The 72,089-nt window shown below is 43.4% G+C and overlaps 1 protein-coding gene across 1 annotated transcript; it reads right to left on the minus strand.

The window, feature by feature from the left end:
- Positions 1–37,940: 37,940 nt before the first annotated feature.
- ACBD3 (acyl-CoA binding domain containing 3) lies at positions 37,941–56,332 on the minus strand. Its single transcript, XM_063124134.1, has 8 exons — positions 56,006–56,332; positions 46,516–46,657; positions 44,839–44,979; positions 43,493–43,651; positions 42,482–42,656; positions 40,930–41,119; positions 40,055–40,339; positions 37,941–38,701 (listed from the first exon to the last, which is right to left on the minus strand). Exons 1-8 carry the CDS (start codon positions 56,322–56,324, stop codon positions 38,490–38,492), a joined length of 1,623 nt encoding a protein of 540 aa, XP_062980204.1. The 5' UTR covers positions 56,325–56,332; the 3' UTR covers positions 37,941–38,489.
- Positions 56,333–72,089: the final 15,757 nt, after the last annotated feature.

Consider the following 72,089-nt stretch of genomic DNA (forward strand, 5'->3'; position numbering starts at 1 on the left):
TTAGTGGAGAGGGAGGTTGTACAAGTGATAAAAATAATAGCATTGCTTTTGGTGAAAATATATGCATTAAAGCAGAGTGCAAATATTTCATCACAAATCTACCAAAATGTTCTGTCATTAAAAAAAAGCCTTTAAAATATAGCCATCAGGAACCATCTTCCTTATCATATTTTCATGGTTAGAAATTGCTCTTAAAACTCAGCTATTATCATCTATTTATTTACAAATATATTATTAATATATATCCTGCCCTTCCAGAGTTTGAGAAGGCTAATAGCATAAAAGCACTGCAGTGAGAATTAAAGATAAATATTTTAAAAAGGAATAACATTTTCCATCCCAGTTGTACCTTCTCCATCCCCACTTGCATCTGTTCTCGTAATCCTGAGGAAAGAGTGAGAAAATTACTCCTCTAATTCAGAAAGCAGTAGAGCCTTAAATGCTGCAGAAATTCTGTGCAAGCTCATTTGTCCTAAACAATTTGTCCTAAACAATTTGTCCCAAAGGGTGGTTGTTGTGAGGGTAAAATGAAGAGGAGGAGGACTATGTAAGCCGATCTGAGTTCCTTGCAAGAAGAAAAAAGGTGGGATATAAATGTAATAATAAATAAATAAAGGGAAACGGGAGAGGAAGCAGAAAATTCATCCAGATGGTAGTTAGTTCTTTTTATTGGAACTAATACGCTAAATCAGAAATATGCAAAGAGAACAAGTTTAATGCACAAACACTCAAAGACAAATATCTTCCCACACCCTTCACTTATTAATACAATTCCTGCAACAAGAGATTATGCAATTACAACCCACTGGTTCCACAATTACCACCATCTATGTTATAAGCTGATGGCAACAGGTGGGTGGGAGAGAGAGAGAGAGAGCACATTGCAAGGTGTCGTCATGAGTATGGGCGGGTTCTGGACCTTTGAGTGTGATGTGAATAAGTATCTCTCCTCCTTCAGAACAACTGTGGCAACTTGTAGATCTCCAGTTATTTTGGCCTACAACCCTCATCTTCCCACAACATTGGCTATGCTGGCTAGCTAGGGATGATGGAAGTTGTAGGCAAAATATCTGGAGGGCCACAAGTTGCGCACCCCTGCTGTACATGCACACAGAGGGAGGGACCCCATCCAATTCTTGCTAAGGGATACTAGACATGTGCAACAACTGCTGCCCCCCTGATGGAGATGAGCATTCTCATGCTCAACAAAAAACACATCCAAGCAGTTCAACGGGGATTGGATGAGCATTGGCTGTATGTGCAGAAGTCTAATTCTATGCCCAAATCTCCCTGACTGGATTGGAGCAATGAGGCAGTGAAAATACTTTGTATGCATACAGCCCCTGGTGAAATTCCTTCTTCATCACAACAGTTAAAGCTGCAGGAGCCCTGCCCTCTTTTGTATCTGGTCATGCTAGGCAGGGCTCCTGCAGCTTTAACTGTTGTGATGAAGAAGGAATTTCACCAGGGGCTGCATGTATACAAATACACCTGCTGAACTTCCCATTTCATTTCTATACCGTCCAGTGACCGAAGCTGTCTTGGTGATTCACAACAATTCACACAAAGTAAAAAAAATATACAAATACAAATTACATTAAACATTATGCAGTATTATAACATTATAATAAAAAACATAGTCTAAAAATTATTGAACATCCAGATTTTTTAAAAAAACAATTTAAATAACTAAGAACAATTTCAGTAACAGACCTGTTCAAGCCAGCTGACATAAGTGCCCCATCATATGCCATTAAATGCCTGGGAGTAGAGGGTAGTCTTAACCTTTTGCCAAAAAGAAGACAGTGTTGGCGTTAGGTGGTCCTCAATGGGAAGCTTGTTCCACAGTTGGGGGACCATCACTGAGAAGGCCCTATCCTTTGTTCCCACCTTCCCAGCCTCTCTTGGGGGTGATACTTGGAGGAAGGCCCCAGATGTTGATCATAGTGAATGGCAGTAGGCAGCCTTTAGATTCACCTGAGTGCCTATTTTATGGGGAGGAAAGGTGGGGTGTACATCATCTCTCTCTCACCCACATACACGTATTTATTCTAGCAGTGAGCTCAGCTGTAAAATCTATAGAACTGCTACCTGAGGATCAATACTGGATCCATGGACATGCTCCTTAGGAAAGATTGTGATCACATCCAGAATAGGATTTCCTATCACTAGCCAGTCCACACATTATCATCAACACTGATTTGTTTGGTTTGAGTAAGTTTATTCATTCTCAGGCTGGCAAGCTATTATTGATTCCAGACACTTGTTCAAGAGACCACCACACCTGAATCTGATGAAAAGGCGAAATGGAGCTGGGTATGAATAGCACATTGAGGACTTCCCGTAGCTCTCCCAGTGGGTTTGTGTAAATGATTAAAAGCACGGGAGACAAATATTAAGCTAGTTCAGCGGGGCAGTGAATCTGTTCAGTCAGAACTCTAAAAGAGCTATCCAAAGTGCTGAGCCATGTCCCCAAAATGGGATCAGCACCTTGGTTTGCTCCTTTCAAATTCTGTTTCTCATTGAAACCCAGAGCGGATGCTCTGCCCCACTGAAAGAAGAGACACCAGCTTCCTCTGTCTTCCTCCTAGAGTATCCTGAGCAACAACAGCTTAGAAATCTGCACTTGACTGGGCCTCTGTTGGCTTGATTCTCTTAAAGGCTGTGTCAAATTAAAAGTGAATCAACACTTACTGCCTGCACTTCTCCCTAAGATGCGATCTTGAATGGTATATTTGATAAATACACAGAAGTGCCGAGGAAGCAGCAGCATAATGGCCTCTCACTTGGGCTTTTTCATTATACCTTTAAATCCAGTACAGATAGCAGAAAGATGTATAAACATTCATTTAACTCCCTTTTACTATTTTCCCTTCTACCTGTGGTTCCAGTGAATTGGTCCCATAACATTATGTGTGTGCGGAGACTACACTGTTGATTCTGGTGAATTATATGGCAACTTTCAACATAACTACCTTAAAGCTTTGCACCAGCAGTACAGCATTCTTTCAGACTAACCATCCAATGTTTGACGGCTGCTAACAGGGAAAGTGGGGAGTGCTGGATTCCATTTCCTCTGCAGGACAAGTGGAGGTAGTTGTTGATCATTTCCGTCTAAGATCTTCTAAACCAGGGGTGGGGAACCTCAGTCCTGGGAGCTAAATCTGGCCTTCCTGGGCCCGATCTACACCAAGCAGGATATAACACTTTAAAAATGTTATGAAAATGGTATATGTAATGTGTCCTGGGCCCGAACAGTTGTCATAACCATTATAAACCGTTATAAGCAGTAGTGTAGATCCTGCCCTGGTGTCTCACTTTGGCCCTCTGAGGTTCCCCAGAAGGCCAGACACCCCTTTCCTCTGCCCCACCCTCTTTCCCCCTCCACCACTAATCATTCAGTGGCTCCCCCCCCCAAGTCTAACAGGTTGAAATGCCTTTCCTAAAGCTTAGGTCCTATTATTATTATTATTTATTTATTTATTTATTTATTTAGCACACCATCAATGTACATGGTGCTGTACAGAGTAAAACAGTAAATAGCAGGACCCTGCCGCATAGGCTTACATTCTAATAAAATCATAGTAAAGCAATAAGGAGGGGAAGAGAATGCAAACAGGCACTGGGTAGGGTAAACAGGCACAGGGTAGGGTAAAACTAACAGTATAGAGTCCAAACAACATCAGGTTTTAAAAGCTTTAGGAAAAAGAAAAGTTTTTAGCTGAGCTTTAAAAGCTGCGATTGAACTTGTGGATCTCAGATGTTCTGGAAGAGCGTTCCAGGCGTAAGGGGCAGCAGAAGAAAATGGACGAAGCCGAGCAAGGGAAGTAGAGACCCTTGGGCAGGTGAGAAACATGGCATCAGAGGAACGAAGAGCACGAGCGGGGCAATAGTGTGAGATGAGAGAGGAGAGATAGGAAGGAGCTAGACAGTGAAAAGCTTTGAAGGTCAACAGAAGAAGTTTATATTGGATTCTGAAGTGAATTGGAAGCCAATGAAGAGATTTCAGAAGTGGAGTAACATGATCAGAGCGGCGAGCCAAGAAGATGATCTTAGCGGCAGAGTGGTGGACCGAGACCAATGGACTGATGTGAGAAGAAGGAAGGCCAGTGAGAAGAAGGTTGCAGTAGTCCAACCGAAAAATAACCAGTGCATGAACAAGCGTCTTGGCAGAAGAGACAGATAGAAATGATCGAATCCTGGCAATATTATACAGGAAAAAACGACAGGATTTAGCTACTGCCTCAATATGAGGAATAAAGGAGAGCGAGGAATCAAATATAAAGCCAAGACTACGAGCTTCCTTGACCGGAGTAAGCGTAACATCATTGACAGTAAGAGAGAATGAGAGATGAGGGGAAAGCTTTAAAAACTACAACATGCTAGTATGTTCTGCAATTTTGCCCCCACCCCTTTGACCATTAGTTCCTCCCCCTGCCTTCAGGCCACACCCACCAATGGAATGCAGCTCCTGAGAGCTTCTCTGAAATTTAATTTGGCCTTAGAGCTGGAAGATGTCCCCCACATCTGCCCACAAGGTACATAATTTTATTTATTTCATTTTTATACCACCCCATATCCCAAGGCTCTCTAAGTGGTTCACAAAAATTGAAACCACAAGGTACAGCACAAAATATAAAATGTGAAAGCTTAAAACCACGATATAAGAGTACGACCTGAAGAAAACCTAGCAACAATGGGGAGATTTCAATACAGATTTCAAATACAGATTTAAAACAGCAGAACAAAAAGACTAGGATGCTAAAATACTGGGAAAATAAACAGGCCTTTGCCTAGCACCAAAAGGAGTATAACATAAATGCCAGGAGAACCTCTCTAGGGAACTACCAAAGGGTGGTTCCAAAGAGGCCGAAAATCCCACAGGCACTTCTTCTCTTCAATGGCAATAAAAATCCAACAATAATGAATTAAATAAAGAACAACGTGTTTCCCTTTTATGACATCCAGAATCAGCCACCTCAACTCAGCTGCCTCACTCAGTCTGCCTCAAGATAGGGCCGGCCCTATCTCAGAACGGAGGGGCAAAAGGCAGGGTGATTAAGCGATAGAAGTATCTGTTCTGGCAGTAAGAACTGCTGCTTCACACAGAAATTATGCCAGCTGTCCAGCAGATGTCAGTAGTTAAACAGATTTTACCCTCTGGAAAGGAAGAGATGCAGGGAAAGAAGAGAGTTTTAAAATGATAGGGTGACCATATGAAAAGGAGGACTGAGCTCCTGTATCTTTAACAGTTGTATAGAAAAGGGAATTTCAGCAGGTGACATTTGTATGCATTGTGAACCGCCCAGAAAGCTCTGGCTATTGGGCGGTATAGAAATGCAATAAATAAATAAATAAATAAATAAATAAATAAATGCAGCACCTGGTGAAATTCCCTCTTCATCACAACAGTTAATGCTGCAGGTGCCCTACCCTCTTTTATATCTGGTCATGCTAGGCAGGGCTCTCACAGCTTTTACTGTTGTGATGAAGAGGGAATTTCACCAGGAGCTGCATGCATACAAATGACACCTGCTGAAATGCCCCTTTCTATGCAACTGTTAAAGATACAGGAGCCCTGTCCTCCTTTCCATATGGTCACCCTAAAAATCACAAATTATGAGCATCAAAGTTGCTTATAATTCTTGCCCCTGCAAATGGATCTACCATGTTATGCTGCAAAGCTGGAAAAAACAAAGCCAATCATCAACCAGATGTTTGAGAACTGTTCCAGCTTTTGCATCAGGGAGGCTGTTGATATGCCTTATTTGCCCCACAGTCACTGTGCAATGGTGCTTTGTTGGTTATATGACACAGCTGCAAACTCACAGCCACCGTGGGGCTTTCTCCTAAGCTGCACATTTTAAATGTCGGGGACTTACCCTTACTTTTTGCTTTGAAGTGAGGTCACTATGGCTCTTCCACCATGTGACCTCACTTTGATGTTGAGCTGGGGCCATTCCGGGGCAGATGGTGACCACTGATACATTGCTGGAAGAGCAGGACGGCTGGGCAGGGGCTGGACCCAACGAGCCAAATGGCTGCTGGAAAGCTCACACTCCCTCCTGCTGTGGGGATTTTCTGCCTCCACCCCACAGCAGTGATATCGTGGGGTTTCAAGAGCAAGGAGCGGCCAAGCAGTGCTGAGAAGACACCCTCCTCACTATAGTAGAGTGAGCAGATACAAAAGAGGGCAGGGCTCCTGCAGCTTAACTGTTGTGATGAGGGAATTTCACCAGGTGCTGCATGCCTACAAATGACACCTGCTGAAATTCCCTTTTCTATACAACTGTTAAAGATACAGGAGCCCTGTCCTCCTTTCCATATGGTTACCCTATTCTGGGCCTACTTGGGACTACTAACATGTAGCCTAGCTACAGTTATCCATGCTCTGATAACCTCTCGTTTGGATTACTGCAATGCGTTATACATGGGGCTGCCTTTGAAAACGGTCCGGAAGCTTCAGCTGGTACAAAACAGGGCAGCCCGTTTACTAACAGGGACTGGCTGGCGAGATCACATTACGCCAGTCCTTTTACAACTTCATTGGCTGCCAGTCCAGGTCCGGGCCCGATTCAAAGTGCTGGTATTGACATTTAAAGCCCTAAACGGTTTGGGGCCAGGTTATTTGAAGGAACGCCTCCTCCCATATGTACCTACCCGGACCTTAAGATCATCTACAGGGGCCCTTCTCCATGAGCCCCTGCCAAAGGAAGTGAGGCAGGTGGCTACTAGGAGGAGGGCTTTCTCCGCTGTGGCACCCCGGTTGTGGAATGAGCTCCCCAGAGAGGTCCGCCTGGCGCCTACACTGTACTCCTTTCGTCGCCAGCTGAAGACCTTTTTATTCACTCAGTATTTTAACACTTAATTTTAACTTAAATTTAAATTTTACTGTTCTAACTCTGTATTTTACTCTTATATCAATTTTGCTGCATGGTTTTATCCTCGTTGTGCTTTTTATACTGTATTTTGTATTTGTGCTTTTAACCTGTTGGTTGTTTTATCATGGTTTTAATTTTTGTGAACCGCCCAGAGAGCTTCGGCTATTGGGCGGTATAAAATGTAATAAATAAATAAACAAACAAACATTGTTTGGGGCCTACTCACATTGTTTTTCTAATAGGCTTTAGCAACAGTTAAACTGTAGTGTATTTTGCATAGTGTACACGTGTATTTTCTTTTTAGTCATTGCATGTTTCACATTTCACCTATATCTGACTTTCATTTTCATTTACCTTTCTTTATAAACCATTCATATCATAAGACTTCTTATGTGGCATGTTTTCATTGATTTAATAAGTTAAATCGTGTTCACTGTTTTCCTGCTTATGTTTTAAAACATACTTTCAACAGGCCTAGTAACATCAAGAGTTACAGAGCTGGGGGAAATCCTCAATCTCTTTTTGATCACAGGCACTGAGTAAGGGACCACTGGAGATAATTTAGACTGACCCCAACCACATAATACAATTCCCCCTTCTGAAAAGGTCTGGACCCCAGACTACTAATGTCAAACAAACTGGCAGACCACAATAACAGTTTTGATGTGCCCATTTGCTTTATGAGGAAAGCGCTCCTGCAGGCTACCAAACGGAAGACTAACAGGCCATAGTGTTGCTTGGTTGGGTCTGCCAGAAGCCCGGCCTCACCACTCCTTGCAGGTCCACATTCTACAGCAACTGCTCTCAGCTGAACTTGGTGGAATCTCACCTTCCACCCCTGGGTTTAATTTACTGACCTCCCCTAGCTGGGCCTTACAGGGAACTATAGGAACAGAAGGAGAAGGGATACATAACAATAATAGAATGCTGAGAATGGCAAATCTAAAAGCAAATACATCGTTTTTCAAAAACCAAGGAAATTCAATCATCACAAAACCTGCTGGTTTAAATAGGGTGACCATATTTTGGAAACCAAAAAGGAGGACAACATGGTCGCCCCCAAGGGGGCGTGTCCAGTACCAAGGGGGCGTGCCCACCTGAACATAGCCTTGGTCACATGTCTGATTTTACAGCACACATTTAAGACAAATCTGTTCTACATAACATCTTAATGTTAAAATCACTGAAATAAAGAACAAATGAAAGATTCAATGTATCTGAAATTAACTTCACTCACTCCTACTTTTGTAGGTTTTGCTGTACTTTGAAGCTTTTGCTATACTCTGTGTGTTACATTCTCCCCTTCCCTCAAATATCTTTTCTGACTGTATCTCCACATTGCAAGCTGCTGTTGTTGTTAACAGGGTTTGCTACTGGCCCCAGATCTGTTTCAAATTTGGTATGGCTAAAGCTCTACCTAAAAGCTATCATGGTACCAACTTTCAGCTCTTTATCTTTAAAAATGACAGTTTAAAAATAATAATTTTAAAACCTCATTTTTAAAAAAATTCCTTAAAAATCAATGGATGAACGGATCTGTTTCAAATTTAGTGTGGCTAAAGCTCTACCTAAATCCTATCATGGTACAAAGTTTCATCTCTTTAACTTTAAAATTGACAATTTTAAAAATAATAATTTTAAAACCTCAATTTTTAAAAAATTCCTAAAAAATCAATGGATGAACGGATCTGTTTCAAATTTGGTGTGGCTAAAGCTCTGACTAAATCCTTTCATGGTGCAAAGTTTCATCTCTTTATCTTTAAAAATTACAATTTAAAAAATAATAATTTTAAAACCTCAATTTTTAAAAAATTCCTAAAAAAATCAATGGATGAACGGATCTGTTTCAAATTTGGCATGACTAAAGCCCTTCCTAAGAGCTACCATTGTGCCAAGTTTCATGTCTTTATCTTTAAAAATGACGGAGTTATAAGCAGTTTTGTTAATTACCATTAGAGCTGCTCTTTGAAAAAAATCTGGATTTCCCCTCCCCCTCCCGGATTTGCCATCAAAAACCCGGACAAATCCGGTCATATGGTCACCCTGACCAGAAGATAAGGATTTCTCATCTTGGAAAAACTCCACAAAGCCAGGAAATTGGAAGCTAAGGCTAACATGCCCTGTGATCAGTCATGATATTGTGCAATGTCACAAATTATAGTTGCTTGCAACTTAACCTCCATGCACCCACACTTTTCCTGGGTCTTTTAGTCCCAAATCCAGATTGGGAGGAGGCAGTGCCTGGGATCAGTGTCAGTAGAAGGTAAGACTGAATAATACTGGAATTCAAGTTTTTTATTCTGGATTTTGAATTGCACCTTTATTTATTTATTACATTTCTCATCATGAATGAGACAAAAAAAATTCATTCAACACCAACCAAGGTTTCCACCAGCAAGTATGCCGCAAGATTTATGGGTTTGCTTTTTTAATATGAGGAATTTTGTTGCAATAGAATGGGTTTGGAGTCTTAAAGCAGGCACGGCTACTTGTTATAAATGTTTATCTCCCTCCTCAACATCAAAAGAAATTGGTGAAGAACACCTGGCTTAGATTAGAAGAATATATTGGCAGTCTAACAGCCCTATACCCAGAAGCCTCTGTAATAGTGGCAGGGGACTTTAATGCTATAACAGGGCAAAATGAGGAAGATTTATACTCGCATTTCCACATACTCCAGCCTGTAATAGATGCAGCCCTGAAATTTCCAGTTAGACATTCTAAAGATAAGGGTTACAATTATGCTGGGCTATGTCTCATGCAAATGTTAAACAGGCTCAATTTGGTAATTGTCAATGGGGGTGTGAATGGTGATAGAAATGGTGAATTCACCTTCCTGTCCAGCCTAGGGGCATCCACAACTGATTATTTTATAGTCTCCCAGGAATTGCTAAATGCGGTGTATTGTAGAAAAATGTATTGATAGTGATCATCTACCCCTGGTTCTATTCTTAAATTGTGGTATTCAAAGGACTCATGCAGGACAAAAACCAATGTTAAATGGAGACATTGAAATAAGAGCCTCTTGTATTAGATGGTCATCAAAGTTGAAGAATGATGTAAAAGAGCTACTGTATTCAGATAGATGTCTTCACAAACACAACATCATGCTGTCAGCGAATTCCATAGAAACTGTTTTTGAAACGTTTTAAGAGTTGAGCCTAGCTTTACAAAGTTTTTTGAAGCAAAAGAGCTTGGCTAGAAAATGCACCCCTCCCTGTAAGTCCAAACATTGGTTTGACAAGGAATGCATTGTCATGAAACAAGCTTTGGTTGAAAAATATAGAACATACAGGGGTGGGGGTGGGGACTTATTAACAATATCTTCAGAATGGTTTGAGTTGAAGGGAGATATAAAAAATTAATCAAGGTGAAAAAGAGCTAAGCTCAGAGAGAATCCTGGAGGGATTTAATAAAAGCATCCAGGGAAAAGGATGCAGTTATTTTTTGGAGGATGGTTGCTAGTGGTTGGCCAAACTCTTCAGTCAGTATGGAGTATCATATTCCTGTAAGCTTCTGGGAGTCCCACTTTAGCAGCTTATATGCAATAGGGCAAAATGGCCACCAGATAAAATGGGATAAAATATGTAATTTCCCTGAATGGCTTCCTGTAACTGCCTTGGAAATCAAGAACCTTATTTCCAAACTTAAAAGCGGCAAGGCACCAGGAAATGATAATTGTGATGGAAGTCTGAGTTAATCAGTCCTTCCTCAGGGTCTCTTCCCCGCTTGCCCCCACCCAAAGAACCAGTACTTCCTTGGAATAAAACACACCAACACCCGAAGTAACCAAAATAAAAAGGTTTATTTTTAAAAAGACAGCTATTAGATAGGCACTTGGTCAGTAACAGATATAAACAAGTACATAGAACAGAACATAAGAGGGAGTGGGGGTAGGGAATGGATAAAACAAATACAAGTCCGGCAAAACCACTCATAAATCCATTCATACAAGAACCGACAGTCAGTCCATTAAATTTCCCCTTTCCCTGGTCAAACCGACCAACTTGCCTTTAGAGAAACCAGCTCACAGCCAAAGTACGGCTTCCTAACGCTCTCCCAGTCCCCTAACCGGGCAACCGTAGACATCCATAGCCTCGGGGCTAAAGACGAACCCCCAGCTTAATCCTATCAGCTTTTATCTGTTTGTCTCCTAATAGGGGAGTCAGTTCTTTCTTCTCACACAAAGCCCAATTAGCCTAGGAAGGAGATAACCTCCAGGTGTAAAGCCTCAGCCTGACCTCAGCAAGTTTAACTCCCACTTTCCCACATACCAAAAGCTGGGTCCTGGCGCCGGTTTCCCCCATAAACATATCAAATTAATCTTTCCTCTATCTATCACCATTATGGTATACTGCCTAACAGGAAAACAAGGTTTAATACCTAGAAAAAAAACACAAATTACTTCGGGAACAACTATATTTTAGGACCTAATACATTTTATAACTTTCCCAGTCCTTCACACGCCCTCCTTTGAAAGATGAGACTTGAGGGTGAATCCCTCAAGATCTCTATCTCAAAAAAAAAAGAAAAAAGAAAGGAAATTCACTTAACCAGACTCTCTTTCCCTTAGGTAACAGCTCTTTTCTCAAATACACCACAGGGTGCAACTGCTGATCTAACCCCTCCTGCAACAGCACAGCCCCAATCCCGGTGTCTGAGGCATCAGTCTGCAACACTAGCACCGGATGGAAATCAGGGGCCAGCAAAATAGGCGCAGACATCGGCTTCTCTTTTAACAGATCAAAAACCTGCTGCCGAACAGGAGTCCACCGTACTTGTACGGGTCTCCATTTCGGACACCAATCAGTAAGAGGGGTAGCTACAGCACTAAACTGGGGCACACACTTACGGTAGTACCCCACAAACCTCAAAAGGGACTGAACTTGTTTCTTAGTCCGGGGAATGGGCCAATCCTGAATCGGTTGAATCTTAGCCTCTAAGGGTTTGATGTTCGTTACCCTAAAAGGCAAAACTGTAAATTCAAACAACCTCTGGTGAGTCACAACGACCGATTTTTTCCTTGCCCCTTCATCCGTTCGGGGCATGGGATAGGGATCCAACTGCATTAGCTGATTGATCTTTCTGTAGTCTATCTCTTGCAGCTCCTTTTCTAGGTCGAGAGCATGCAGTCTTGCCGCCCGATAGGGCAGGAACCGGATGGGGGGATGATCCCCCATATAAATCAGATGCTTGGCCAAAGAAGTCCGCCCTGGGCGGTTTGAAAACAGAACCCGAGATTCCCCCAACACCTGCCTCAGCCCCGTTTGCTGTGCAGCTGAAAGAGAGGGGAATAAGACCACACATTTCACTTCTTCCAGCCTCGGATCTTCTTCTAACAAATCCCCAGGTCTCTCTACCTCCCCCTTTAAGCCAAATACAAAATCTTGTTGGTCAACATACAACTTTAACATATTTACATGAAACTCTTGAGGTTGTCGAGTTGTTCTCGGGCAAGTCAACAAATAATTCACATCTTCCCACTGCGGTTTGATCATTAAAGGACCTTCCCCTTCCACCGACAGTTGGTCCGGTTTCATGGGCTTGAGAACTAAAACCTGGTCACCGGGCTGGGAGGTACGGGTTCGGGCAGCCCGATCACACCACGCTTTCTGGTTCTGTTGGGCACCCTCCAAGTTCTTCCGTGCCACCTCCCGAATAGTTTGCAGTAGGCTCTGAAGCTGTTGCATAAAACCCACCACCAACCAAGGGCTGCCTTCCACCTTCCCCTCCCATTCCTCCCATAGGAGGGTAAGAGGGCTCCGTACCCGCCTCCCGAACATTAACTCATTCAGGACAAACCCAACACTCCCCGGGATCACATTGTTGTATGCAAAAATTAGCATCAGGAGTCTTTGGTCCCAATCCGTAAGATGTTCTATAGTAGACGCCCTCACCATCTTCCCCAAAATCGGATTGAACCTCTCCACCGACCCATCAGTTTGGTGATGGTAAGGGACAGAAAAAACATACTCCACACCGCCCAAGTCCTTCGTCCCTTGCAATAGCTGGAAAACAAATCCAGGCCCTCTTTCCAACGAAAGAGCCGGGCACATTCTCTGTCCAGCCTTCTCTTGACACTTCATGTCTGTCGTTGGCTGTCGGAGGGGCTCGGGTTTGTTGGAGAAGGAGGCAGCTATATCCATATCTGCCACACTAATCAATCCTGCCCCTTCCTCCTCCTGCGCCTGCTGGATCTCTGGGCCCTCAGGGGTTTCCTGTCCTTTCTGCTCCAAAGGCTGGGGTTGCATCTGGCTCCAGGTTGCTACCCCCACCTCAGCCGCCAAATAAGCCAAATCGTTCCCTAATATAACAGGCCACGGGGAATTCCTGTGCACTAAAAAAGTCATTTCCCCTTTCCACCCTTCGTACTCCACAGGAATTTTAGCTAGAGGTAGAGCAACTGGGGGGGAACTATAGGGAATGACGGTGTACTTCTGCCCCGAGAGCATCTGATCCGGTCGAACATATTTTTGGTCAATAGCAGACAGGGATGCGCCAGTATCACGCCAACCCCTCCGCGTAGTCCCATTAATTTTAATGGACCTACAGAAGTGTAACTGACTCCACTCTATTTGTCCGGGCTGGACCAGAGCCCTCGCTGCTTCATTCCCTTGCCCGGGCTGGATCAAGGCCATCGTCGCCGCATCTGAACCGGATCGCCCCATCCTCGGGTGGGGAGGTCCAGCCGCCTCCTTCCCTTGCTCGGCTTCCCAATCGGATCCGTCATTTCCTCCTTCATCTGGGGAAGCATAAACTCTGCCCATCTTAGACGCAGCCGGGTGTTCTCTAAGCTTCCTGGCTGCTAGCTTGGGGCAGTCCTTCTTCAGGTGACCTTCTTCTTTACAGTAGAAGCACCCCGACGTGATAGAAGTAGATGTCGCTCGCGAGGGGTCCACCCTTTCTCGCCGCTCGCCCCGGGGCGGCCAACCCGGATTAGCAGCTCTACTCTTCCCTCCACTCGCCGCTGGCGCCGCTGGCACGGCTCCGCTTCCCCCTCGCTTGGGCAGACTGGCTCGACCCGCCTCCTTTCGCCGATACACCCCCATCTGATCCGCTAGCAGGGCAGCATCCCGTAAAGTAGTGGGACGATGATCACTCACCAGCGCAGCCAGATCTTCTGGAAGGGCGGCATAAAATTGTTCCATGTTCAGTACCTCCGCCATAGGAGCGAGAGGAACAAACTTCGCAGCCGCCGCCCATTGTTCCATCGCTCTTGTAATCCGATCCGCCAGTGAAACACAAGTCTCTTTCGACTCCAATCTAATAGCTCGATATTTCTGGCGGCAGCTCTCCGCCGAGAGGGCAAAACGTTGGCGGACAGTTTCCTTAAACTTCTCATAGTCCTGAGCGTCCTGCTTCGGGATGGTGCCCATCACGTCCGCCAATTCCCCACTCACTTGGGCCCGCAACACCGCCATCCGTTGCATCAGCGGCACCCTCTGATCATCACACGCCGTCTCGAACAAGGAAAAGAAAGCAAACATATCTTGCCCGGATTGGAAAGTGGGGAACAGCTTTCGATTAACCGCCACGGCACCCCGGCTCCTCTCACTTTCCTCCAACTGGAGCTGCAATGCCCTCATTTGCAACTGCATAGCCACCATTTGTTGGTGCTGGAACTCCTCCTGCCGTCGTTGTCTCCTCCGTTCCCGGCGGCGATATTCCGCGGCCCTCCGCGACTCCTCCAGGTCGCTTCCGCTATCCGTATCCAAGAGGCTCTGCTCCATATTCAGGTCGGCAGCCTCCGCTCGCCTCAACCCTTGCCCCGCCGCACCAGCCTCTTCCCAGGCCTCGGACGGCAGCACCGACGACGGCAGACTCCCTGCCGTGTCCACCAGCGTCACCAGCAAACCTTCTGGTGCGCTTAAACTCGCAGCCGGAACAAGCCTCCCTATATTCCCAGGCTCACTCATGGCAGCCTGCTTTTTAGCCAACTTTAACTGCGTCTGGTTTTCCAAAATTTCCTATTCCCCCCCACACACACCACTTTTATTCCAAAAAATACTGGCTCTTTTATCCCACAGCTTGCCACCATGTGATGGAAGTCTGAGTTAATCAGTCCTTCCTCAGGGTCTCTTCCCCGCTTGCCCCCACCCAAAGAACCAGTACTTCCTTGGAATAAAACACACCAACACCCGAAGTAACCAAAATAAAAAGGTTTATTTTTAAAAAGACAGCTATTAGATAGGCACTTGGTCAGTAACAGATATAAACAAGTACATAGAACAGAACATAAGAGGGAGTGGGGGTAGGGAATGGATAAAACAAATACAAGTCCGGCAAAACCACTCATAAATCCATTCATACAAGAACCGACAGTCAGTCCATTAAATTTCCCCTTTCCCTGGTCAAACCGACCAACTTGCCTTTAGAGAAACCAGCTCACAGCCAAAGTACGGCTTCCTAACGCTCTCCCAGTCCCCTAACCGGGCAACCGTAGACATCCATAGCCTCGGGGCTAAAGACGAACCCCCAGCTTAATCCTATCAGCTTTTATCTGTTTGTCTCCTAATAGGGGAGTCAGTTCTTTCTTCTCACACAAAGCCCAATTAGCCTAGGAAGGAGATAACCTCCAGGTGTAAAGCCTCAGCCTGACCTCAGCAAGTTTAACTCCCACTTTCCCACATACCAAAAGCTGGGTCCTGGCGCCGGTTTCCCCCATAAACATATCAAATTAATCTTTCCTCTATCTATCACCATTATGGTATACTGCCTAACAGGAAAACAAGGTTTAATACCTAGAAAAAAAACACAAATTACTTCGGGAACAACTATATTTTAGGACCTAATACATTTTATAACTTTCCCAGTCCTTCACAATAATATTCCACCTGAAGTATTCAAATCCAATATAGACTGGTGGGCTCCTGTGCTGGCAGCATTATTTACAAGTATCGACCACTCAGCATGTATTCCAGAAGACTGGGGACTTGCAATCATTATTCCAATCTACAAAAAAGGAAAAAGATCAGATCCTGTGAACTATAGACCCATTAGCTTACTAAATATTATCAGTAAGCTGTATGCTAGCCATCTATTGGAAAAACTGCAGAATTGGCTGGAGCAGGAAAATATAATTAATGATGAGCAGGCCGGAGTCAGGGGACAGTGTTCTACAGTGGACCATGGGCTAGTCTTACAACATCTTATTGAAAAGTACACAGCTTCATCTGTGGGGGCTCTTTATGCTGCCTTCATTGATTTTAGATCAGATTTTGACCTCGTATCAAGAGATAGACTGTGGGGAAAGTTTGAGGACACTAACATTGATTGTCGTTTACTGACTCTCATCCACAGTCTATATGAAAATACTCGACTGCAGGCAGTTCCAGACTATTTTGCGCCCTAGGCAAGGCAAGCTACTTGCACACACACACCCAAAAAAATTGCCAACTTAAATTTTTAAGAACACATGTTTTGTAGAAAAAATAAAAAGCACAAAACTTGAACTTACGTTTTTTCTTTAAAAAGCTAATTTGTATAAAACTGTGACCTTTAAAGTTCAGTACTGCACCCCTCTGAGGTCTGCGCTCTAGGCGGCTGCCTAGTTGGCCTAATGGTAGCACCGGCCCTGACTGCGGGTGAGATGTAGCAGTGCAGGCAATCTGTCTGGGCCTGTTCCCACTTTTAATGGAGTGAAACAGGATTGTGTTTTAGCCCCTACTCTGTTTAATTTCTACATTAACTCCTTGGTTAAAAGCTTAGCGGAGGTACGCTCTCACCACCCCAGTTTGTCCAGCAGGCCTTTGCCAATTCTGCTTTATGCAGATGACGCAGTACTTTTATCACTGACAAGTGTTGGACTGAGACGCTTGTTGAGGGCCCTGGACATGAATTATTGCAAATTAATTATGATAAAACTAAGGTTGTTGTGTTTTCCAGGAAAAGGACAAAGCATAAATGGCAAATAAAGGATCACAAAATTGAGCAAGAATAATATTCCACTCATTAGGAACGTGGCGGATACAATCAAAAAATGCCATTGCAAATGTGCAGAGAAGTACAAAGGCACTCCTCTCCTTCTTTTACAACAATGGAGGGCAGCACGTCCCTTCTGTTATCCAGGTATTTGTTGCCAAGGTTTTAGCCCAGAAGTTGTATGGCTCAAAAGTATGTGTATTTGAAAACCTTGTTTCATTGGAGGCTGTGCAAACTAAATTTTTGAGAGCAATATTTGGTATTACAAGCTGTGTTCAAAATGCAATTATATGGTTAGAGGCAGGGCAAATTTCAATAGAGGCCCGCATATGGTTGCGCAAATTCCATTTTTGGTTAAAAATGATGTTTGCGCCTGTTGGATTGGCTCCACTTAACCTAACTGACTCCTTTCAACCAAAGTGGAAAAAGCTACTAAATATTAAATTATTAACTTTAGGCTTCTCTACAACTGCCATCCTAACCCAAGGGTATTGTTGTTTATTCGTTCAGTCGCTTCCGACTCTTCGTGACTTCATGGACCAGCCCACGCCAGAGCTTTCTGTCGGCCGTTGCCACCCCTAGCTCCCCCAAGGTCAAGTCTGTCACCTCCAGAATATCATCCATCCATCTTGCCCTTGGGCCCCTCTTCCTTTTGCCTTCCACTTTCCCTAGCATCAGCATCTTCTCCAGGGTGTCCTGTCTTCTCATTATGTGGCCAAAGTACTTCAGTTTACCAAAGTAAAAATAGGTATTTCACTGCGAATTTGAGATATTGAATTCCAAAATCATTTAAGCCAAGCAGCACTATACTCTACTTTTAGGGATAATAGAGCGTCATTTGCACCTTCTAACTATTTGATAAATCTGACCATCCCCAAACTTAGAAAGGCATTTATGCTAGCCAAATTCAATGTTTTACCATCTGCACTGTTAGAAAGTAGATTCAAAAAGATCCCTTATAGCAAGCGCTATAAGCACTATTTGCCCATGTGAGATGGGGGAAGTAGAGACAGTGGGTCACGTCCTACTTCATTGTAACTTCTATCAAGACCTTAAATGTTCTCTTATAATCCCACTCATACAAAAATTTCCAGGCAGGCTGGATGAATTTTATCTAGAGTATCTTTTGTCAGACCTGAACCCTCAGGTCACAGCTAAAGTGGCTAGATTTTGTGCAGCAGCTATAAACTGTCATAGAGAGGTGATAAATTAACATTGTTAAATGCTTTACAGATGGGTTTGTTATGTTTCTCCTGTGGTACCTGTATATTTTGACTTTTAATCTCTTGATTTTATCTTATTTTAACTGTATCTTTTAACTGTATTTTATTGTTCATTTGTTCTGACATGCTGGCTGTTAGCCGTAATAAATTTGATTGATTGGTTTGGAGTCTGAAAGGAAAATATTCATTCTCTACCACACTGAGATTTCCACCAGCACATATACTGCAGTTGGAACCGGTGGTTGCTTTGCGTCTTGAGATGCTTGGTGAAGATAAAACAGTTTTGGTGATTCGGTGTTGTAGTTTGAAAGAACTGGTAATTGGAAGGCTTAAACACTACTTTTTTGTTTCAAATAACATCTTCCCAACACCCAGAAAAATCTGTACATTCAGACTTGTGCACTCTGTTGCCTAACTTCATACCTGTGTAAATATCTGTGGGAACCTTTTAGAAGGGAAAAGGCACTGTTTTTACAAAAATACTTCAATTTAATAAATTTAGCCACTGATTTCTGCTCAAAATCATTATGCTCCTCACCCCTATACTACTAAGTTCCACTTTTTCTTGGTGCCTCTTAATAATCTTTGAAACAGTTCCCCCACCCATGCACCCACAGAACCTACTTTCACATTTCTCACCATTACTGGCAGCAGCATCAGTTATAATGTTGCTAAGAAATACAGCCACATGTGTTGTTGTTGTTGTATTTGTATCCCACCTTTTTTCCTCTTAAGGAACCCAAGGCGGTGTACATAATCCTCCTCTCCATGTTCCACACACTGTTATCAGCAGCAGTACTGCTCTCAGCCTGGCAGGGCCGGTGCCAGACTATTTTGTGCCCTAGGCAAGGCAAGCTACTTGCACACACCCACACACACACCCCAAAATTGCCAACTTCAATTTTTAAGAACAGATGTTTTGTAGAAAAAATAAAAAGCACAAAACTTGAACTTATGTTTTTTCTTAAAACAGCTAATTTGTATAAAACTGTGACCCTTAAAGGTCAGTACTGTGCCCCTCTGAGGTCTGCGCTCTAGGCGGCTGCCTGGTTGGCCTAATGGTAGCACCGGCCCTGCAGCCTGGCTACATTAAAGGTGACACCTATGTCTCACTATCAACTCACCCAGTAAAGGCATGGGTCAGCTCACAGAATAAAGGTGTGGGTCACCTTGCAGAGGATTACTCAAGTAATACAGTAAGACCCAGATGCTTCATAAGGCAATTCAGGACTAGGACAATGTGTAGCACCTTTGCTGGTTCCTAGCACTGCATCCTCCCAATCTGGATTTGTGACTGAAAGACCCAGGGAAAGTTTGGGTGCATGGAGGGTAAGCAAGCACGATTTGTGACGTTGCACAGCACCATGACTGATCATGAGGCACGTCAGATAAGGCATCAGCCTTAGCTTCCAATTTCCTGGCTTTGTGGAGTTTGGACCAAGATGAGAAAGCCTTATCTTCTGGTCTTTTAAACTGGCAGGTTTTTTGATGATTGAATTTTATTCTATTGAGCTCTGCCATGGGCTGCTTCCAGATGGAGGGCTCCTAGCGCTACCAGTTGAAAGCATCATGCAGCAATTCCCCCTTTTCCCTGGCTTAATATATTTTCTGACCTAAGAAAAAAGAAGTGGCGGGAAAACACGGGAGTGCCACAAACAGAGGACGATGATGTCTGGATCCCCTGCAAAATTCTGCAAAATAAAAAGCACGATAAAAGACTGTTTGGAAGCACCTTTGGTCCTCTCTGTTCCATTGTGACCTTTCTGCTTTTGGTGGACATGCCAACACTACAAATTTGTGAAACACAAATGTAAGTCCTAAACCAGGGATGGGCAACTTGTGATCAGCTAGATGTGGTTAGACTACAATTCCCATCATCCTGCATGGTTGGGGCTAATGGGAACATCTGGAGGGCACCAGGTTGGGGAGGGATTAGTTTAAAAGTGATATCAAAGACGGCAATATTTATTCTTTAACTCATTCGTTTTCATTCATTTATTATAATCCACATTCCACTTTTTCTTCAGTGAGCTTCAAGAAGCTTATACATACTTTCAAGGTGGTCTCTGATCCCATCAGCCCCGGCCAATTTAGGCTGCAATCCTATACTCACTTACCTGGAGGTAATTCTCATTGAACCCAATGGGGCTTACTTCTGAGTAGAGGTGTATAGGCTCATACTGTGCTTAGCAGCAGCAATAAGCCTACATCGGCATGTCCCTTGAGAACATCTTCTGTCCTTTTATGTCTACTATGTGCCTGTGTTTATCATCCAGAGTAGTGTCGGGGATTTACCCTAGTGCCCTCTATAAGCTGCCGCCAAAGCTTTATGCTGATGATTCTGTAGCATTAAGTTCTTGGAGCGTTATGCAAATCAAGTACAGAATCCAGATTATCCGGGCAGCATGTATGACTTGAAAGCTGTTGGAATAATCATAAGCCAGTAGTTGTCAGTACTCGGGGTGAAATGCTTTTACTTATGCTTCAATTGAGATATCCCAGACCCTGACAGATATTAATGATGAGAGGTGCATGTGTAGCTTTGGCTATTGGGCAGTATAGAAATGCAATAAATAAATAGCTTAGTCCAAGTATCCTCTCCCTTCTTCCTCTTGCCTTGGACCAGTTTTATCACACTCACTCCCACAAACAATGACTTCCCCAAATGTCCAACTTTTCAATCAGATCTTGCCTTACCCTATCCACTTTATCCTGATTTCTTCTTCTAGGACTTAGAGCTTTTCTACATGAAGCTATTCATGGGCAGTTAATCTGAAGTATCTATGTTCAGTTTCGTTGCAGAATTGAGATCCAAGCTTGACACGAGGAGCGTGTCCTTTCCAGCTTTTTGTTAGTATTTGTATTGTATGTATTAAAATGTGTAATTTTACAAAGAATAAATTCACTAAAGGAGAATGAAATAGGCAAAAGATTGTAACAATCTAAAAGCAGGTGTTTAAAATTAAGGCACAAGAAACGCCGAATCATTCAGTGTCAACCTGTTAACCATTTAAATAGGGGAGTGTCTCAAACAGAGTTGTGGGCGGAAGTGAATAGGAGGTGGAATGTACATGCTGCTGTGGGAGTTTGCTTGCAAGACCGAAGACCTCAAGCAAGTTCAGCCTGAAGGTATTCCAAAAGACTTTTACAAAGGAAAGAAGGAAAAAAGACTCTTTACAGAGGAAATGAATGTAACTCAGAACTGTATGTGTGCAAGGAATACAAGTTGTTCATATGCTGCTGATCTGAAAAGTAAAGACTCTTCCTTTAACTTAGTGTAAGAAGTTTGTTCCGGCACGTACGTTTAAAGGGTGGATCCACTGTTTCACTCTGTTCCAATCAAAAAATGCCCTAACACTTTTCCACTACATCACCTCAAGGTGGTACTGTGGTATAGCAGAAAAGAACAAATACAGAAGATGAAATAGCGCTTTCTTTCACATTTTCTTTCACTTTCGCATTTTCCTCTGAAAAAAATCTTGCTGGAAGTGCTATTTAGACACAGAACTGAAACAAGGGGTGGGCGGGCCATGTCATTGCCTAAAGAACTTGTAAACAACAACTGTGAGCAGAGAATGACAAGCAAATGATAAATGCCTTGTGTAGAAAAGCCCTGAAGCTAGAAACATCTCTCATTCCACCCTCCTCCCCACCCCGCAAACACAACTGAAAGCAATTTGAATGACGGATCATTGCTTATAGGTTGTATGGATCTATCTTGCTTTCAACTTTTGTTAAGTAGGTGTATTTTGCATCATTTACAAAACCGGCAAAAACTGTCTGAGCAGAGGAGACAGTGAGATAAAAATAACAATAGACTGTGGGAGCCAAAACCTCTATCAAATCAAAATTTAAAAACCATACCATACTTCTTTATTGCGATCCATAGATCATGAGAAAACAAGAATCAAACATGAAATCATACAGTTAGAGCTATTATCAACTTTCATCTAATACACAGAGAGCTCTAATCCTGGCCGCCACTGTAAGAAATTTAGCAACAGCCAAATTTACTCTTGAGGACTTGTCTTCCAACAGAAACTTAACATAAAACAATATTCTCCAGCTTTAGTTACTACCTAATCAGCCCTGACTCTCCTCCTCCCCAAAATAATGTATCTCCTTCTCTTTCATGTCCTCTGCTGTGACAAAATGGCTGGAAATTACATGTTTCTGGTGTGTGTTTTAAATGTCTACTGCTCAAATCTCCTTATGTGGGATACACAGAGAGAAGCAAGGAATAAAGCAAGAAAGGTTTTTAAAGGGCACCAAGTAGAGCATGGATAAAGAGAAAATAGGTGGGTATCCTCATTTTTTAAAAAAGACACACCATTCTGGGATTATTCCAGTTCAGCATACTTATCCAGAGAGTATCACATTCCCAGTTTCTACCATTCAATAGCAGCACAATACTTACTCGTCTATTGGATAATAAACAATAATGCAAGGTGCTGTATTGGCCCTTTGGTCTTGAAGAAAAAACAGTTGCTAAAGGCTATCCGTAGCTTAGGTCACAATCCTACACATGTTTAGACAGGGGAAAAAACCTCCCAGAATGCCTGCTGGGAAGTGTAGAACTTTTTATCTGTCTAAACATTCACAGATTTGTGCCATAAAATAATGTTATATTTTCACCAATGCAATATATATATATATATATATATATATATATATATATATATTATTACATTTATATACCACCCCATAACCGAAGCTCTCTGGGCAGTTTACAAAAGTGGACCCAACTCACAGATACAGAAGGAAATATGTGTGTGGCATACTTTGAGGAGTTACCTAGGGTGACCATATGAAAAGGAGGAAAGGGCTCCTGTATCTTTAACAGTTGTATTGAAAAGGGGAATTTCAGCAGGTGTCATTTGTATGCATGGTGAAATTCCCTCTTCATCACAACAGTTAAAGCTGCAGGTGCCCTGCCCTCTTTTAAATCTGGTCACTCTAGTATAGCTTCTGCAGCTTTAACTGTTGTGATGAAGAGGGAATTTCACCAGGTTCTCCATATATACAAATATGGAGTATTTGTATATATACTGTAATTCCAAATATATGCCTCAACCACAGATGCTGAAGAAGCAGAAGTAGATCAGTTCTATGAGAATCTGCAGCACCTACTGGATAATACACCAAAAAGAGATGTTATTTTCGTTACAAGAGACTGGAACGCTAAGGTGGTAGTCAAATGACATCTGGAATTACAGGTAAGCATGGTCTAGGAGAACAAAATGAAGCAGGACATAGGCTGATAGAATTTTGCCAGGACAACTCACTGTGCATAACAAACACTCTCTTCCAACAACCTAAAAGATGGCTTTATACATGGACTTCACCAGATGGCCGACACCGAACTCAGATTGACTACATCCTTTGCAGCCAAAGGTGGCGGACATCTATACAGACGGTAAAAACAAGACCCGGAGCTGACTGTAGTTCAGATCACGAACTTCTTATTGCACAATTTAGAATCAAACTAAAGAGAATAGGGAAGACCCACAGATCAGTTAGATATGAGCTATCTAATGAATTCCTAATGAATATGCAGTGGAAGTGAAGAATAGATTTAAGGGACTAGATTTAGTAGATAGGGTCCCGGAAGAACTATGGACAGAAGTTCGCAACATTGTCCAAGAGGTGGCAACAAAAAACGTCCCAAAGAAAAAGAAAACCAAGAAGGCAAGATGGCTGTCTGCTGAGACACTGGAAGTAGCCCAAGAAAGAAGGAAAGCAAAAGGCAACAGTGATAGGGGGAGATATGCCCAATTAAATGCAAAATTCCAGAGGTTAGCCAGAAGAGATAAAGAATTATTTTTAAACAAGCAATGCGCGGAAGTGGAAGAAGACAATAGAATAGGAAGGACAAGAGACCTCTTCCAAAAAATTAGATAGATAGATGCTTTTGAACTGTGGTGTTGGAGGAAAATTCTGAGAGTGCCTTGGACTGCAAGAAGATCAAACCAGTCCATACTCCAGGAAATAAAGCCAGACTGCTCACTTGAGGGAATAGTATTAAAGGCAAAACTGAAGTACTTTGGCCACATAATGAGAAGACAGGATACCCTGGAGAAGAGGCTGATGCTAGGGAAAGTGGAAGGCAAAAGGAAGAGGGGCCGACCAAGGGCAAGATGGATGGATGATATTCTGGAGGTGACAGACTTGACCTTGGGGGAGCTAGGGGTGGTGATGGCCGACAGAAAGCTCTGGCGTGGGCCGGTCCATGAAGTCACGAAGAGTCAGAAGCGACTGAACGAATAAACAACAACATACAACTGTTAAAGATACAGGAGCCCTGTCCTCCTTTTCATATGGTCACCCGATCCATGGAAGCTTGTCAACATGAATCCTTTCAGACAGCTTTAATGAACCTTCTTACTCCTGTTTCCTTCAAACTATAACTGTACCCATATAATTGGCTTTTTGAATCCAATGGAAAACCAGTATTGCAGTCTTTCGCCATCTGGTACCTTCAGTGCCAGGGTGACCATATAGAAAAGAGGACAGGGCTCCTGTATCTTTAATAGTTGTACAGAAAAGGGAATTTCAACAGGTCTCATTTGTATGCAGGAGGGAATCTACACGTCGTTGTGAGGGCGCTTGCATGCGCCCTCAAAACGACTGTGTAGATCGTGCCCTGAAGAGACGGAGGAAGAGGCGGAGGAGGAGGAGGCTGGGGAATCCGGCCGTGTCCTGCCGCCGCCGCCGCCGCCCACCTCCCCGCTGGCCTCCTGCTGCCGGCGGAAGAGCCAGCCGGGTCGGAGAGCTTCTGCCTTCTTCCGCTGAGCTCTCCGACCCGGCCGGCGGGGAGGTGGGCGGCGGCGGCGGCGGCGGCAGCAAGGATGCGGCCGGATTCCCCAGCCGCCTCTTCCTCCGTCTCTTCAGGGCACGATCTACACAGTCGTTTTGGGGGCGCACTGGGGGCGCATGCAAGCGCCCTTACAACGATGTGTAGATTCCCTCCAGGTAAAATTCCCTCTTTATTTATTTTATTTTATTTTATTTTTCATCACAACAGTTCAAGCTGCAGGAGCCCTGACTTCTCCCTGCAACAATATGTTGTATTCTTTGTTATTATGTAAAGTATTTGGGGGTGTCTTGCTTTTGAATGGGCAATTAAGGCCCTATTAGATTATTTTTTAAAAAAAAACCCTGCTCCTAGCAAGATGAAAAGTCTTAGAAATGTTTTGTTAAGATGGATCAACACCGTTGTCTGCAATTTAGGACTCTCCTGGGGGGCGGGGTGCAGGAAGGGGCAGGCTACGGGGACCTAGCCTGATAAAATTCTGCACTTCAAAATGTATCATGACACCATTAGGCACAGAGACATCCCCAGAGTACAACAGTACAAAAATCTGCCAGCTGGCCTAGTGCTTGTGGTCGTCTTTGGTAGGACAGGGTCACAGCGTTGGAGCATGAGGATCACATGGTTCCTGGCCTTAGTACTGCCAGCCTAATGCCATTATATTTTGCTGTCACTGGGCAAATAATCAGTCTTCAAATTATCAGTCATCTCCACCTCCCACCAACCCCACAAACGTTTTCATGATGCTTCTCAGGCAACTTTTTTTTCTCATCCAAGAGGTGTTCAAATTTTTAAATGAACATTTACCTACCTGTTTTACATTAAACTGTTGCTTGATACCCACACCGCTCATTCACTCATTTTAGCTCATAATTATTTCAGCTTGTGACACCTTTTAATGTGTGAATACTTTCAGAAGGAAGGCTATCACAAAACTGTCTGACACCAATTCATCAAGAGCTAAAATTGAGAATTCAAATGGCATGAAAATGAAAAGTATTTATATTAGTCCATTTGGGTCATTCTGCTATTCTGTTAGTACACAGTATAACAGGAAACCAAATTGCCCAGATCTTTTATGTGCAAATGCTTGGGTGGAGAAAGGTCACACCAATAATCTTTTAGCTGTTCACACTCTCATAAAAGTGAAGTCCAGTATTTCTGATTAGAAAGCAATCAGAAATAGCAAAACCTGTCAAAATGTAAACAATGGATTGTTATTTCATTGGCTGCCATCTGATTTGGGAGTAAGGCCTATTAAATTCATTGGGACTTACTTTTAATAAGTACACATATATAGGATTGTACTGTTAATTAGTTTAAAAACATGGTTTAAAAAGTGAGAAGTGGTGATGAATGTAATTGAGCAGTAACTGACCACATATTATTTGGAACAAGGTGATAAGCTGTCATGCTCTGAGCTTTTAAATGCAAAGCTAAAGAGCTTGACAGCATCTCATCAAGTGATAAGATAGTGATATATCATTCAACATTCATTACTGATGTATTAGTAACAGACACTACTTCTAACCTTATTAGTGATCTAGATGCTCTTTATGCCATGTTTGTCCTTCCTGTGTGAAGGCTGGCGCCCTCTGCTGTACATTTCTAGTATCACATGGATCCTACTGACCAAATTATGATACATATATTAAGAACATAAGAAGTGCCCTGCTGGATCAGACCAAGGGTCCATCTAGTTCAGCACTCTACTCACACAGTGGCCAACCAGCCATCGGCCAGGGATGAACAAGCAGGACGTGGTGCAACAGCACCCTCCCACCCATGTTCCCCAGCAACTGGTGCACACAGGCCTACTGCCTCGAATATTGGAGATAGCACACAACCATCAGGGCTAGTAGCCATTGATAGCCTTCGCCTCCAGGAATTTATCCAACCCCCTTTTAAAGCCATCCAAATTGGTGGCAATCACTACATCTATTTTTTTCCTTCTAAACAAACCAATCTTGTATATTTAAAAATCATAATACAAGACATACAGAGAAACCTTCTGAGGTTTCCAAGAGAAACCAAGTCATATAAAGCACATGCTAACAGTTAAAGTGAACCATGAGTGACATTTAACTGATGTGTGAGAGGTAGCATTAGGAAATAGGGACAGGAAACATAAGGACATAAGAAGAGCTATGTGTGATTGGACCAAAGGCCAATCTAATCCAGCATCCTGTTTCTCACAGTTGCTAACCTTGGCAAGATCTACACTACTACTTTAAAATGGTTTATAATAGTACTACTGACAACCGTTGGGGCCCCTGACACACTCCATATACAGTTTTCAAACCGTTTTCAAAGTGTTTTATCCTGCTCAGTGTAGGTCTGGTCCAGATGCCCATGGGAAGACCACAATGGCACCCTCCCACTCGGGTTCCCCAACAACATAGGAAGCTGCTAATCACGGAGGGGGCAATCTATAGGATTGCACCCTAAACCTTTAATCACAGTGGCAGTTGTCAATCAAGGCCTAAACTGCCAATAAGGTGGCAAGTAAGTGTCTGGAATGTGCTGTATTACTTCAGAACTGCAGGTGAGGTTGTTGTCACATTGGTTGTTTCCCATTTGGGATGTCCGTCATTGCCACAGTCCAGTTTCCCAAATCTGAAATCATAACAACAGTGAGACACACACTTCACCTGTTAAGTGGCAGAAAACATATATATAAATATGCAGTGTGAGCAATGGCCGATTTGGTGACCTGGCAGGTGATCCTGGTTGACATTTGTGGATGGAAGTTCATGTTTGCCAGGTACACCTTAAGAAAAAAAAGAACTAGGTCACGACTATGGTCCCTTACCACCTGAGAAAATATTCCTTTGCCATGAGAATGCATTGCCCTACATTGAAATATTGGTAATATTGCATAGTTACAGGTTTATTAAGAGAGGGACCATAGCTCAGTGGTAGAGCGAAAACTTTATGGTGGAAAGATGGGTAGGCAAAGATCACTAGATTTCAGCTTTTAGCCCATCTAGCAAGAGTGTTTCAGAGAGTAAGGGAAGGAAGCTGGAAGAGGCTCAGGATAACATATATCTTGGCCTCTCCGATCTCCCCACCAGAATTTCCCCTTTTCTCATCCTCTGAGATTGCTTTTCTGACTTTGGGAAGCACGGTTCTTTCCGTGCCAGCTGTGAGGGGGCAGGAGAGGAGGGTTAGATCTTTGATTCTCCCTGTCCAAGGTTGGAGCACTGGCTCCGATCTTTGAAGGGGAAATCCAAACAATCCTATGGTCTGTGGGACACTCGCCCAGGGACCATAGGATGCTAGTTCTGTTGTGCTGGCAGAATGGATTCTGCTGCTGCAACCGGAATGAGGAGAATGGACTGCTAGCGCAGCATGAACGAGTTGTTCCAAAACAACCGGAAATGAGCAGGAATATTTATTTCCAGAATGGGATAAGGTCAGTGGAGCTCCTTTCTGTTGTGGAGCTCCTTTCGTTGACCTCTCCCATTCTAGAAACGAATGAAGCCAGTCATTTCCATTTGGTTCAGGAGCTGCTAGTTCTTGTTGCACTAGTGGTGCATTCTGCTACCCCATGGGCAGTGTAGGGCACCTGCCCCTGTTTTCCACATAATGGCTTTCAACTCCAGAGAGAGAGAGAGAGTTTTTGCTAATGAACTTTGAATACAAACCTTAATAATCTTTTAAAAATTCTCCAATATGACTGTTGTTTTTTAGGATTAGATTTTACTGATTCTGAATTTTTGTTCATTAACCATTAATATAATAAAGTTTAGATTTAATAAAATTCAATAAAATGTTACATAACCATTCCACCACCCACATTCCATAGGCATGCAAAATATCTTTACAATGTTGAAAGCACACAAAAGCACCAAAGAGAATAATTAGAGGAAACTTGTGGGAGCTGCAACAAAATGTTGCAGTGTAAAGTGCTTCGGATTAAGATTCCAGCCACTCCATTCCACCGCCCACTTCCCTATTTTCTGTTCCCAGTCCAACAGTCAGCATTCTGTGGTGACTTAGCACCAGTCTACACCAAGCAGGATATTGCACTTTTAAAATGGTATTATTGAAAACTGTATATGTAATGTGTCTTGGGCCTGAACAGTTGTCATAACCATTATAAACCCTTTTAAGCAGTAGTGTAGATCCTTAGTGTGTTCTTGAGCAGTTTTGGCTGTTCCTCCCCTAAAGACTACTTGTGCTCAAGCCTGCCAACACCTCCCTCATGTGCATAGATGATGCCCTTTTGGTTACACAAGCAGCAGTGCCCACAGCCATAGATTGGGAATAGTGTGAACATGTGGGACCTGCAAGAAAATCTTGCCATGTGTGCCCTCTTCTAGCAAGAACGCTCCTTTTCAGGGTGCCAGCCAGGCCAGGCCCTTCCCAGGATAAGCAGGGCACTCTACTCCCCCACTCTATATTTCTGGGTTTCTTTTCCAAGTGACATTCTACATTCTTGAGTACTCCGCATAGTCAATCATTATTAGGTGGTTTTTGTATCATTGTTTCCTTACATGTTTAAAACAGTACTTCTGCAGCCTGCCAGTTCAGGTTGATAGGTCCCTCGTGTGTCTCCGTGGCTCCGTTTTGGCTCCAGTCCTGTCAACACTTACCACTTGAGTTCACTATTAGAAGGAGTGGTATTTATTACCTATATCATATCACTCCAGTACCAGTTGGGACTCGGTCACCCCCAGTTGGACTGGAGTTTTTATACTTTTTACTGGATCCCATCCACATTTGTGCTCTACATTTGCCCAGATACAAAAGAGGGCAAGGCTCCTGCAGCTTGAACTGTTGTGATGAAGAGGGAATTTCACCAGGTGCTGCATGCATACAAATGACACCTGCTGAAATCCCCTTTTTCTGTGCAACTGTTAAAGATACAGGAGCCCTGTCCCCTTTTCCATATGGTCACCCTAATTATACAGAATATGAAAACTATGATAACAGCAACCACTACAAAATCAACTTTATTTTTGGCTTGGAGAACTGTAATTTGTTTTAGGTCTACCAGCTATTAGCATAAGGCTGGTAATAAACTGGATAAAATGCAGCCAGCTCTAGGAGTAGGCGAGTCCCTGCATGCTTTTCCAACAAAGCCTCAAGTTGGCATTCAGCTGCAGGCCAGTAATAATGGAATGGAAAGACAGCTTCTATTAAGGAGGATGAGGGGAAGGGGTTCTTTTCCATTCAGGGCATCAAACTAGCACAAAAGAGAGATGAAGTGAAAGGGAAATGGTGTGCCAGGATTAACGGCAGGAGAGCATTGTGCCTCTGTTTTGACCTGCACAATGTGTATGCTCTGAGTGCCAGGAAAAACCAGGGCGCACAACCTTTCTGTGGCCTGTTTGAGCAAAGTGTGCTTAATGTCTCTCTTTTGCCCACCAGCCATTCAGCCTTCCAGCGTGTTTGCGTTAAAGGACAATAATGGGATAATCCTCCTAACCAGGTTATTACAACATTGGCTCACCCGCTGGAGTAGAAGATAACTCCACCTCCCACCAAAGAAGAATTCATGGGCTTGCCTGTGCCGACTGCCTCTCAGCATGACTCGTCCGGTGTCTTACGATATTATTTCTATTTTAATAATACAAACTGGAAGTAGGAACATCTGTTGCAATATAGCCAGTGTGCAGAGCAACCGTATGCCCCTGAAACATGTCTGGGTTGTGGGGAATAGGATAGTTCAGATTCCTGGATCCGAGGTCAGAGACAGCGCTCCTACCTCGGATCTATGAGTCTGAGCTCCCTGCCCCCTCACCCTTGCAGCCAGCGTGGCGAGAACTACACTAGCTGCCTCTCTGAGCTCTCAAAATTGTCCTTGGAGAGGATGGAAAGGGGACGGTTCTGTTGGACAGGAGGGGAGAGGACTGGGTAAGTGGAGATACATGCTCTCTCCAGCCTCCTTCCCTCCCCCTCTGCAGAGCCTTACCTAGATGGCCCAAAATGCCCATCTAGCAAAAATGCAGAACTGGAGAAGCACCGAGGTGACCGTGGCCTCCACGCTCCTTCCACTCTGCATAGGGTGCCTATCAGCTTTCGCATTTGGGGGCTGACGGGCATTCAGATAGGATTGCACTGTAAGACTCTTAACATTTTTATACCTAGTGCTAAGAGTAAATATCTTCAATCTTTGTTGACCTGCGAGCCATCATGTTTTTGGAGACTCCCTTCCCATTTTTCTTTTACCAGATATGTGTATGGTGGTAGCGCTGCGGTTATGATGCATCTGAGGCCAGATGGCAACCCAGGAGTGGGTTCTAACCCATCAGTTGAAGACCAATGCTTCAGAGCAGGCTTCCCCAACATGGTGCCCTCCAGATGTTTTGGAGTTGGACTCCCATTGGCTTCAATCAGCAAGACCAATTTTCTGGAATAATGGGAGACATAATCCCAAACATCTGGAGGGCACCAGGTTGGCATATGTTTACAACCACTCTGTACACCAGACCACTGTTATGACCCCCAAATCTCCTATTCTCTCAAACGACGCCACCATTTCTTCCTTGCTGCCTTTTATGCTCAGAACTGCCTAGCAGAACACCTGCATGATGCTGAAATGGGAATGCGGAAGGCCATTCTGATTTCAAGGGGTTTAGTAGTTTACAATAATAATTGCTCCTTCTCCCACCTAGATTTCTGGTTGAGCTTATTGTTTTTAGTGGTTAGCAGTGCTGCTGCTTTCCAGAATCAGTGATCTGTTTGGAATGGCACAGCTTGATAGGGTAGTTAGTATATATCTTTAGAAAGTCCTCTGGTGAGATGTTAAGGTTAACGTTGTTAGAAGAATGAATGGGATAGTCATGGAGTTATTTGTGCTGGCTGTGATTCCACTTGCTAGAGTTCCAGAAGAGGGGTGGGATTAATATGAGCATAATGATATATGAATCCTTGTGACACTCCCTGGGATACTGGGATTTTAATGCAGACCAATCCAGAAATGTGCTCCATATCAGGCCATTATTGAAGTGATGTCTTGGATTTGGAGGGGATTCCCTGAAACTATAGACACCTAAGCTAATGATCGTGCATTGCTGTTTCTTGCTGCGATCTTTGTGTTTTGCTGTTTTGCTTTTAGTTTATTCTTGTTTAATACAATCTGTTAGGGTGACCGTATGGAAAGGAGAACAGGGCTCCTGTATCTTTAACAGTGGTATAGAAAGGGGGAATTTCAGCAGGTGTCATTTGTAGGCATGCAGCACCTTGTGGTTTACTCTTTTGTATCTGGTCAAGGAGGCAGGGCTCCTGCAGCTTCCACTGTTGTGATGAAGAGGGAATTTCACCAGGTGCTGCATGCCTACAAATGACACCAGCTGAAATTCCCTTTTCTATGTAACTGTTTCAAAGAACTGTTTCTGAGTTCACTTTTCCCTCTTTTGCCCTCACCTTCCCTTTTTCATTGCATTTTGTGTCTTTTATATAGTAAGCCTGCAGGCAGGGACCATCTTGTTCATTGTTGTTCTCATGTATGCTTGATTTTGTTCTGACTTTATACTGTTAGTTTTACCCTACCCTGTGCCTGTTTGCTTTCTCTTCCCCTCCTTATTGCTTTATTATGATGTTATTAGAATGTAAGCCTATGCGGCAGGGTCTTGCTATTTACTGTTTTACTCTGTACAGCACCATGTACATTGATGGTGCTATATAAATAAATAAATAAATAAATAATAATAATAATAATAATGCTGCTCTGATAGTCTTAAGAATGCTTTAAGCCGGTGTGGACAACATGCAGCCCCCCAAATTCTTTTAAAAAGTATATTTCTCCCCTCCGGAAAAAAAATGGTGTGTGTAGAAGCTACAGAGAACACATTTAGCTTGTTTGCAAGCTAGATTTGACCCTTTTGGCACTCAGTAGATGTTACAAAGCATCATAAAGGTTAAATGTAGCTTGCAAACAAGCTAAATGTGGCCACTTGAGTGCTCTGTAGTGCTACAGACAGTTCTGGGAGGATAAAAATGGCCTCCGGAAGTTGCCCAAAACAAGTTTCCAAAGTGGTGTCAAAGCTTGCACGTTAGATGAATGCTGGGGTGGTGCTGGTGGTGGCTGTCAAGTGCTGAAGAATACAAAGGAAAAAAACTGGTAACAGTAAAGGAAGAAAAGAAAAGAAAAAAATGGCAGCTCATCAAGATTGAAGGAGTTGCCAGGAAGACCCGTCAAAATTGTTTTGACTTGTCTCCACAAGGCCAAGTGTGTTGACCAGCAGCAGGCCTCCGCAAGCAAAGGCCACCATACGGATGGGAGAAATTGAAAAAGGATCGTAGTGGTAGAAAATCGGTTGAAGAGAGAGAATTTCAAGCATGCGTGACCAGTTTTCGTTGAAACATTTCCCTTCGCCACCAACTGTCCTTGCGTGGCTTATTTCAGCTGGGAGATAATATGGCATAGTTTGCTGGCTTTACATTATTATGTAACTTTAATCCCTGCAAAGCTGAATGGAATGAATACATTTTAGCCCTCAGTGTCTTGGGTTAGTTGGGGTGGAGATGCTGTGAGAGCGAAGAGCAAAAAGCAAAGGGAAGAAAAGCAATCTATATAAACATGCTTCCCAGCTTCTTCCTGACAAGGCCCTTAGGGCAACGGTTCAAACGTACCCACAAGAAAATTAAATCTGCTTTGCGTATGGGGTACAATTGGGGTGGAGAACCTGTGACCTCTCAGATATTGTTTGACTCCATCATCCCCAGCCAGCACAGGCAAAGGCCAGATGATGGGAACTGATGCCCAACAACTTCCACAAGCTCCCCAGCACCGGATGTTCAAGAGCTCCACTTCTCCCTGTGAGCCTGAAATATTGATACGAGTGGAAAGTAACTTCCTCCCATCACCTCCAGTTCTGAGAGAACCGTTTCAAACTGAGGAAATTCAGCATAGTCAGTCAGCTATGCTTCAGTCACCTCCTGCGTGGACTGTTGCCAAGTGGGCTTACCTTTGAAAGCAATTCAGAATACTGCAGCAGCCCTCTTGACGAAAGCCAGCCATAAAAAGCAACTTACTCCTATTCCACCTCGGAGGCCTAGGAATAATGCCAGTTCAAAGTGCGGGTGCTCTAAAGCCATAAATGGCTTGCGTGCCCTAAGGAGCACCTCCTTCCAACCATGTCTCCCTGTTCTCTGAGATTTGAGAAAGAGACTCCTTCATGTCCCACCCCTTGCTGATGTAAGAACCCTTGAGGGAAGGGGCTATGCCTTCTCTGTGGTGGCACCTATATGTCAGAACACTTTGCCCTCTGAAGGGCAGACATGCAGCTCAGCTTTGGTCGCTTGTTGCCATCAAGTTAAAAACAGCCATTTCCCAAAGTGATTCATGAACTCTGGATTTGCTGCTGCTCTTAGAGATTTCAGGCAATGGCCTCTTTCTGGCTTTGGCATTTTACCATCTATGCATGTTAATGGAGACTGATTTTATTGTGGATTGTAACTTACTTTGGGCACTACCGGGTGGCAAAGAAGGCAGCCTATAACATGCACAACAAGTATTATATAAATTGGGAGTTCCTTCCCCCTCTAGACATGTGAGAACCATGTGCCTGCTTGTCATCCTTGAAGAAGGCAGACCACATACAGCTGCTCTTTTCTGTCTGTTTTGGCCATGATTCTTCTAATCTTGCCTCCAGATGTCCTGGACTACAACTCCCACCATCCCCCAGTATTGGCCGCACTGGGTGAGGCTGATGGGAATTGTAGTGCAAAACATCTAAAGGGTATCAGGTTGGGAAAGGCTGCATCTAATCACTCCAGCTATTATTCCTTTTTCTCTTTTGCAGGATGTGGCCACTGTGGCTCACTTATTAATAAAATATGCCAACTGTGAGCCCTCAGTGATGGGAGTTGTAGGCCAATTCATCTGGAGGGCCACAAGGTGGCCACCCCTGGTCTAACACAGAAAAAAAATGTGCACAGGTAGCTGATACTTATGGTGCCATTTGGAATTGTACTTTAAGGACATTTTCGGAAGTGGCCAAGCAACATTTAAATCTTCCCATGTGTGTAACATTGAACAGAAGGTATACAAATGTAGATTCAATGTAAAAAGTGGCCATTTTGACATTCTATATTACACCTTCTCAACTGCTTGACATCAAGGGCAGTTAGGCTGGTGAGTACAAGGGAAAGGCCTTCTTAGTGGAGGCTGTGCGTCCCTCGAATCAACTCCCACCTTTGCAGATCCTTCAAAAAAGTTCTGAAGACTCACCTGTTTTCACCGGCCTTCCCAGAAATTTAGGCTGTTGGTTTTTATCGATAAGTTTTGTTTCTACTGACTTTATTTATTTTTATTTTTATTTATTTAAGCATTTTTATGCCGCCATTCAGCCAAAAAAGGCTCTCATGGCGGCTTACAAACGTATTTCTTGACAGTCTTTAACTGGCACTTGCTGTTTTTCTGGATTTCTATTGTGGTTTTTATTTGTACACTTGCTTTGAGAGGGTTTCACCCTTAAACGCAGCCTAGAAATATTTTCAGATTGATCATTCAGAAGTATAGTGTTCTTAACATTGCTAGATACATCAACCAAAGACGGCATGGTGCATACATGGAGGCATATTGAATTGTTTGCCCGTCAACCATGCAGAACTACAAAAAAGGAAAGAAGTAACCACAAACCCTCATCGAGACATCTGTGCAGGTGAATTTTAAGTTATCACATTGATTATCATTGGACGAGCACCTTCTCAGTCATTCCATTCTCCTTCATGATAGGCTAGGGCAGGGGTACACAACCTTTTGGGGCCATGGCAATTTGAGAAACTGGCTCTGGGCAATGCTGGGAGGTGTAATTTGAGCATGGCTAGCTGGGGAATGCTGCGAATCGCAGGACTTATTTCTGTTGAAACATGCGCAGGATTGCACACTAAATAAATCACATGGTAGATTCCCCATTCTAGATTCAATTACTGTTCAGCGGTTGACACGTGAGCCAGAACTGGCGGCTTTCTTGCACATGGAACAGGTTCCAACACTGGATGCCCTTCTTGGTGGATTCAAGTGACTGGGGAACCAAAAGTCGACTTTCAACTCCGGCGTTTGCTTAAGTTCTTTCCCACCCCATGGCAGCTCAGAGGAGACGTAGAGAGAGGCCTACCACACAATCTTTCTGCCCCTTTCTGTCTTCCCATATTACCAATCCATGTAGCCAGTTCCGTAACTCCTCTTCAATGCCTCCTTTACCATAGTGCCTCTCTTCAAACTCCACATCAATATTAATATAATTTCTGCCAAAGAAGCTCCACATTCTACAAAGAAGTCTGAATTCTGAAAGCAGAAAATTATTCAAAAATCCTAGTTAAGTCATACAATTTAAACCCGTTCATAATTTACACTAGACATAGAAATCTGTGCAAATTCCTGAACAGAGAAATGAGGGAAGTGGGTGTTATGTTGATGAAACCAACGCTAGCCCCGATCGCCTCTGACTTAAAAGTAGGGGTCAGAATTTGCTTCATTTAAAGAAAGGTTTGCAAATTTAATAAATCATATTTTTCCTCAACCACAGCAATACCAGCAGTACTTAAGAAAAAGCCAAGAGGTTCCGTATAAGCATTTTTAATTCAGATTAAATATATTATTCCAAGGTATTTTGAAAGCGCACTTTTCTCTGCTCATCAACAGTCAGAGGCAATTTTTGGAGTTTGGATATCCAAAGCATGACAGCAAAAATGTGCTTGCTGTTTACAACAAACATATACTGCTCTCCAACACACAATTTTTTCCCCTATTAAATCATAATGCTATACGGACAGAAAGAAATCTAAAGTACTCAATAGAATTAGTGCCTGTCTCTAATTTCTTTGTAAAATTTAAAATACAAGTTTTTTTTAAAAAAAGCAAGCGATTTCTAGCTCCATGAGTTTATACAGTGTTATGTATACACGAGAACAGAACATGTTAGAATAGAGTTGACTGAAGCACCACTAACTAGACAATAGCTTGTAATGCACTGCTAAATCAAATGAGAAATAAGAGGCTTTTTAAAGAGATCCCTGTAAGATGTGAGAAGGGGAAAAAAAACCCATGAATAATGTATGTACAAGTATTTGAACAGAAAACCCTCAGAATTCCAACAGATCTATCTGCAACATATACTTGCAGCTAATGCATATAAATTATACTGCAAAAAAAAATAATTAAAAAAATCATGTGTGGGGGTTTTGCATTCCTCATGCATAACACACTTAACACAAGTCATTTTTTGTAATACCAACTCCATCTTGCTTCTTGGAAACATGGTTCCATATAAAAGTTTTTTTTTTATGGTAATGCAAAAAACCAAACAGGAACAAAAAGCCCCCACCCCCCGCCTTAGTTGCTGCTGAGCAAAGGTGCAGTTTTGCTCTAAACTTGATATGAACCTTAGAATGCTACTTGTGGATCTGAAAGAACATAAGGACATCAAAATGAGTGCACAAATGCAATCTGAATAAAAACTATGGCGGGTATGTTCCTGGCAGTGATTGCCATAACATCAGTGCAACATTAATTCCTACAACATTACATTCTTTAATTATGTAAATGCACAAATTGCCAACTCAGGTTTACCAAAACAGAACAAAAAAAGGTCCCCAAACGAACTATAAAAGCTGGGCAGGTAATTCGTTTTAATTGGAAGCCTACCCAGAGAGTTGCAAAAGAGAAGCCCAACAACAGGAATGTCTCATGCACACCCCCGCCAATTCAACAAGCAAGACGTGCACCAGGACAATCCCCATTTATTTTAGTGTCGTATGTACAAGACAAATTCTGGAGGTTTTTATCCAAATGGTAAATCACCTGAAGTCAAAATCCTGGACAAAACTTGGGTGACAGGATTAGCAGCAGATTGAGGGGAAAGATAGATATCTTTTGTTCTCTCCTTGATGCCCAACATTAAAATATTCTAATGTTGAAATCAAACAAGAGATTTCCCTGATGTGCATATAAATATACGTATCTACATCCCTGCACGCCCACTCTTGCTTTGAATGGGCCCTCATGTCTCCAGCAAGGGCAGGTGTGTGCATGTGCGCACACTCAAGGGTCTCATCCATCCAGCAGCGCGCTGTTTGGACAGGGAAGCTCCAAATGACTACTTCAATGAGAACAGACACGAGACAAATCAGTTTCTAAACTGCATCCACTAAGGTTTCAAGTTTAATGGTGTAAAATTCTGACATTCAAATACAGCTTTAAGAAACTTGCTTGCTACAGTGCAGATTGCATCAGACTCCCACCCTCACAAATAAGGCTGGTGCCCTCCAATGAACAACTAACAGATTTATTGTCTTTAAACAGTCAAAGCTTGTAGGCCAGGCAACATCAGGCTGACTGCCACCAAGGAAACATCTTGCCCTCGTATGTGTGTGTTAAGAGTTTAAGGGGTTTTAAAAGGTCAATTTACGCAATGTATGCAACTTGCTTGGCCTTCTTTCTTAAGCTCTGGTGAACAACCAGAAAGGACTGGGAAGATCCTAACCCCACTAACCGCATTAACACTGAGCAGCAGAGGAAAGCCCAGATCCCAGTGTCAAAAGTTAACACACGCGCGCACACACACACACACACACAAAAAACATACAGATACATCAGACAGGGTAACAGAGTCAAAAATGTCCAGTATGCTTGATGGAAGTTCCAAACAACATGACATCTTCTGCACCGCCCCAGCCTCCGGCACCACAACAAGACCTTTATCTCGTATAATAGACTCTGTAGTAAACTGTTTTTGACCTCCATAGCGAGTAGGAGTTGTCAAATTTAAGGAGATAGACCCCTCTCCCTGGGTACTGATGGCTGCCAGCATAGACTTCTTCATGACAGTCTCGTCTGTACACAGGCACTATTTCATCTAGTTGAGGCTTGTTGGCATTCTTTTTGGCTTTCTCTTCACTGCTAGCATTTTCTGATAAAGAAATAAAGTATTAGTCACTAAATGCAGGTTGCCTTGATGTCAAACCAACCCCACAACCCAATTCTTTGTAGCCAGTGTTAATTAATTCCCCTAAAAGCACATCAGTGCCTGAGCAAAATATTTAAAGTTAACAAAAGCAGAACCATATGATCTCATTTATGCCAGAGCTTTACAGAAAACAGTGGCAACCAACTGTTCACAAGGAGGATTTGGACCAAGAATACATGATGTCAGCACATGATGGTTTTGATTATTATTTTTAAACCCTGCTTAAATGAATTTTCAGCACTAATTTTTTAAGACCCGCTGATGTCAGTGTGACTACAGTTCCTCAATGGACTGGTTCAGACAACACCCTAAACCATGCTGCTTAACCACAAAATGGTTAAGGGAATTCCCTTAACCATTTTGTGGTTAAGCAGCATGGTTTAGTAGTGTGTTGTCTGAACCAGGCCAATGACTTGGACTGGATTGGTTTAATTATAGTAGCACTGTCTTCCTAGTTCCTGCAAAAAATAAATAGCTGTTTACTACCAAACTCAAGATCGTTGAAAGAATCTTAGATCATCTGCTGTCACATAATTGGCCACAATTAAATAATTGGCCACAAAGATTGGCCACTATTAATGTCAACATTCAAGATTAAATTGGGAAGCGAAGCAAAAGAAAACCTTTGAAGCTGGCAACCCAGCTAGCACATGCTGCGGACTACATTGATAAGATATTCGCACGAAGCTGCTACAGAACTAACATCCACAAATGTCCTTTCCTCCCACACTACAAAGACCAATATTCTCAGAATTAAAATCTGAGCCCTGTACGGAAACAATAGAACATATCACTGCACAATGAGGGGCAAATGGTTGGGTAATGGTTCCATAATGCAAAGGTCTTCCCTAATTATGAAGAAGGCAGCCAAAATAGGCCCTTAGGATCAACCAAAGGCCTATGAAAATGCGGATCTGGGAAGTGAAATTCCTCGCCAAGTTGAGAGGGTACCTGAAAGACACTGGAGAAGCAGAGCCATAATCAATGCTTCACAAAGACATTGACAGCAAAGATCATGGAGAGGGACATTTAACTTATTTCAATTCCTACTTGCTCCACATGACTCCTGCTTGATAACTCTTTCATGACAAATGAATAACCTACAACTTTCTAGAACGTCTCCTCTCCATTTCCAACCTGCCTTCACATAATGGAACCAATTTTCCATATCCTGTTCGATAACCATCAGATTTCTCTTTCTCTCAGCATAACAGATAACGTACATTAAACAACTGCAAAACCTGGGATAGCTTCTTGAATGGCTCAACCCCCTGCTAAGTGTATAAAATAAAGTACCTTCATCCTCGTCCTCATCCTCGCTGGATTCACTAACATGTACGCTGACTGCTGTGTTAGGGGAGTCTGTCCATTCAAAATATACCCCAAAACCAATGTCATAATTGTCTGTAGCAAACTCCCAGAAGAGATAAGAGCCCTCTTCGTGTGTCGGGACACGAACTGTCACTACTTCTCCTCTGCCAACTGTGATCACAGAATCGGCATCTTGGCGAATCTTCTCTTTGAAGTCTGTGATCTGGGGCCGTGTCCACATGGATGGTGCTGCTATGACTGGAACAGATTCTAAAAAGGAGGAGGCGACAAAAGAGAATGAGTTGAGCCATTTACTCCATGACACACACGAGTTCTGGGGTAACGGCCAACAGACTAGAAAAGTCCCAACACAAAGAAGCGGCAATGCTACGAGGCCTCCCTCCCAAAGGCAAACCGTGCAGATTAGATTGGAGGCTCAGAGGGAAACTATCCTCATCCTGCCGACACCTCATAGCCTCCCTGGGTTTAGGTCAGTTGAAGGCTCATTTAAGAGCATGGATGAAACTTCAAGCTATAACCATGTACTACCTTACTTGGATAACCCGGATGCAACAGGAAAGTGCACAACCTATCCTTTCACTTTGCCCATTAACTATTTTCCATTGTAGCCAAGGATGTTTAGCCCTGCACAGTTAAATAGCAGCTAACCACTCATTCACATCTCAAAGAGCATACTTTTGTGGTCTCATTAAACCACAAAAGTTGCCAAAAGTTCACCAGTAGCCACCCACAACAGAAGAATGGTAACAGAGGGACCCAGTCAGAAACAACTCATAAGCAGGTTTCTATACCAAGATGTTTGTGATTCCTCTTTAGAGTTCAAGAATCATTGCTCCTACCTTTTGGTCCATTCTCCAGTGCTTCTTCTAAAGCATCAGTTTCCAGGTCTTTTTCAGAGCTGTCTGTATGTGCACTAGCCTGTCCATTTACAGATGGGATTTCACCAGTGGCAGCTGGGTTTGCCTTTAACACAGAAGTAACTGAAGCCCCTGCGGTGGCTGCTGCTTCCTGCTGTTTTTGTAAAGCTGCCTACAAATTAAAAAAATGGGCAATGGAAAATTAAGGGCAATGGAAGATGTGGAATGAATCTTATGGGAATTACAGAGTGCTATGAATGGTAAATACCATGGAATCTACTGCCATGTTCAAATAGAACTAAATGAAGAAGCTTGGATCCAGTCAGTAAGAGGATAGAATACTACCAGGTATCCTGTATATTGCTGATTGTTCCATATGCAGAGGTGTAGCGGCTGTATTTGACACCTGAGCCTGGAGAAAGGGCAAAGCTGCAGACCATTCTAATCTCTGGATGCTTAATTTCTAAGTAATCACTCCAGTAGTTGGATGTCCATCACAATAGGTTTCTACCTGGCTAAGCTGCTCATGAGCTGGACCCATCAAGTGTTTATTTCCTATTGAAGTCAGTGCAACTTCATACCAGGATTTTAAGCACTACAGGAAATTGCTAGCATTACAATGCTGGATGTCAATATGTAATTTTACAATAAAATGGAGAGGGGAAAGACCACTGTTGTGATAATTACATTTATCCTGCCCTTCTTTCAATATGCTCAGGACAGCATACATAATTCTCTGACACCCTCTCTCACCAACCTCCATTTTATCTTCTCGGCCATATGGGCTAGATTAGGCTAGGCTGAGAGATAGTGATTAACCTGAAATCACCCAGCAAGCTTCATGGCTGAGTTCGATTTGAATCTGGGTCTTCCAGGTCCTACTCTGATCCTTTAATCATCACATCACATTGGCTCTCAGTATTACCATCTAATACGAATTTCTAGAACTTAAGAAGAGCATGCTGGATCAGACCAAGGGTCCATCTAGTCCAGCACTCTGTTCACCCAGTGACCAACCAGCTGTCAATCAGGAACCCACAAGCAGGAAATGGATGCAACGGCATCCTTCTGCCCATATACCTCAGAAACTGGTGTATATAGGATTACTGCCTCTGATACTGGAGGAAACTTCTATCTCTCCTTAAGACTGGCCAGGGGATTAGAAAAGAGGTAACTCTGCCTTCAGCTATACCTCACAAGGGGAAAAGATCATGTGAACTTTTCCCCCTCTAGTGAGAGAATTTCTCTTCTTTCAACAGTTCTCTGCTTCCAACAGCTCAAGAAAGGATAGTGCTTAGCAAAGTCAGCACAGATAGATCAATGTTCATATTTTTTACTTGGAATGAATTCTTAATCTCATTGGAGAAATACTGGATACATTTAGCAGAAAGAATTTTAGCATATGGGCCTGATACGGTATTAGAATATTTATTACTATCTTCACCATTAACTTCAATATATTTCACTGATGTCTCAAAAAAGAGCTCAACACCTATCCTTCCAAAAGATCCATTCCCAACACAAAGTGCTATACCTGTTGCTGTGCAAGCTGGACCTGATAAAGTTGTTGCATGTACTGCTGATAATGCTGTTCCTGGAGCTGACGAATTAGGATCTGCTGCTGCTCGTAGTTGCCAGGGTACTGCTGGGCTGCATACTGCTGGAACTGAACAGCAGTCTGAGAGTTCAATGCTGCCATTATCTGTTGTCTAGATGAAGAACACATTGCTCTAATAAACAACACTGTAGGCATTGTGGAGTCATCTGCTAAGCTGGCCTCAAGTACAGCAAACTAAATATTGTTCATATTAATAATAAAAACAAAATATTTAGGATTTACTTCTGAAACATAATAGTCAAGTACACATGAGAAAGTGGATTGGAGTGTTAACTTTCTCATTAGATGCAGTGGCTGAGAGACCAAGAATGAAATCAGAACTCCCCAATTCAAAATTGGTGTTTACTAAGAAATCACTAGATCATATGCATACATACACTCATACACATACATAAAAGAACCATAGACTGGATAAGTCACTTGCTGATTCACACTGAGAAGTTATTTTTAGTGTCCCCACGGCCAGAAGAAAATCCACAGAAATCAATGGAGAAGTCCAAGATTTTAATGCGGCTGGGATTGGGTAAAACCAACATAGAGGGGGAAACCCACAAAATAGCCCAATGGGGACTGAGCATGCTCCATGGCAAGGCATGCTGACTGATTGTTGGGGGCAGGAGGAAATGGAATAATCCTGAACAAAAGCACTCCCCACTTGCCTGTCGCTATTTGCAAAGCAGAGCAGAAACATAAAAATGTATGTCTCTTTGTGAGGGCGTGGCCCTAAAATGCAGCTTAAAATACTTTAAAAGAAAGGAAGACTCCACTGTGACCTTGTACAAGTCACCATTTCCTCAGGTGCAGCTTAACCTATCTCTTTGGGCTTTGGTGAGAATAAAAGGGTTAACCCAATGAACAAAGGCTCTTTTGAAGAAGTTAGGATACAAATGTAATTAAAAAACCGGTCATGTGTTGTTGACGCCTTACTTCTGCTGTTCCATTCGGAATCTCTCTTCTTCTATCCGCCGCCTCTCCTCTTCCTCTCGTCTCAGCCTTTCTTCCTCTTCCCGCCTACGTTTCTCTTCCTCCTTTTGCAAACGCTCTCGTTCTTCTTCTTCACGTCGTCTACGTTCTTCCTCTTCCCTCCTGCAATAGCCATGTTTACCAGACAATTAGTCTACAATTCTCTGCTGCCCCTGTCATTTTATATGAAGGAAGAAGCCACAAGACATATTTGATTAACCATCGCCCTACAGAACAGTTGCTAGATTTGCCAACAATAAAATCAGTTCAGATAAGAGACGGGAACATTAAGTTATCTGTGGTGACATACTAGGCTACGATCCTATACACATGTACCTAGGAGCTCAATGGGATTTATGTTTGAGCAGACATGGATAGGATTGTGCTGCAAGATGAACCTAAGGGTCACGGGGAAGATTTAAGAGATCTCTTCTCAGAATCAACATTGTATGCAGAACTATTACTATAAATTTAGAACTATTTCATACTCTACACCAAAACAATCCAAAATGTGTACCAAGAAAACTAGGAAAATTCTGCAAATCTGCTCTATATACTAGGCTGACCAAATGGAAAGGAGGACAGGGCTCCTGTATCTTTAACAGTGGTATAGAAAAGGGAATTTCAGCAGGTGTTATTTGAATGCATGCAGCACCTGGTGAAATTCCCTCTTCATCACAACAGTGAAAGCTGCAGGAGCTATACTAGAGTGACCAGATACAAAAGAGTTCAGGGCTTCTGCAGCTTTTACTGTTGTGATGAAGAGGGAATTTCACCAGGTGCTACATGCCTACAAATGACACCAGCTGAAATTCCCTTTTCTATGCAACAGTAAAAGATGCAGGAGCCCTGACCTCCTTTCCATCTGGTCACCCTACTACATACACATGTAATTCTAGACTCTGATCCAAAGGTTTTCCGTTCAATATGGCATGCTAAGTGAAGGATGCCACCAGTCTGTAAGGAGAAAAACATGGCTGATAGGAAACAGGCATAGTGCAAGGCACAAAGCTCATTATTTAAACAGAAATACAAATTCTTTGCCAATATTAAGATTATAAAACAGTATCTTCCTAGAATCGTAGAAAGTGTATAGGCCTGGGCTAAAGAGAGAGATTTTAAATCACCTATACACATTTGATAAGATTTGTGCCCAATAGTGATGAGTAAGATATTTCAAAGACGTTTAAAACGTTACCAATAAACAATTTTAAAACGGCTTAAGAACTAAATGATTCCTAGGAAAGTCAGCTAGGACACAGCACACTAGGTAAACTCTCAGCCAATTCCAGAGAAGCGCAAGAGCTTACCTTTTCTTTTCCTGTTCTTCTTTCTCTATTTTATGGGAGGTAACGTACGTTGAGAAGAGATGGCAGCACCTATTTAGGAGCTTTACAAACTCTGTCATGGCATCTTGCTTAGTCATGTTTCCAAGGGCAGTCCATTCTTTCCTGCAAGAAGAAAAATATGTGAGTGTGTGCGCGTGTGTGTGTGTGTGTCTAACAGCCCGGGTGTTCAAAGACAGAATAAAACGGCAATCAGGCAGACTAGAATTTCAACTTCTACCTAGCTTAGCCAAAGGGACAAGAACCCAAAGCAAAGGGCACAGGGCTTGTTTGCAGAGGAGATTCCCAAACACCCAGTTTGCATTTTGGTGCTAAGCCAGATATGCAGCTCAGTTAACAGTACTTTAGCAGGGACAACATACAAAGAACTTCAAAAAAGAAAGGACCTTCCTTGAACGATTTCGGAAGCAGCACACACACAGCTCTACTTTAGAATCCTAGAAAGTGGTTGGTAATTAAGGTTTCCTTCTTATCGCTTATAATCACCTTGCTGACTGTTCATTTCAACCACAAAACAAAACTGAATACCCTGTCTTTCTGTCAAAATGTGTAAATGGCTACTTTTTTCATAAAATACATGGAACTCCAGAAACGCTGTTTTTGTGAACCGCCCAGAGAGCTTCGGCTATTGGGTGGTATAAAAATGTATTAAATAAAAATTCACTCCAAGTGCTGAATCCATGAGGTATGACTGAGCAACTGCTACTATAGCCCATAGACCAGGGGTGGGGAACCTCTTTCAGCCCGAGGGCTGAACTGAATTTCAGAGAAGTTCTCTGGGGCCGCATTCCAATGACGGGTGGGGTCAAAGGCAAAAGGCCAGAAATATCCCCCTCCCCAACATCATATTGCAGTTTATAACTGTTATTGCTAGGAGCTAAGCCTAAGAAGAAGCATTTCAACCTTTCAGAATGGGGAAAAATGCACAAAAGCCAGCAAACCACCATACCATCTGTGGTTGGGGAAAGGGGGCAACGCCAGTACAAGAGGGCATGGCCACCTGGAGGGCCAGATTAGGGCCCCAGGAAGGCAGGATTTTGCCCCCATGATTTAATCTATGGCCCAGTTTGAACATACTGACAACCCATGAGTTGTCGTGGCCACATGCAAGGGAACAAATGCGTTGAATGCATTGCCATTTCATTTTTCAATCAGCTTTAATCAATACACAGGAACACCCTGTTCCTGGGTTACTTGAAATCCACACAATTGCTGTTGGGTTAAAACCCTGGCTTGTTTGTCCCTCAACATCCCAGAGTTCTGTGTTCAGAAGACACATCAAAAATACCAGGAGCAGGATGTCCCTGTGTTGTTGATTAAAGCTGACTGAAAGAGGAAGTGACAAGCATTTCTTTATTTAAAACATTTGTATCCCACCCTATATCATTAGGATCTCAGGGCGGCGTACAGATAAAATCATACAATATAAAACAATAAATATGCACAGCTAAAAACAAATTAAACTATTGATCAAGTTAAAACCAATATATAATTTAAAAGCATGGGGGAGGCAGTGTGCTTGCGCCTTGTTCATGGCCCTGCCAATTCATAGGTTAAACAACCCATGAACTGGCAGTATGTGAGAACCAGATCAACCTCTGTATTTGATGGAAACCTCCATACAAATTGATAGATGTTTACCTTCTGTCATTTCCCAGAACATCAAAGAATCCAACTTCAGGACAAGTGTCTGGATTGTAAGGTCCCAGCAAAACCTGCTTATGCAGTGCTACAAGTCTGAGCTTTTCTTCATAAGTTGGATGGAATGCTTTGCCATCTTTTTCTGAAGAAGATAAATGATATCATGATTTTAAAGACATATGTGATCAAAGTCACTGCACCAGTACCATTGTCAAATGAGTTGTGGAACTCCATCTCTTCCTGCAACATCAGCAACATTTTCTGCAGCAGTCCACAGTGATAATGGTCATGAACAAAAATGCTAGGATATTAACCAACTTAGGGGAACTGAGCAGGCCATACAGCATTAGGGAAACAAATATCCCCCTTTCCACTGCTGTTTTGTCCCATGCAAGGCTTCAGTCATATATGCTGACTTACTTCTATGGAATAACTGACACTGAACTCACTGGTACTTACTCCAAAGTAAACATGTAGCAAATGTGGGTGCAAGGCTGAAATCCTTACCTTTACAGATACTTCTGTAAAGTCCAAATGAACTGTGGGACTTCTACATACTTCTGTCAAGTCCCACTGAAAGCTTCCTACCCGGAAAACGTTCAAGAACAGTTGCCCAAGGTCCCAGCCCACGGAAAAAAAGCCCTTGTCTTACTCCATTTGTGGAGAAGGGAACTGCTCTTTAACACAGAGAGACAATAGAGAGAGAACCAGTATGGTGCCTTGGTTAGTGTGTTGGACTAGGGCCAAGGAGAGTTGGGTTCAAAACTCCACACCATGAAGCCCACTAGGTGACCTTGGGCTGGCCACAATATCTTAGCCTAACCTACCTCACAGGGTTGTTGTGAAGATAAAACAGCGAGGTGGGAGACTGTTGTATACTAAACCTCTTGGACAAACGGTGGGATAAAAATGTAATGGACATAAATAGACAAATAAGATTCATTTTTACAGACAAGACCACAGGTACGCAGTGGGCTCTCTAGATCAATGTATTTTTTTTTGTTCTTTATAAAGACAGCTGCCTGACCCTTTACAATTTCCAGTACATAAATCCTATTTTTGACTATTCAACCAGGATATGTTTGCCCAGAATTTATTTATTCTTGCTATTCTCAAATGGGACTTAAATAAAAAGAGTATCCAAAATGTTAGTGGAGCAAACAAAGAAGTGGTTTTTACTTTCAATTATTAAAAGCAGCTTAATGAATTATTCACAGATATGTCTGATAAATGAGTTGCAGAGAAGCAGGAATGCACAGGACTGAAAGGGCTTTATTAAAACCCACATAGCAAATAAATAATAAATAATGACCGATTTCACATTTTTTTAACCTAGCTTTTGTGATGCATGGCACAAGAGTAATGCCATCCATTATGAGCTTAAATGTCCCACAATCATCAATCAGGCTCAAAAGAGTTCACCCCAAGCAAACAACAGCACCACCAAACACATTATACCAGAAATAAGATCTCTTTGTAATTCTGTACTAACATTTTAAACTCTGATCCAGGGTCAACTGTGAAACAGCAGCTGATCTAGTACAATTGTAAGAAAAGAAGAGTTTGGTTTTGGTGAAAATATCGATGAGATTAGCACAAATCTAGCATATTTAGTAAACTTGCAAAGTACATGAAGAATGCTAGAGTTTGAAACATGGAGCAAGGACTCAAATGAATATCCCATTCTTTCTTGCAGAAAATTAGCATAAGGCAGCCCGGTTCATAGAATCACAGAATAGTAGAGTTGGAAGGGACCTACAAGGCCATGGAGTCCAACCCCCTGATCAATGTGGGAATCCACCCTAAAGCATACCTGACAGATGGTTGTCCAGTTGCCTCTTGAATGCCTCTAGTGTGGGAGAGCCCACAACCTCCCTAGGTAACTGGTTCCATTGTCGTACTGCTCTAACAGTCAGGAAGTTTTTCCTGATGTCCAGCTGGAATCTGGCTTCCTGTAACTTGAGCCCATTATTCCGTGTCCTGTACTCTGGGAGGATCAAGAAGAGATCCTGGCCCTCCTCTGTGTGACAACCTTTTAAATCTTTGAAGAGTGCTATCATGTCTCCCCTCAATCTTCTCTTCTCCAGGCTAAACATGCCCAGTTCTTTCAGTCTCTCTTCATAGGGCTCTGTTTCCAGACTCCTGATCATCCTGGTTGTCCTCCTCTGAACCCGCTCCAGCTTGTCTGCAACCTTCTTGAATTGTGGAGCCCAGAACTGGACGCAATACTCTAGATGAGGCCCAACCAGGGCCGAATAGAGAGGAACCTGTACCTCACGCGATTTGGAAGGTATACTTCTATTAATGCAGCCCAAAATAGCATTTGCCTTTTTTGCAGCCATATTGCACTGTTGCCTCATAATTCAGCTTGTGATCTACAACAATTCCAAGATCCTTCTCGCTTTTAGTATTGCTGACCCAAGTATCCCCCATCTTGTAACTGTGCATTTGCTTTCTATTTCCTCGATGTAGAACTTGGCATTTATCCCTATTAAATTTCATTCTGTTGTTTTCAGCCCAGCACTCCAGCCTATCAAGATCACTTTGAAGTTTGTTTCTGTCTTCCCGGGTGTTAGCTATCCCACCCAATTTTGTGTCATCTGCAAATTTGATAAGCGTTCCCTGTTGAGGAAGGCTAGACTAGACGTATCCTTCAGAGTTCATGAACCTTTTTCCAAGTACCTGTATATATATCTGACTGAAGATAATTCCACATATAGGGCAAAATAGGATCTAGTACATAAACATTGTGTCACAATAAAATTGTTTGTCTTTAAGTACCATGGAACATCCAACAAGTATCACAAGTGCCTGTTCTGCCTGAGCCCTCCTTCACCTTATCTCCCAACCAAAGCTCTGAAGGATAAGTATAGTCCAGCCTTCCCCAACCTGATGCCCTCCAGATATTTTGGACTTCAATTCCCACCAGCCCCAGCCAGCATAGTCAGTGGTCAAGAATTCTAGGAACTGTAGTCCAAAACATAGGGAGGACACCAGGTTGGTACAGACAAATTCTCCAGAGCAATGGCAGTGACCTCCTCTTCTGGCTACTGCGGCAATAGCCCTAATTGGTAATCTGATAAATGTAGAAACTAAATAGAAGAGATAATGCAGAGGCAAATGTCTATTTGCTAATTTTAGTAATTGAAATTTCTCTTCCTTATTCCTTGGTTTTCAAAGGTGATGTAAAATCAACTAGAACATATGCAAACAGCTTCTGGTTTAGCAGTTTCATTCTTAAGAGATTTATTCATTCAATAAATAAAAAAGAGGAAGTTTACATTTTTTCTTTTGGTTAAAGGGCACATGTCGATTATTTCCAATCATTTCACAAACTATTTCCCCCTGCCCCTTTTAGAACACTTTGAGAAATGGCTCCAAGAATTATCCAGGTGCATGGGGAACGGAAGAGAATGGGTGCCTTGCTCTTCATGGACGCTATCCAATAGGTGCATGTAGTCACATCACGGCACATTGTAGCACTGCATACAGTACAGGCAATGCCAACTCTATATCTCAGGCTACAGGCCCTTAAAAGCAATTGCCTATACACAGTCTTAGAAGAGGACTTCTATATATTATATATTCAATGGTAGCTTCCTACTGACATGACTTCCAGACTTCAACTGAAGAATTTTATTTAACAGTCAAGTTAGCTGTAGATCAGATTACACTGTAGAACAAAGATAAGAGTCAGATGGTCTGCTCAATGGGCTTTCCACAAGATGCTGTTGAAAATACAAGAGAGAGCGAAGCAGGTAACTTAGGGCACAATTCTAGGCATGTTCAGACATACACAAAAGTCCTACAACTCCCAGCATGCCCCAGTTGGCATGGCTGGCTGGTGCATGCTGGAAACTGTAGGACTATTTTTGTCTAAATAAACATAGGATTGAACCCTTAAGGGATTTGAAGAATGTGGCAAGAGGGCTTTAGCCTCTCAAGAGAGTTTTCTTGGAACAAACAAGCTTTTAGGGTTGACTGTGCAACTGCAAGCAGAGTTTCAGAATTTTCTCCAGCCATGATAGCTTTACACCACCTAAAATTGCTGTAACATTAATTGGACACTTTCAAGTTTAGTGTCATCTGTCTCATCCAGACAAATCAAAGCACTAACGTGCAGGAATGTTCATCAGTTTGAAGAGAGTCCTCAAACTGTCATTTGGTCTTGGGCCAAATTTGAAGTGTAACTGCTAACAGAGGTATGGCTAGCAACATTAGATTTTGTGTAACCTCATCATATTAAGGGTGTAAATCAATCAAGAGAATATTGGGTAAGATTTTATTCTCTCCCTGTTTTGATTGCACCCTGGTACCTATTGGGTGCTGTGGTTTAAACATAATCTGGATTCCCTTATCATTTCACTGATCAAGGCTTTATATTTCAAAGTCATAACAGAAGGCAAGAGGCTCTTCAAAATTTACACATTTGCAAACTGCAGGCTAAAATCCTGCCACTGTGAACAAGCTTTCCAAAGGCAAGAGGCTCAAGTCTGCTTTCACCAAAAAGATGCCTGAAGGAGGAAGAAACAAAAATGCAGAATCAATTAAGAAAGGAAGGCCTTCATTGGGAACAGATAAAAGGTAATGTGATGAGGGAGAATGAGACACTCAAGGTCTTGCTCCTAAGATAAGCAAGAGTACTTGGCAAATGGCATCTTTCTCTGCCCTCAGGAGAGGCGGCTTCTAGGTTGCATCTTGCTCTATCTTCTTTGAATTCATTAATGGCATGAGCCCCTTCAAACTCCCTCCCAACAAGTCCAACATTATACTGCAAAGCTGACTGCAAAAAAACAAAAGAGACATTATTTGGTCACATGGATTTTCTGAACATTTTCAGATTGTTCTGAAAATGTTCTGATGTGCTAGAACTGACTGGGATCCAATTTAGAATATTTTGAGTACTGTAAACAAAAATACATGTTAATTGTACATACTGTATAAAATAAAGAAGAGGGGTTTTTTTTTAGTAGTCAAAGGTAGTTGAACTGAAATATTTGATTAGAAAAATAATATATACTTAGGCTGTAATCCTATTCTGTAAACCACCCAGAGAGCCCTGGCTATGGGAGCGGTATATAAGTGCAATCAATCAATCAATCAATAATACCCACTTTCCTGGGAGTAAGACTCACTGAACTCAACGGAACTTACTTTTGAATAGACAAGCATATGATTGCACCGTTCATGTGATATAAGTTACAGTCAAACAAACGTAAAGCTTTTTTGGAAAATTATTTATGGGAGTAATCAACTCTATTTTAAGATATGATTACTCATATACTTTCCTTAGTTTTCATCTTTTAAAGAAATATATAAGGCATTGAGAACTGTTAACATACTAATTTTAGCACATGCCCGGAGAGTTTGTGCTTGATATATACTGTAGGTGTAGCCACCTGAATAAAGGTTAACAACAACTTTTAAATTGTCTAGTTCTTGCCAAAAACTGAAGGGGTGCAAAACAAAACACTCAAGCACCTACATTACAAACTTTTCAATTAATACAGTAGCGCATCCAGGAGATGTTCAGCAAATTATATTTTATGCAAAAGTTCCAGTTTGTTTACTGCACAGTAAACATGCATCATATTGCAAGCTTGCTTACACTGGTTTCTGTATTAAGTGCTCATGCTGATTTAGTAGTCGTGTTCAAATTTCTCCTTTTGTAGAGCAAATATTAAGAACATTCTCTCAATTGCTGGAGCTCTTTTGACCTAGTTTGATATTTTTAGGAACTAGGTCACTCTAAGTAAGAATATGCCCCAAGGTCATTCTAGGGGGAAATGGCAGGATTGTTCCCACTCCTTTTACCTTTCCCATCCTAGTACTGAAGATCCTTGAAGTGGATATTACTAGGGACTGAATTTGGGACTTTATGCATGCAAAGAATGGACTTTACCACTGAGCCATGGAAAACTCCCCTGGTTACAAACCGTAAATCCAGTTTGCAACCAATCTAAAAATGGAACGGCAGCGTCAATTTAGTGTGTCACGCTATTTTAAAAACTAAGTAATATTTTATACAGACACTAAATTATATTGATAACATGTTAACATAACTTTATTTCAACAGTGATGATTCTTCAAGAATCTTCAACTATGCATCTCCCAATTCCCAACTGTGACATGTTAAGGTGGAATCCAACTAGTTTCCCTCCACCAACAGCTGAACGGGGAAGGGCATGATTTTCAGCTATTCCCCTCCCCACCCTGCATCTTCCCAAAACCTGCTCCAGAGGATCCTCCAAGCCTCTAGAGCAAATTTTGGGTTGGTTTAGGAGCTGCAGGGGGGAAGGGAAATAGCTGAAAATTGCACCCCACCTTCCACTGGAAGAGGGAAGCTAACTGGATTCCACCATTGGAAGAGGGGGAAGTAGCTGGAGTCCACCCATATATTGTAGGTATCTATAAGAACAAATGTATAACAGTGGATTACGTTGTTTTCAAATAACCTCAATCATTCCAGAAAAGTATTCCTGTTAATTTTTATAGAAGCAACCAAATGTCAATATATTTAAAGTAAGAACATAAGAAGAGCCATGCTGCATCAGACCAAGGGTCCGTCTAGTCCAGTATTCTGTTCACCAGTGGCCAAACAGTTGTCAACCCACAAGCAAGACATGGTGCAACAGCACCCTCTTGCCCATGTTCCCCAGCAACTGGTGCATATAGGCTTACGGCCTCTGATACTGGAGGTAACACATAGCCATCAGGACTACTAGCCATTGATAGTCTTCCCCTCCAGGAATGTATCCAACCCCCTTTAAAAGCCATCTAAATTGGTGGCCATCATTACATCTTGTGGTAGCGAATTCCATAGTTTAACTATGCGCTGTTTGAACCACTAAAAATGGTTTAGTGTCATCTGAAGTTTCAAAGTCAATAGCCTATTTCATTAAATGAAGATGCATTTATTATAAGATACTAGTATATAGTGAATTTATATTGACATAAATGATTTCTGACAAATTATCTGAACTGACAGCTCAGGTCAACAATACAGTAATTTGTATCCATGACACATCATGGGGAGTGAGATAGCTATTACTACACCTGTATGGAAAGCAAGATAAGTAAGGGAGCAACCCTATAGTTGCTAGACATTGTCTGAGGAAGTAAAGAATATTGGGGAATCAGCACTCCAATCTCAAAGGGGAAATCGGGAGATCTGATCCGCCTCCTGCTTGCAGCTGGTGTGGAAAAAACGTCAGAAAAGCCACAGAGGGGGAGAAAGGGGAGCGGCGTTTAGATGGGTGGTGAGAAAAGGAGACTGAAGAGGCCAGGAAAGGAGCTAACCTGAGCCTCCTTCAAGCCTCCTTTCCTCCTCCTCTGAAGCACAATAAAGCCGATCTAGTGAAAATGCCAGAGATGAAGATCACATACACTGCTCCTCTTGGCCTGCCTTTGATGACAGGAATCCTCTGGGATGGGCGGGGGGATTCCAATCACCAAGGGTGCAACTGATAGGAGTTCACCCTAATTAATACTATGCCTACAAATGGTTAAGGCAAGCTCAGTAATTATGCGACTGCACCATGCCACTAAATCATCATGATCAGTCCCCTGGATCTGACCATCTACTGAATGTTCATATATTGCAGATTAAAAAACCATATTACTTTATTATCACATAACAAAAGAAAAAATACTCAGAAACATAGCACATATTTTGCTCAAGTCATTTACCTGGTAGTAAGCCTTACTAATCTCAGGGAGACTTACTTCTAAATAAGATGAATAGGATTGTACTCCACTCTATCTAGGAAGAAATAGCAAAACTGAAAGTTCACATTTGGGGGGCATAATATTTATGACTCCAGGCATTCAAAACAGGGACCAACTGATCTCTTACTTTTGTTCTGTAATTCTCTTTGAAAGATACTGCACACTAGCAACTTCTTTAAAAAGGTTTTGCAGATCCCTCAGGTCCCTACTAGAAAGAGCAATTCCTAGGCTACTTTTAGAGGTCACAGATGCATTCTATTAATCATATGGCCTGCAAAGACAACAAGTCATGTAAAAACCAAAATAAAGGAACATCCAGAGAACATCTAGGAACAGCAATTATGCCGCTACTGTGCCTGCAACAGTAATATGAGTAGCTAAAAACAGGTCTACAACAGTAATTTACTTCTCTGGGTTTTGTACTTGTGTTTTTTTCATGTTATATTTGATTTCAATTTTGCGAGGAGCTTTGAGTCCATCTGAGATTTTAAAAGTGGGATAGAAGTTATTAAAATAAGCAGGGACTTGAGTGAGATGAAAAAAGGATTTTAGTTCTTTTCTTCTCTCTATCCATCACATGAGCAAGCTCAACATGAAGGCAGCATCTTACTGTGTCTCTTTCTCTCATAGTCAACTTGTCCACACTGGAAATGGGAATGAGTAATAAAATCAGTGGCAGAGTAGAAGCCCTCTCTTTTTTTTGCAAAATTGCATTTCTTGTATACAAGAAATACATTTTAAACTCAAATCAATACTGTTAAAAAAAAACTATTCCCCATGGGAAGGAAGTTTAATTCAGGACAGAACTCGAACAAGTGTGCAATAAAAAGTATGTTTATTAATAGTATCTCAACACCTTTGCTCTTCTTCATTAACACAAGAATGCTTCTGTTTCACACAATAATCTTGAGTGCTTTACCAGGAAGTAGTCCAAAATACTGCCATTAGTATCTTGAAAAGCTAAATTAAGCAACGGATCGATAAGCGAGTGTTCACTCTTTCATCAAACTAGGTGCTTACTTGACATCCTTGATTATATTATCCACTTCAACTTCCCATGGTTTCCTCCAACTTTTTAAGAACATATCTAACCTTATAACATCTTGGGAAGACTGATCTGTCCAGGATCACATAGATCCAGCTTCATTTATTACAAATGGCTTCAGGGCAAATAGCAATCTACATTAGAAGGGGCAGGGCAGTAACCAAGCTCTATAAATAAAGGTTATTAGGACCCAAGCTACCATCTTTCCAAGACTATATCACGTCCCTTTAAAACACCTCGCAACACACCAGATCAGATTTCAAAACGCAGGGGGGGGGGGGGGACTAAGGCTGCAACTAGAGCTCAACACTTAGCAATTAAAATTAAAGTTTAAACCTTATAGTGATTTCTGCATACGTCCCTCTAGTCAATGTTATCCGCGTAAAGCTAATCCTCTCCCACCGCCGCAGAGTCCGTTCAATATTTGTGAGGGTTCTTCACAACAACCCTTTGAGGGAGACCGTTTTCTCAACCAATTTTTCTTTTGCAGCCACAAATAAACGGGGTGAACATTTAAGTAACACGGGATTGGTGGTGGCAGAGAAGATTTTGGAAGTCAACTCTGCGGGCTTCGGGAACACGACGGTGCCCCCCTCCCCAAGCCTTCTCTTCACCCACCCCTTAAATCGGAGACGGCGGGAGGGGAAGGGAATCGTTGAAGTTCAAGTTACCTTCCCGCCTCGGGAAGGGGGGAAAGGGGCTCCAGGGGGTGGTCACCTTTGAAGAAGCGCAGCGCCAGGCCATACAACTCCTCCAGGCCAAAGCCAAAGCGCCGCTCCAGGCTCAGCCCCCCGTCGTCGCCGCCGTCGTCGCCGCCGCCACCTCCGTCGCTGTCGCCGCCGGCCTCGTCGCGGACCTCGTCCATCTCCTGGCCCGGCGGAACGCTAGCCCCCACCCGGCCGCTTCGGCCCCCGGCAGCGGCGAGCGGCCTGGGGTCCGCCTGGCCCGGCCTGGCCTCCTCCGAATCCGGGCTCAGGGTCAGCCCGTCGATGGAGACCTCCAGCCGCTCCGAGCTCAGCGCCGCCGCGGCCGCCATCGCCTGCCTGCCTCGCCCCCTGCTGCTGCTGCGCTGGGCGGCCACGTCTCGACTTCCTGCTGCCTCCTCACGACCCGGATCTTCCGGCGCTGCAAGGGCCCGGCGAGGCAGGCGGGCAGGGCGGAGGAGGAGGAGGAGGCGGGGCAGCGGCTGAGTGGCAGGGCGTGCCCGGCCCTCCCTCCAGCCCACCTGTCGTTCCTACACTTCGCCGCTGTCACCTTGACGTTGGCGTCTTTGAACTATGCGAGGCTGCCATCCCCTGCGTACCTAGGTGGGAGAGCGAAGCCCATTGAGTTCAAAGGGGCTTCCTTCTGAGTAAACAGGCCGGGGGTTGCCATCTTCCTTTCCTATCAGAATTTCTCTTTCGCTGCTTGACGTACCCGCTGCTGTGTAACATGCAGGAGTTCGTCAGGTGCCTTCTCCGGCCTTCCCCAACCTGCCGCCCTGCAGAAGTGTTGGACTACGGGTCCCATCATCCCTGGCTGGCTGTGGATGCTGGGACCTGCCGTTCCAACACTTCCGCAAGGCGGCAGGTTGGGGAAGGATGTCTGAGCTACTCAGAGGGCTGCAGCTCAAAACTGGACCTGTTGATTTGCTCCCGCAATTAAAGGCGTAGCAGCTTTGCCTGGGGCGGGATGCGTGTGGAGAGGCGGGGGTGAGACAGCAACAAGAAGGTCTAACCGTGGTTAGTTTCAGCAACCCTTACAAAATCTGGACACACTGCTTAGGTGATATCAGGAAAGGCATTTGCAGAAACTTCCTGAAGCCCGACCTACGATTTTAGACCCGAAGTGCAAAGGCGCTTTCAGCCTGAGGGGTGAATTCTGTTTCCCAGAAGCTCCAGGGCGCATTCCAGTGGTGGGCGGGGATGAAGGCAAAGGGGGCGGGGCCAACAATTCCCCAAATACCAGCATATTTTCGTTTAGAACGCTTACGTGACAAAACTTCAAGAGAGCCATTTCAACCTTTTTTGAATGGGGGAAAACTGGACAAAAGCTGGGAAGTCACCAACCCAAATCAGTTGGTTGTGGCAAACTCCAGACAGTGTCAACGTTTTCTGTTCTCCTGGCTTTTTTCTTAATGCAGAAAATCTGTTGAAAAAAAGACTGAGCAACTGCACCATACCTTCTAATTGCTACTGCTAGGAGCCTTCCATCTGGAAGCACCCACTACTTAAATACAAACACAGGGTTTATTTAAGCCACAGAGGGGTGTGATATGGGTTGGTGACCCTTTTGAATATTCAAGCTGCAGTGGGTGGTTGCCATTGCTTATATTGTCATTCAAACCCAGCAGGGATGGCTTACGTGAGGGTTAAACAAATGGGCTGTTTTAAGCTTATGTGGGGGTTGTTTAACCCTCACATAAGCCACCCTTGCCTGGTTGGCACAACATGATAAACTACAGCACCTCGCCACTGTGGCTTTCGAATATTCAAAATGACCACCTGTACATGCCACGACTCACTGTGGTTTAAATAAGCCAAGTGGGCTGTAGTGATTGTGCGAACCGGCCCAAAGAGTCCCTCCCCCACACCCGACAGCATTGGTATATAGAGCCAGTAGGTTCATGGCTCACTGCTCCTGTTTACATTCTTACCAGTTTGCAGTTGATAAGATAATTTATTTAGAAAACTACAGATCGTATTATTTTGAGAAGACACTTCAGTGTGTGGTGAATGGCTTTCCCCCCCTCCTGGTTTCTATTTTGTATGAAAACGAGCTTCAGGCTTTATGGAAGTGATGTAATGCCATCTTTGCCTCCTCTGGGGCCATGTACGGCTTATTAAGACTCTGCATGATATCAGTTTTATGATTCAGGAAATAGGTTCTTCATATCTCATGCAATTAATCCTGGACCATCTGTATGGAAGCAAATAAGGGAGGAAATGAGTGAGGAGAAAGCGACAGTGCAGCTGTTTCAGTCAAAAATCTATTTACATTAGTTCATTCCCTTGTGGCTAAAAAAAAAAACAACCATCAGAAAGACTCCAGTCCCATGTACAAAATTTCCTATTGGTCCATGTAACCCAATGTGGTCAGACTGGCACAGTTCTTCTCTCCAGGGCCTCCAGGGCAGACCTCTTTTCCAGCTCTACTTTGCAAAAGGGCAGGAACCCCTTTTTATTCAAAGCACAAGTTCTACCACTGAACTCTGGTGCAGTGTGGTGGTGGTCACTAGGGTGACCCTATGAAAAGGACAGGGCTCCAGTTGTATAAAAAAAAGTTGTTTAGAAAAGGGAATTTCAGCAGGTGTCATTTGTATGCATGCAGCACTTGGTGAAATTCCCTTTTCATCACAACAGTTAAAGCTGCAGGAGCCCTGCCTTCTTTTGTATCTGGTCACTTTAGTATAGCTAGTATAGCTATACAAAAGAGGGCAGGGCTCCTGCAGCTTTTACTCTTGTGTTGAAGAGGGAATTTCACCAGGTGCTGCATGCATACAAATGAAACCTGCTGAAATTCCATTTTCTATGGTCCTTTTCATATGGTCACCCTAGTGTTGTCCACAGGAAAATGTCATCCTTCTGATTTGTGCAGCCTAATAAGAGTTAGCAGAAGTGGGCAAATAAAGCAGACAGAATTCAGGAAGTGAATTTTCAGAGATAATCACAGTGTTTGAGATAAATTGCCAAGATGAGTAAGATGAGTGTCTTGCCAAGGTGAATACCTGTGTGCTACATGATTGCTGCCTCCTAATAATGTCCTGTCAAGCAGCAGTTTAATTCTTTGGGTGAACATCCAATTTCTATTGGAAGTAACGTGTATTATTTCTCTATTGTCTTCTAATCACTTCATACTTTATATTTTCTAGCAAAATGCTCAGTTCTTTGCTGGTTTTGCCCACAGATTGGCATTTTTTATTATGGTGTGATGGCATGGGAGGCTGCAACCTTGATAAAGCTAAGCAGGTCTAGGCCTGGTCAGTTTCTGGAATGGTGACTACCTGGGAACCCCATGTACATTGATTCCTACATTGAGCAGGGGGTTGGACTCGATGGCCTTGAAGGCCCCTTCCAACTCTATGATTCTATGTCTGAAGTCCAGAAAAGGAACAGGAACAGAAGGAATAGAATCTAATCTGCTACCTGCTGGAGAAAACTAAAGAGGGTGGGTTGTGTTATGCATTTTGCAAAAGGTATCTTTATTTGCTTTACCATTTCCCAAAAGTTTCATAAACAGGTATTTCACAAACCCAGATGTAACCACTCTTAAATACTGTCTGTTTGGCTGGTGGTGTGCCAAAACCTACCTTAAAAAGTGTGTGTGTGTGTGTGAGAGAGAGAGAGAGAGAGACTTTAAAATGTTCCTATAAAAAGGATTTTGAATTAGTTGGATATGTGTTGGAGAACTGTAGGACTTTTTTTCTTTCTAAACATGCCTAGGATTGCACTCTGAGGGTGCAATGTTTTACTCAAGATCCACTGCTATGAGGCCTTAGGATTTGGTGGAAGCCCCAGGGGTTCAATGGAATGCAAAATATGCTGCCGTGATGGATATGCTGGAGGGACACCTCAGATATACAGGTGGAAAACTCTTCTGGCAAAGTTCTTTCACCAGCAAACAAATGCTGGTGAAAGACCTGAAACATGGAATTGAGAGCAGGGCAGGGCAGCACAGGAAGCAGCACACTTATGCTGTATCCTATACTCCCCCAAGCCCCCATTGATGGCTCAACTTTACACCAGATGTGGTGCATTGACTTTGATGGGGTCATTTTTAAAAATAGCTGTCTCCATGTCCACAATCACCCCCCTCACCTCATCATCACAACAGAGCATAGGATATGGTGTAACTCAGCACACCAACACAATAGAGCTTCGGCTATTGGGCGGTATAAAAATGTAATAAGTAAATAAACACCAGTATGTAACACATGGAACACATTACCAGGGAGTTGGGCCTGGGTGTGGGCTATATCCCTCTGGCACCTTGATGAGCACACTTAGAGCTCAGAAGGGAGAACTGTGGTCCTGAGAAAGAGGGATGTAAAGGAAACCACACTCAGCCAAACCGGCTGTCCACTGGATTTTTGCACAGATCTTGGAATAAAGCACACAGCTCTCAAATTGAAAGGGTTAGGCCCAATCCTTTATTGAAATTGGAAGGGTAAGAGGCAAGCAACACATCAGATTAGCTACTAAAATTGATACAGAAATAACACCCTGAACCCCAATACCAGCAAAACTAATACATTGTTACAGAATATACTTCCCCAGCCAGGTGTCCTTCAGCTCAGGCGCCAGGCCCCACATTTGGTAGACTTTTTATGGCCACTCCGCTATTCTACTCCCCCCTCCCTCCGGATGGGCCATTTTTTCCCTTCACAGATGCAAATTGCCCCAAGGCCACTTCTCTCGCCTTGACGGAGCCAGGAGATGGCCTCACGCCCATGGCCAGGTGGAGAGATAAGCGGTACTTCTGCAATTCTATAACAGACAATAGACAATGAATAAAACTTTAAAAACAGCAATTCTTTGTACACTTAACCCTTTCCTTACAAGGGAGAAAACAGCACTTTGCACAAACAGCCTGTGAGGAAGGGGTAAACTCATACTGGGAATGGCTGTTTTTAAAATGTTAAATTATTCTATTGTTATGGTTTTAGGAGCGGAACAGATAAGCGGCCAGCTGCATGTGGGCGTTCTGGTACATCCTGGAACCGCTTGGGGCAAGGCCGACTGGTCTTGAGTGGAAAAATTAACATCTCTGGGGAAGGTGTGAAAGATCTTCGCAGGGAGAGCCGAAGGGAGGGGGGAAGGAGCAAGAAAAGTATCTATAAAGGGTATTCTTTGAAAAGGGGTTTTGTTCTGAGCTGGCAGACATCATGGCTGGGTGATGTATGATATTGCAACTTAGTTTTTAGTTTGCTCGGTCTGGGTTCTATATATATCTGCATGTTTTAATAGTTTTAGAGTGCTAATCCTATGTATCCTACCCTTATCCTGAATAAATTTGGGCTTAACCCTCCAAACTGTGAGCTGTGTGCGTTTGTTCTGGGGATCTGTGCAAAATCCAGTGGAAAAGCCAGCTTTGCTGGGGCATGCTTCCTTTACACAGCCTATTTCCATCACACTCATAGGAACCTGAACTCATTGCCAACTCATCTCTTCCTACAGCTCTACTGCGTACCTTGTCTTGGAACTCCAGACACAAACTCCCATTACCCAACTCCACTCCCCAACAGTTGGGGGTGCCAGGATGGAGCACCCCACAGTAAGCAAGGGAAGGGGCAACCTATTAGCTACCGAGATATACTCGGAATTTTGTTGTTGACATATAAAGCCCTAAATAACTAGGGACCAGGATACCTAGCATACTGCCTTCCCCTAGTCGACTTCTAAGATCTTCAGAAAAGGCCTTGTTGGTCATTCCACAACCAAGAGAATGTTGCCATGTGACATCTCAGAAGTGGTCTTCTCAGAAGTGGCACCTAGCCTGCCTCCCCTGTGCGGTTTGGGAGGCAGAAATTGTGTTATCATTATACACTTCCTGGAAACATACTGGTTAACACAAGCTTTTCTTGGCTTATAATTCATCATCATCATGATGCTCCATTTTACTGACTCTTTTTATTGTTTCTTTTTATCTTTGTTGTTCTAAGTGAATTTTTTTAGTGTTCTATTTGTACTTTTAACTATGATGTTTTAAAATATTTTTGTATATAAACTTCTTAGGCATTTATTATAGTCAGGGGTTCGTAAGTACTACTCATAAGTAAATCCTGCCACAAAATAGAACTGTTGCAAACGTCTCCCACACCTCCCTCTTCCTGTGAATACTGTGACTTCTCTGAATTGAATTTTTCTAATGTTGTTCCCTCTAACAGTGAGATCATAGAATCATAGAATAGCAGAGTTGGAAGGGGCCTGCAAGGCCATCGAGTCCAACCCCCTGCTCAATGCAGGAATCCACCCTAAAGCATCCCTGACAGATGGTTGTCCAGCTGCCTCTTGAATGCCTCTAGTGTGGGAGAGCCCACAACCTCCCTAGGTAACTGATTCCACCGTCGCACTGCTCTAACAGTCAGGAAGTTTTTCCTGATGTCCAGCCGGAATCTGGCTTCCTTTAACTTGAGCCCGTTATTCTGTGTCCTGCACTCTGGGAGGATCAAGAAGAGATCCTGGCCCTCCTCTGTGTGACAACCTTTTAAGTATTTGAAGACTGCTGTCATGTTGTTAGAAATATGGCAGGTTCTTGTCCCTGACCTTAGGTACGAAAGACGAGCGTAGAAAAACACTGCAGAGGACACCACGTATCAGTATACTGAGGTGCGACTCGAACAGGGTCGGACCCTGATCGGAGCTTGCACACCACTTTTATTCACATAGGGTCAGCTGACAATGAAAAAAGGGGAGTGGAATGAAGGGGGTGGGATACACAAAGAAAAAGGGGAGTGGAATACATTTACACAACCTGTGTGAGAGGAGTGGGATACATTTCTAAACAGGATACCTTTACCTAGTCCCATCCCCCTTCCCTGCCATTCCACATCTCTCTGGAATGTGTGAGTCAGCTACTTCCTCTTGCAGGGTCTACAGAAAGCACAAAGGGCAGCTTAGAGTTCAATTAACCCCTTCATTTCTTACAATCCCCCCTTTGAGACTCACTTCCTCTTTAAAATGATGTGAAGTCTCATTTATCTGTTTTACTTTCACGAGGTATGTGATGTGTTTTTCTCTCAAGTCTCGATTTTGCTGGCTTAGGGCCATGTAAGTAACTCTCATTTGCTTTTGAGTGACTGACTCAGACACGTTACGAATCAAAGCAGTAAGGCAGGGAATACAGCATGGCAATAAAAGAAACAATAATGACACCATAAGCACTATGGGAACCAGACTGCGAAGCCATCCAATATCAGGCAACCATGACCATAGCCAAGAAAAGATAGAGTCACTTCCCTCGTTTTTCTAAGGACCTTCTTGAATCAGCGTTTCCATATGATGGATAGTGCGGTTAATATTAGGTGCATAATCAGAAATATACATACAACAATGGGACTTGATCAAAACAAACACACCTCTTTTTGCAGCTAAAATAAAATCGAGGGCTTGGCGATTTTGTAAGGCCACATTCCTAATTTCACTTTGTTCCTTGGCCAACATTTTAACACTAGAAATTGTATCATTGAACAAACTCTCTGTCCAATTGGATAATAGGTGTAAGTCTCTATAATTAAAGGCAACTCTCACCCCTGGAACTATTCCCCTAGCAACCTCCGTCCCTCAATTAAATCTTAAGGGAGAGTTAACTTCCCTTCGATTACGAAGCCTTCTTTTGACTGTGACCTATGATGAATAATTAAAGGGGACAGCATGCACTACCAATCTTTTACTCCCCCCCCTCCCGGTGGAACATGCAGACACATCCAACAATCAGATACATTTAGGGTTTTTGACAATTGCTTAATATCCTGAAAATATGCATTTTTCTCCCATAGTTGTTTTTCTTCATATTCAAGAGCATATACCTGGGAAATAATGGTAAGGAACAACACAATTTTTGCCCACACTGTCATGATTCTACAATTGCGAACTCCCCAAATATAGCTGTGAGAAGCACCAATAATATAAGAAGTATGAATGCAAATACTCTTTTGTGTATTATTGTCCATAAGCACAGATTTTAAGCTTAGCCCTCCCAAGGTGCTTTGAAGTATATGTCTTTTCTTTGCTGGCTTCTTGTGTGGGACACCTGTCGGCTTCCGGTACTGCGGCAGGGGGACCTACGTTGGTGTCCTCAGGGATGTATGGTTTTAATCTACAACAATGTGTCCATTTAGCCAATCCCAGCAATTTTACACAGGCATACGTCACCAGTCCAACCACATATGGCCCTTCCCAAGACTCCCCCAAAGTCACTTTATTCCACTTCTTCAGCCACACTCGGTCTCCTGGCTTGTATCGATGCAAGGGGGCGTCCAGGGGAAGTGTCTGGGTCGTCACTGCATATTCTCGAAGCTGTAAAAGACAGGACTGCAAGCCAGTTAAGTGTTCTCTCAACTGCTGATCTCTCACTTCCATGTAACTGATGACATGCCGGGCTTGGTGATCCGGGGAGGAAATCCAAAAAGCATTTCAAAGGGAGACACCCCCACCTCCTTTCTGGGCATGATTCGAGCTTTTGTCAGGGCTATTGGTAACGCCTCTACCCAAGACATCTGAAGTTCTATTTGTAATTTTTGCAATGTGCTCTTCAGAGTCCTATTCATTCTCTCAACCTGCCTTGAGGCCTGAGGCCTCCAGGGTGCATGCAACTTCCACTCAATTTGCAATGCTTGTGCAAAAGCCTGTGTTACTTTTGAAGTAAAATGAGACTTTAAGTCACTCTCTAAACATTCAGATACTCTATACCTGGGGACAATCTCTTGTAACAGTTTAACAACTACAATGCAAGCTGTACAGTTTCTACAGGGAAATGCTTCTACCCACCCCGTAAGCTGGCAAACAATAACCAAAAGATATTTATATCCCTTGGAGGGCGGGAGCTCAGCAAAATCAATTTGCACTCGTTGGAAAGGGTAATATGCAAGCGTCCGACCACTTGGTGGCACTTCCTTTGCAGAAGGTCCAGCCTTCTGACATACTTGACAACTCTGGGTGACCCGCTTCGCTGCCATGGTGATCCCTGGGCCAAACATTTGCCTTTTAACATATTCAGTCAGGGCTGTCATTCCCGGGTGCCCCAACTGGGCATGAATCATTACAGCAAGGGGGTGTACTAAGGCCTCTGGGATATAAATTCTTCTATCTGGGAGCCCCTTCCATCTTTCTGGGAGGTCCGTCACGGTCAGCTCTTTTTCTAGCAGCCTCTTGCGCTGCCTCATCTGCTAGCTGGTTTCCTTTTCGAAGGTATGGATCAGTGCTCTTCTCGTGTGCCCGCACATGCACTATGGAGACTTTTTCTGGAAGCTTGACAGCCAAAAGCAGTTGTTCTAGCAAACTCTGGTGTTGTGCAGGCTGTCCATTTGAAGACACAAACCCCCGAGTGGACCAAAGTCTAGCATGGGTGTGGCAAACCCCAAATGCATACAAACTGTCTGTATAAATGTTCACTTCTTGCCCCTTTCCAAGTTCAAGGGCTCTCATTAATGCCACTAACTCAGCTGCTTGAGCTGAATATTTACTGGGCAATTTTTCCAGGTACTTTCGAGCGGGTTTAATCATGATTACAGCACATCCGGTATATCTCTGTCCATCTTTAACAAAGCTGGATCCATCTACAAACATCTCAAGGTCTGGCTTCACAATTCACCTGGTCCCTTCTTCTGCCCCTCTCCTTCCTTCTAAAATGCTGCTATCATCTTCACAGTTCTCTTTTCCTTCGCCCTTTCTTCTTCTTCGTTTCTTCTCTCAAACACCCCCCTTGCTATCTCTAGTAAGGCCAGCAGGGGCAATCTCAGAGCTCCCGGAGTCTTTTGGAGCTTTCTCTGAATATCTGGGGCAGCCTGCCCGATACATTGCATAGTCATTAAACACAAATTCTCTGGTAGGCTCATATCAAGGTCCGTATATTCCTCGAACCCTGTCTTCAGCCTTTCCAAAAAGGCAGCTGGAGTCTCATTCTTCTCCTGCCTGATATCAAGGGCCTTACTGAGATTCGGGGCTTTCCTGGCTGACTTTCGCATTCCTTCTAGTAGCAGAGAAAAATATCTCTGGTGCCTTTCTCTTCCTGCATCACTATTCACGTCCCAACCAGGGTCCTGTGTAGGAAGGGCAGCTGTAATTTCATTTTCAGTGGCCCCAGGCTTCCCGGACAGAAACTGCACTCTTGCTCCTGCCAATATCGTGGACTTAATCTCCAGCAGGCAAGAATTAAGGAGCATTTGGGAGTCATGCCATGTGGGGCGGCGGGTACCAGCAAGAGATTCAAACAGCAAAATCCAGGGTGCTGGATTTTGGCTAAAGGGCGGGTTCTGATGTTTCCAATTATACAAGTCACTGGTGGTGAAGGGGACATACATAAAGATTGCTGTGCCATCTTCTCTAGGGGGCAATTGACGAAGAGGAAGCATCTGTTTCTTTTTCCTGCCTTTCTTTCTCTTTGTTCCACTAGCGGGAGGTTGATCTGGAGACGGGACGGTGCTGGATGTGCCGGATGCACCCATTTCAGACTCAGTCTCCAATTCAGATTCACTCTCCTGACGCGGTTGCTGTGGGGCCGTGGGCATGGTATATGGAGGAGGCACAAGATCATCATCTTCCCCTTGCTGAAACACGAATGTTTCAATGATTCTTCTTGAGGTTTTATTCTACAGATCACCATGACAGGGTTGCAGGCAAACACCCATTTGGGTGGTGGCTTAGAGGTAACCACAGTCTGCCAAGGAATCGATATAGGGAAATTGGTCTAGTCTCCCTGCGTCTGTCACTATAACATGAACAGCGCTAACAAGTGCCGGGGAGAAAGAACCCCCTTTTGGCCAAGAAGGACAGAGAACAGGCCATTCTTTTTCACATAAGTGCTGCAACCTATCCCTCTTCATCTTAACACCATAATCACCACAAAATGCCTTAAAATTCTTCAAACAACATCCTAGAGGCGTTTCTCCTTTTGAACGGGACTGTGTACCACCCATCGTGACGGGGTCCTAGGGTCTGCTCTCAAACACTCTTGCCAATCGCTTTGCTCCTCGCCGGCCCTGATCCGCCTTTCAGCTTGCAATCAGAGAACCGCGGCTAAGAGCTCCACACTCACTCGGACCGTCGGACCCTGCTCGGAAGGTCTCCTTAGTGTCCTTCAATCAACTCCACACAAGCAGACCCTGCCCTCCCTCTATGTGTCTGGCGTTTCACAGATCACACTCACCGGGTCTCGGTGCACTCCTTCCGTTCCCTCAGCCGACCCTTTAGGCGCATCTGCAGTGGCTCGAGCCTAGCCCGTCTCCGACCAGCGGGTTCTACGGAGCTCCAAAGCGCGGTCCCACATTGGAGAGACAGCTGAACTCAGCCGGTCGCGACTTCTCTTCCACCGTGCCTTCGCAGCTTTGGACTACCGCAGCCCACTCAGGGACGGATCCGAGTCACGGCACCAGAAATTGTTAGAAATATGGCAGGTTCTTGTCCCTGACCTTAGGTACGAAAGACGAGCGTAGAAAAACACTGCAGAGGACACCACGTATCAGTTTACTGAGGTGCGACTCGAACAGGGTCGGACCCTGATCGGAGCTTGCACACCACTTTTATTCACATAGGGTCAGCTGACAATGAAAAAAGGGGAGTGGAATGAAAGGGGTGGGATACACAAAGAAAAAGGGGAGTGGAATACATTTACACAACCTGTGTGAGAGGAGTGGGATACATTTCTAAACAGGATACCTTTACCTAGTCCCATCCCCCTTCCCTGCCATTCCACATCTCTCTGGAATGTGTGAGTCAGCTACTTCCTCTTGCAGGGTCTACAGAAAGCACAAAGGGCAGCTTAGAGTTCAATTAACCCCTTCATTTCTTACAATGTCTCCCCTCAATCTTCTCTTCTCCAGGCTAAACATGCCCAGTTCTTTCAGTCTCTCTTCATAGGGCTTTGTTTCTAGACCCCTGATCATCCTGGTTGCCCTCCTCTGAACATGCTCCAGCTTGTCTGCATCCTTCTTGAATTGTGGAGCCCAGAACTGGATGCAATACTCTAGATGAGGCCAAACCAGGGCCAAATAGAGAGGAACCAGTACCTCACGTTGTTATACTTCTATTAATGCAGCCCAAAATAGCATTTGCCTTTCTTGCAGCCATATCGCACTGTTGGCTCATATTCAGCTTGCGATCTACAACAATTCCAAGATCTTTCTTGTTTGTAGTATTGCTGAGCCAAGTGTCCCCCATCTTGTATCTGTGCATTTGGTTTCTATTCCCTAAATGTAGAACTTGGCATTTATCCCTATTAAATTTCATTCTGTTGTTTCATTCATTCTGATGTGTCTCTGACATAAAGGGGAGGCCCTCTCCTCCCACTTACACACAGGTAAGTTCTCTGTTGGCATAGGCCAATCTCTGCTCCAATCGATGGCCAAACACTTATGAGCATGTGTGTGTTGCAGGAACACAGACTGGATGCAGAGAACAGAGCTAGCCATCACTACAAGCACACAATTGCACGACAACTCACATGAGCAAAATAACAGGGCTGGATTGGTCCCATGGGTTGACAGAGTGAGGAAGAGGGTCAAAACGGCTGGTTGGCCTATGCAGAGCCAGGCTATTGGTCCAGGCAGCCCCTCCCCACTTTTTCTACTGTGGGGTTGTTCTCTGGATGCAAACCTGGGAGTTCCACATCATGTGCAACTCTGAGCTGCTTCATTTGGCTCAGGCTCCTCCTCCAGTCCTTGTGCTCCTGGTATCTGTGACTGGGTGATCATGAGGCCGGGAGAATAGGGAAGGGACACATGCCTTATGGTGTATCTAATGCCTGTCTGTATTGCTCTGGCTGAGTCGTTTAGGAAACTGCTCCGTAGAGCTTAAACTGTGAGTTCAAGTCCGTGGAGCTTCCTCTTTTCTTTCCCCCCATTTTTATCATGGATACAACTCCGCACCGCCCCCAGGCATGCAAAAGATGAGCAGGAGCATTTCCCCCCTTTCACCAAGTGCAGGGAAAGGGGCCCTCGGCCTAATTTCCAAAGTTCTCTGCAAATCATCACTGCAGACTTCTGGCAAGCGTGATCTTTCCCTTCTCTGGCAACCCACAGGGCAGGAAGGAAAAGAGAGAGAGAGGAAAGGGAGTGGCAGAAAGACAGAGGGGGGGGGGTTCAGATGATCACAGTGTGTGTGTGTGTGTGGGTAGAAGCTATTGTGGCTTTCCCCCCACACGCAGTGTAGCAGGGGAGGGGGCTTCATATTATCCACCCTTCAACCTCTACTGCATGTCGTGGGTTGTAGGGCGGGTATGATGCCCACTCCCCCACATACACACCATGTGCTGGGTTCAGACGACATGCCAACCTGCACGGCAGTGCTGGGGAAATTGCAAGTGGCTTTGGCTCTAACAGCAACAATGGCTTCCTCCTCTGCTGCAATCATCTGAAACCAGTCAGAGTAAAGGGGGTGGCAGAAAGAGAGACAGAAAGGGGTGATCCACACACTTTTGGTTCTGGCCTTGCCCACTGCTGGCTAACAGCAGTACACCCCATATACACTAACAGCACTACACCCCATAGAGCTTCTGATCGGGAAACTGAAGATGGGATGCGTGGGCCACATTCCCTTGCCAGTGATCTGTAAAGGGTAGCCCACCCACAATGTGCAGCCCTTGATAGGTTACTGGCAAGGGAATGCTAGTAATGAACATTAAAACGTTGCCCACCCCATCCCTGGTATTCCCATCTCCAGCTTCCTGACCCAGAGTTCTATGACGTCTGCTGTTCTTAGTGTCTGTCTTAGCTGCCCATGTTGCATGTCCTGGCCCTACCCTTTGGTAAAAGAGCCTTTTTCTTCCCTGGCTAAGTCTTGAACCCTTGTCTCCGTGAGGACTGTGTGGACTGTTAGAGCAGTACGACAATGGAACCAGTTATCTAGGGAGGTTGTGGGCTCTCCCACACTAGAGGCATTCAAGAAGCAGCTGGACAACCATCTGTCAAGTATGCTGTAGGGTGGATTCCTGCATTGATCAGGGGGTTGGATTTGATGGCCTTTTAGGCCCCTTCCAATTCTACTATTCTATGATTCTATGAATCTCTGGAAACTTCGTGGATGGTATGTTGTGCTCCAAAACAGTGCTTCTGAGTAGCATAAGAGGATTCAAACCCATGGCTGTCGGGTTGCCTGATGACTGGCACTAGCAAGATCATCGCTGACTGTGCCACTGGGGCTGGTGGATTGGGGGGGCACTGGGGTGTTGTTATATTTATTGTATACAGGCGTGTATGCTGGGAGCATCTTTTTTATGGGTCAGCATCTTTTGTGGGCAGAGTTGCCAGCACGGTCCCTGATCGGTGGACACCATTACTGTTGCACTCATGTCCTGCTTGTGGGTTCCTGGTCAACAGCTGGTTGGCCACTGTGTGAACAGAAAGTTGGAGTAGATGAAGGTCTGATCCAGCAGGGCTCTTCTTATGTTCCAAGGACTCTGGGGCATGGCTGCAATTTTTATGCTGTTTTAGATTTTTTTTTGGTTGTATGCTTCTTCCCTGCATCGTATATGGTAGATCATGGGTGACATCACAGATTAAATGCATACTAGCTGCAGCCTTTAGATTTATGATGTATTTCTGGTGTCATCCTGAGTGCTGAGCAAAAGAAAAACCATTAAAAAAATAAAATAAAAAGTGTTGCAAGATAATGAAGTGTTGCAAGATTGCAATTTTAGTTCAGAGTAACTGATCATCTGTCAAAGTTAAAAGTGCATGTTACCATGGTCAGAATTCTACAGCTTTTGTAAAAACCACCGCCACAACCCTTCAGTGGTATAAGGGAGTCAAATATAAAATCCACAGCTGGGAAATACCTTTAGAAGGACCAACCAAAATGTCACAAAATATTGTGCAAGCTTTAGCGTTCTCCAGAACTCTTCATGATGCTGGATGGTGGGAAAACCAGAGGGTTGGGGTGGGGAGTGGAAAAACAAGGAAATACAAAAATCAGACAAGATGTTGTAGCTATAAGGTTAATTTTGAACTATTTACTGTTTTTTATATAATAATAATCCCAAAGTCCAAAAACAATTACCATGAGCAATTTTACTTATTGCACAAGAAGAGCTTTCAGATTTGCTGCTTACATGCAACTCAAATTGTTCGCTCTGGACCTTATCCCAAATTCTAAATGCAGAGGGCTGGCAGTGATTGGGGTAACCAGACTGGGTAAGCCTGGTTTACAACATCAACTAAGTATTGATGAGGGGTGTTTTCCTCCACAACTACAAAAGGCCTGTATATCTCTGCAGTTAAAAAAAATATCTCAGTGATTCTGCTAAAGTTCTGGAAAGCTGGTATTGGAAGGTGTATGTAGATATGGCAGAATTTACAATCCCATTAATTTATTCCATTGATAAGTCACCCTTTAGTCAAAGTTCTCAGGCCAATAAAAGCAAATAATACAATAATAATACAATATGCATGTCTAATCAGCCCCACTGAATTCAGTGGGAGTTACTCCCGAGTAAATGTATGTAGCACTGGAGCCTAGATGCAGTTCAATTTTACTCAAACTATTGAAAATATGAGAGTATGAGTAGCGCTGCCTTTCTAATACGTTGAAAAAAATAACTGACTAGGTTTTGGAAAGAGACTGCCCTCTTGTGGCAAAAGTATTTTTCCACAAGTGAATTATTTTAACTCCATCCCCACCCCCCGTTTAATTAATAAAAGAAATATTTATTGACAAAAAACCCTCAAATAATGGGTTTAAATGGGAGATGGACTTTGCCCATTCTGGCTGGGTTTGGGTCCCACCATAAACTGGAATCTCTCTAAATGGTAAGTAAACAGAATAGCATCACTTCAACAAACTTGTATGGTTGTTAGTAGAAAAGCCTAGACTCCACAGAATAACTCATTGCTAGTGTATAATGCATATAAGAAGAAAGCACAAGACAACCTCATAGTCTTTAGCATTTAGAGTTGAGGAGACAGACTATATTTGTTACTTTGAAAAGCAGTTTCAAGAGGGTGTATATCAAACAATTTGCTTTAGATGGAAGCAAGGGGGTTATGATAGTCAGAAGATATATTCAGAGCCTGTTCATACATCATGCTAAAAAATGCAATCCACAGTGCCTTTGTGTGTTGTATAGTAGATGTTTCCCCCTACACACAGATACACAATGGTTCAAGTACCAC

This window comes from Elgaria multicarinata, chromosome 4, assembly GCF_023053635.1.
Source record: "Elgaria multicarinata webbii isolate HBS135686 ecotype San Diego chromosome 4, rElgMul1.1.pri, whole genome shotgun sequence".
In the NCBI taxonomy this organism is placed as follows: Eukaryota; Metazoa; Chordata; class Lepidosauria; order Squamata; family Anguidae; genus Elgaria; species Elgaria multicarinata.

Excerpts from the sequence above, each read along its gene's own strand:
- ACBD3 (XM_063124134.1), bottom strand. The coding sequence starts at position 56,324 with ATGGCGGCCGCGGCGGCGCTGAGCTCGGAGCGGCTGGAGGTCTCCATC. Across the intron at positions 41,120-42,481 it reads TCCAGCTTGCACAGCAACAG|GCAGCTTTACAAAAACAGCA; the intron begins GTATAGCACTTT and ends TTTAATTTGTAG. Across the intron at positions 40,340-40,929 it reads ACTGGAGAATGGACCAAAAG|AATCTGTTCCAGTCATAGCA; the intron begins GTAGGAGCAATG and ends CCTCCTTTTTAG.